Source organism: Miscanthus floridulus, chromosome 3 (genome assembly GCF_019320115.1).
Source record: "Miscanthus floridulus cultivar M001 chromosome 3, ASM1932011v1, whole genome shotgun sequence".
Taxonomy (NCBI): Eukaryota; Viridiplantae; Streptophyta; class Magnoliopsida; order Poales; family Poaceae; genus Miscanthus; species Miscanthus floridulus.
The window spans coordinates 135,216,824-135,288,314 of NC_089582.1; the positions used below are offsets into that span (position 1 = coordinate 135,216,824).

Sequence of the window (71,491 nt, forward strand, 5' to 3'; positions counted from 1 at the left end):
TGCGCTCTCTAATTTGGCATTGTGCTTTGTGCTTTTGCTTATAGCATGTGTAGAAGCTCCCTCATCGCTTGAAGTACTAGTGACATAGGTTTGTGTGACCTTGCTGCTAGAATTAGTTAGGTGAGCTCTAGCTAGCCCGACACATTTGTTGCTTAATTAGATTCTTTGTAAGGTGCTAGAGAACATAGATAGAGATACGTAGTCTTGGCTAGACCGACAATTTTAATTCCGTACTTATTTCGGTTTATCGACGCGATTAAATTTTAGAAACGACTATTCACCCCCTCTCTAGTCCGCCATCTCAACCCTACACCTTCTCTCTTTTAATAGAAATTGACACAACTAGTGCCTATTCGTTAAAAAAATCATAAGGCTAGAATTATATATATTTTTGGACAATCTATAACAAGTCATAGAATTACATTCTTTTCTAGAGGGAGGAAGAGAAATGACATGATTGACAGAGGAAGAAGTTGACCAACAGAAATGGAAGAAAAAGACTAAGGTACTACGGGCAATCGCACATATTGATATAAATAAATAACTACTTCTAATTTGCCACAACTAATTTAGGCAAGTGTGGCTAGAAAATGTAGAGCCACACTTCATACCATGCATATAGAACCTAAAAAATATTATCTAAATTTAGTTGCTCACTAAACACACTTGTCAACTTTGTCAAACTTGTCTAATGAAAAGTGTGGCAAAGTAGCAACCAAACACCCACATATAAAATAGAGATGCGCCAAACAAAATACATTCCTCTTGGTCTCTCTCTCTCTCTCTCAAAAGGATTTCAAAACGCAAAGTCTCCTACGCGACGGGCCGCGCTCGGAGCCGAGCGCGAGACGCCTGCGACCGCGCCCACCGGAGACGAAGAACAAGACGGCGGAAGCTAGGGTTCCAGTGAGGAAATCACCAGCGCCGGAGACGAGGAGTTCACCGGCGTCAGGTAAGGAGATCTATTCCCCGTCGACCTTAGAAGGGGGGTTTGGGGTGTGGCGGCCACAACATAGTGGTGGGGCGGTGGAAGAAGGCGGTTGGGCGGGGCTGGCGACAGGGCAGTCGTCAACGACCTATCCTGGTATTAGGGGAGGGTGGGGGAGGGGACGACGGAGTAGGAGTGTCCGGGAGGGAGAAAAAGACGAGTGGATAGGGCGTCATGGTAGAGAAAATGATTGCACGATGTCGGCCTTTATTTCTAAAGGATTTCTACAGCAGCTCAATTCTCACAGGATATCGGGAGTATAATCACACCTTCCAAATTGAAAGGGCCGAACTTATTGTCGACAGATCTTGAAAGATACGGCCAATGTCCAAATTGTATCAACATTGATTGCGTGGACTCTCACATGGAAAGTACTGAAACGTCGATGACCAAGAATAGAAGAGGATATGCATGTCCATCAAAACAAACCGATTTTTTCTTTCGGAAATAAAAGATTTTTGAGGGATCACGCCACGGGATCATCACTCCACTCATCGTCTGCCTCGTTTGGCTGCTACCACCAGAGTCCACCCTCCACCGCGCAGGCGGCAGGCAGCGCCGCAGCGGGCAGTAACGCGCCACGGCTCACGAGTTGGGCGCAGGCACCAGGTGGTGTGGCCCACAGGAGCCGCGAGAGGGTTCTCCGGCCCGGGTCAACAAAACCCGACGGCGCGGAGCAGCCCGGCACTTCACACACCTCGCGGCTCGCGCGCACAGTCACCGTCTCGCCTCGCAGTCGTACTCGCACAGTCGCACACACCCGTCCCCATCTCTCCCGGTCTCGCCCTCCCCTCCGCCGCCCGCCGCGTCCGGCCGCGGCAACCCGACCTGCATCAATCGCCATGGTGAGCCCGCCCTCCCTCGGTCCTCTGCCGTCGCGTATTCGGTCGTTTTTTTTCTGTCCCTTGAAGAATCACAGCGGGGATGAGAAACGCTTGTTCGGCTTGGCTAGAACAATCCGAGTTGTTTTCTCGCAGATCAGCGTGCGATTTGATCCTCGCTGCCCTCTAAACGTCGAGTTGTTCTACTCTGTCGCTGATCCGTCCTCGGCTGGACGGCACCTTTGGTGAATATTGTAATGCGTATGTAGTGAATATTGTAATGCGTATGTAGACTCTAGGTCCTGTGTGGTATATATAATTTTTTTGTGCGTGGGAAGAATAGAAGATTCGCTCAGAAGAATCTGATCTAGATTTTTAGAAGGATCCACCTGCAATTTTTTTTTTAATTTCTGGCAGACTCTACCTTTCTGTCCCTTGTTTCTGTTTATTATAGGCAAGATTCTGATTCTGTGAGTATAAGAGTATCAAAGGAATCCAGGTTACAATTCAAAGGTGAAGACACTTATTTTACGGGTCAAGAGCGGTTTCATCTTTGTGGGAACGTTGCATAAAGATCTGCGTAAAAGTTATGCACGAATGCCATGTGTATTCCTATGAATTCAGTTAGTCATCTACGTTCTTCATGATTTTCTTTAGCTCAAACGTTGCCTTTTATGTTTTGCTTTATGTGTTCTTCCCATTCAAGGTTCAGAAAATTGGCGGCAAGTGGTAATAGGTCATTAATTCCTGGCTCGCAAAATGCCAGGTTTGGTTGTTTGGGATACCGACTAGCCATGTGTTGTTTTTTCATATCGTGAATCACGTGTGCTGGTCAGCTGGTGTAGGATAAGTTTTGCATCATGTTTGCATGCAAACACATGATTCATAGCTATTATTGTTTTTTATTGACAAGTTGATTTGCTTGGGCTTTTTGTGGGCTAGCCATTCTAATAGTCGTATATGATAGTAGAACAATTTCATGATTTATGAATCGCAAAATGCCAGGTTTGGCCATTTGGGATACCGACTAGCCATGTGTTGGTTTTTCATATCGTGAATCACGTGTGCTGGTCAGCTGGTGTAGGATAAGTTTTGCATCATGTTTGCATGCAAACACATGATTCATAGCTATTATTGTTTTTTATTGACAACTTGATTTGCTTGGGCTTTTTGTGGGCTAGCCATTCTAATAGTCGTATATGATAGTAGAACAATTTCATGATTTATGAAGATTTTCATTTGTCTCTTTAGGACACTTTCCAGTTTCCAGAGGTGATGGAGAGTACTAATTTGCCATGCTTTAATTTGGACTCTATTATATTCTGAACTTGAAACTTGTTTCTGATAAGATGGAACGGTTACAGGTTCGTTTTTGGCAGCACCAATTAAAAACTGTGGGCTCAATGTTCTTATTTCTCATAAGAGTTTGCAGTATATTTCTTCTAAGATTTTAACAACGAATCTAAACTTGGTTAGGCTTTCAAATTCTAAGTTTCAGTGAAATACCAATTATTATCTTTTAGGGAAATGGAAATTATCTTTTAGTAGCATACCTCTGATTTTCAAAATGATAGGACAGATCTGAGCAAATCTGCCAATGGCGCTGTAGGGCTTTGCACATCAATTATCCTTTTTCTGAAGTAACTGAAATACAGGGTGTGTAACATATTTAAGTTACTGTTCCCTGTGCCATGTTAATTTGTATTTCACTTACTTGGCACTGCACTGACCAAACGCAGTGTTTCTTTGTATCATTTCTTTGGACCTGTTCTTGTCACATCATGTGGAATAATTTTTTTATATGATTCTGAACAGACTACCTCAAGGCGTCTTGCTGATAGGAAGATAGCACGATTTGAGAAGAATATTACAAAGAGGGGCTCTGTTCCTGAGACAGTCAAGAAGGCAAATGATTATCCTGTTGGGCCTATTCTTCTTGGGTTCTTTGTCTTCGTTGTCGTTGGATCATGTAAGTCCTTATGTTTCTGATGTTTTGTGGTTCATGGTCTTCCTGGATACTCTTTCGCCTTTAACAGCTGAGTGCATCTGCTATCTGCCATCCTACCAAATCAGCTCGGAGCCATCTGTTCCAATATTTCGATCATCACCAATCCTAACACAGTTTCTCGTCAGTTGTTATTTGTATTACAGTAACATGCTTATTATTTTGAAGGGTAATGCTTTATGTGCCTTGGCCAGCTAAATTCTGATATATGGCTGCGTCCAGTGTTTCTTTGCAAAGTAATTAGCACTTCTGTGCTTTGAATTCTGAATTTGGAAGTTTGCACTGATTGAAACTAAAATGGTCTCATGATTTACTCTAGATGTATTGGCTAACAACCATAGGCATTAGCTGTTCCATTACAGTAGAATAGAGAAGTAAAAAAAATTGCAGAGCAAAGGTTTTGTGTCACCATAGTTATATACTTGCTCAATCAAATATCATGACTTTCAGAGAATTGTCAGTTTCATGTAGCCTGATCAGTTTTCTTACCCTTTTGTTAGAAGCAAGTTTATGAGCTATTTGAATTTGCGTCTGAGTTATTAACTCTCTTCTTCATGCAGCTCTCTTTCAGATCATCAAGACAGCATCAAACGCTGGTCTATTCTGAGGAGAATTGGGCATTTACTTATAGTCCCTCGTTAAAGTCGAGGAACAAGGTTGACATATGCAGTTTGTCACTTAGAAACTATACAAGTGTATGGTGTAGCTGATACTCTATAATGTCGCCTTTTTAATGTTGTACCGTGGAGAGTTTTAAGTTATAATAGACTCTCCATATATATGTAATGGAAGTGCCAATTTAAGTCACTTGGCTGACAGGAAAGGTGTTGAAGTAATCCATAATACATATCGAGTAAAGTTATAGTTCGTGTTAAATATTTTTATGCTCAAATTGGTCGTAGCATTGGGGTATCGTACTCTTTAATTTATCGACTAATCTGGTAATCTTTCGCAAAATTTCATCTTTGGGTTTGCTCCCAGCTCATGAGAGGTTAGTATGGTTTGCATTCTGAATTTGTGTTTGTTATTATTTATATCCTAGGGTCAACCTCAAATAACGGTTTGCCCAGCAGCCGGCTTATCAGCTAGAATCTATAGTATTTTTCTCTCACAACAAAACAACTTTAGCCGGCTTTAATACCAGCAGAACATGTCCTTACATTGCGACTTTCATTGCGTAGGTACAGTTAATCTTGGCTTCGTAGGCAGCTTTTGACCTTGCACATGTTCGAATGAACATTGTCAGTATAAATACAGTACTCCATCTATTCTAAAATATGTTTCACTTTGGTTTTATTTTAAATCAAACTTCTCTAACTTGGATTAATATTTTTAAACAATATCTTAGCATTTCTAATGTAAATATTCGATGTCGTAGATGCTGGGTGCATTTTTCCTGTAATTTTAGTTGAAGTTGAGAAAATTGAGTTTTTGACTGAAGACAAATACAAAGTGCACTGTAATGTGGAACCAAAAGTGCATTTGTGCCCTGTAAAGGCCCACCGATAGTTGCATCCTCTGTGCGGCATGCTGGATGCACACTTTGTAGCTACAACTAAACTCAGCAAGAATCGACGTGCACATGATCACTATGAGAAACGATGTTGGGCAGAAGCGATGTTGAGCCACAACTCTCCAGCTCTCCTAGTAAAATGCAAATATTGCGTCCTGGCAACATGAAAGGGGCTTCAGATGCCCTCGTCACCAAAGTCCGTAAAATTTTGGCGCACCGAGGTTCCAGACTGACGATTCTCCTTCAAGATATCATCATGCAACTGCATACACTCGCCTCTTGTTCTTGATCCATCGCCTCACATGAACTCGCGGTATGCAGAATGCCTGGCAAAAGTAGCACCAGAGACGGGCGTTCGCCAGATGCGGTGAAGCCCATGAGGCGTCCTCTCAACAAGTACCCCTTCTTCACCGCCTTGCTTTCGTCGGCCACGCCTCTCTTCTTGGGCTACGGTGAGTATCAACTCATACAAGGTTATAACGAACTCAGATTGAAATTCTGAATTTTGATACGATGACATCTGACTGAAACAAATGGTCTCATAACCCCAAAGCAGCGAATTTAATTTGTTTGTGCTATCTCATTTCTTTTGAGGAAATTGTGCTATCTCATTTCATCTTGTCTTGGTGCAGACCTCGCCATCGTTTACAACACGATCGTCAGGGCGCAGGGCGACCTGAAGCTCCTGGCGTGCACCGTCGCGCTTTCCTCTAGCCTCGGCATAATCGCGGCCGTGGGAGCGCAACGCCTCATCGGAGACCGCCGGACCGTGCTCCTCTCCGCCGCCGTGCTCTGCGCCGGCGGGATCGCCCGGGGCCTCGCCGCCGGCTTGGCGCCCTTCACGGCCGGCGTCTTCGTCAACGGCGTCGGGATGGGCCTTGTGCTCACGGTCGTCCCAGCCTACGCCGAGGGGCTCAGCCCGTCCTCTCCGCGCCGCGTGCTCGCCGCGCACCCTGACGGATTAGTGTACCTCGGCTGCATCCTGGGGTCGGTCGTCTACTCCATGGGATTCTTGAGGATTCCTCCACACCACGAGTGGTGGCTGACAGTTGCCATCGGTCCGGCCGTTCCGGCGTTGTTCAGCTCCGTCGTCCTCTTCATGCCCGAGACGCCCCGTTTGGTCGTGTCAAGGACACTGGGAGAGGCCGAGCTCCGTCTGCTCGAGATAAAAGTCGAGTGCGGCAAACCGCACGATGGCTCCGACGGGCCGCTGGCGGTCAGCAAGCGAGGCCGGTGGTGGAGGGAGGAGCTTGGGATCTTGAGGGAGCTCCTGGTGCGCCCCACAGAGCCTCTTCGCCGCGCGGTCCTCACCGCGCTTGTCGCCAAGGTCTTCCAGCAGGCGTCCAGCATCGGGTCCATTCTCCAGTACGTGCAGCGCGCATTCCGCGACGTCGGCGTCTCGTCCACGGCAGCGCTGTCTGTGTTCGTGTTCGTGTTGGCGATGTCCTTCCCCATGTCGCTCGTGCTCGTGGAGCTCGGCTGGCTGCTGGTGAGAGCGCTCGCCCGCAGCTGCCGCCTGGGCAGCCGCGTGCCGACGGGCAGCGTGACCCCGCGGCAGGAGCAGCTGAAGTGGGTGAGGGGATTGTCCGCGACAATGCTGCTCTCGCTGATGGCGCTGGTGTGGATCGCGCTCGGCCCTGCGCCGTGGGCGGACGCGTCGTCACGCGGCTGCCTGCGGTGGCTGCGGGCAGCGGTGGCGGTTAAGCCTGGGCGTTCGGGTTACCCGATTTTTTCGGGTCGGGTAATTTGGGTAATTCAAAATTCGGGTAATAAAAATTGCTACCCAATATTACCCCCGAAAAAACACTACCCGCAAATTCGGGTACCCGATAATTCGGGTTCGGGTTCGGGTATTACCCGATATACCCAAATTTACAGAAAACAACAAACTACACTAAATTTTAGTAGCGATCTATGCATAATTTCAGCAGCAATTTGTATAGAATTTCAATAGCAATTTGTAGAGAATAATATATTACAGTCACTCATTCAAATAGAGAGAATTATATTCTAATAAAGTGATAAGTTAAATGGTTCAGCTAACAACACATGATGAATACAAAGACAAAACAAATCTTTGGGTAGTTCGGGTAGTTTGGGTACCGGGGGATATTACCCGAATTACCCAAACTAATTTTGGGTAATCAAAATCGCTATCCGAATTTGGGATCGGGTACCTCGGGTTTGGGTAATTCGGGTCCGGGTTCGGGTAATTCGGGTACGGGTAATGGGTATCGGGTATTTTGCCCAGGCTTAGTGGCGGTGGTGAAAGAGTCTGTCATCTCGGCGATCTAGTCAAGCTTCGCAGGGGTTTATCGTGTTTCCGAAGTGTACGGCCACTTGATCTTGTGTGCCATTTGATCATCGTCCTCGTGATTTTGTTCTCTTGTAGTCGTCTTCTTGGCGCGAAGGTGTGGGTGACTGGGTGAGTTCTAACGCAGGCAGCTTCATGGATCAAAATCCATCTACAGGCAGCGGCTGTACTGCTGTAGGCAGTGGCGGATGCACGATGCGGGATAAGGGGGGTTAAAACAATGGAGATGTTGATTCGCATGAAGATTTAATGGTGAAATCAAGCTTTTGCTTAAGTAATTAGGCTTGAAATCAAGAAATTAGGGGGGCTGGAGCCCCCCCAGCCCCCCCTGTGGATCCGCCGCTGGCTGTAGGGAGCAAGCACGCCCAGCCGCAGGGCACTGGCAAGGGCGATGGCACGCGGCGCGGTCATATGGCGGTGGTTCACGCGGCGCTAGCACGTCGTGCAGGCCGCGCGGCTGCCGGTCGACCTGGCTCATGGGCGGCGATGGCCGCTGGCACGGAGCTGCAGAAGGGTGGCACGAGCATGGAGCGCGGGAGGCAATGGCCGCGCGAGGCACGAGCACTGCACGCCAGATGCGACTGGATGCGTTCGGGGCCAAGCGGCGGCGGTGCACACGAGCGGCCAGGGTGCGGGCGCACGGCTGGGCATGACCAAGGATGAGACGAGAAACCACAGCACACGAGCCCAAAGCCCCAAACGCAAAACCGCTCGTTTCTTCGGGTTTTTTTTCGCGACCGTAGTTTCTTCGGTTCTTGGATGCAACTCCGAATTCATTTCGCACAGGAGAAATGTTTTCTTCCTCTTTTCTTCTCTCTTCATTAAACAGGATGCCATATCAACTCTTTTGGATCATAGTATTTATTGCCATGAAAACCATCTCTAGTTTTAGGTTGGGTTTGCCATGCTTGTGGCACTACTAGGACGAATAGCGTGCTTCGCCGGGGTTTTGAGCTTGTAAAATGTCTGTGTTAGTGCCGATATAAAATCGATAATGCTATCAACTGGACGTCTGCTCCTCCATTCATTCTTATCCACTTGTTTCTCTTCCTATCACACTTGACCGCTTGCCTGCCGCCTCCGAGCGCATGGCCACTGGCCCTGCCAGGCGCTGCACTAGGCCGCCTCTGAGGCGCAGCGCTCGGTCGTGAGGCTGCCCTCTCCAAGTCGCATGGCCGCGGCCTCCCTGCTACTCGTGCGGCCGATGTCTCCCTTCCGTGACGTACAGCCACTGCCGTTGGCCCGCCACCTACAAGCACCGGCCGCTGCCTCCGGTGAACACCACATATCGACGAGCCTCCATTCTGCCAAACAATAAGGAGATAAGTTTCTACACCTAGGGGTAACAAACCTTGGCATCGGTGAGTACCTCCCCGATGAAGTATATGGATCGTTGGACCTTAAGGTGGTGTCCCGGCTCCTCCCTTTCGACGACTAGGGCGGCACTCACCACGTGTTTGCTTGCCGCGACATAGAGGAGGAGGGGTTCTCCCTGTTTGGGGGCGACGAGGATTGGGGCCGATGTTAGTGACGCTTTGAGGCTCTTCAAAGCCTGCTGTGCTTCCTCAGTCCAGACGAAAGTGTCCGTCTTTTTTTAGAAGCTTGTAGAAAGGCATCCCGCGCTCGACTAGCCAGGAGATGAATCGACTCAGGGCGACCAAGCAGCCCGAGAGCCTTTGTACGTTCTTGATGTTGCGTATAGGGCCCATGTTGGAGATGGCCATGATTTTTTCGAGGTTGGCATCGATACCGTGTTCAGACACGATGTATCCAAGCAGCTTCCCCTTTAGAACCCTAAAAACACACTTTTCAGGATTCAAATTGATGTTGAACCTTCGGAGATTCATGAACGTTGCAGCCAAGTTTGTAATCAGGTCGCAAGCTTGAGCCATTTTGACCACTATGTTATCAACATAGACGGCGATTGTTGGTTTTGGCCGTTCGACTTGGCCAGGCTGGTCAAGCGGGTTGATTTGATCAGCGAAGCACTGCTGCATGCACTATTGATAGGTGGCACCAATGTTCTTTAGATCGAAAGGTATGGTTATGTAGTAGTACGAACCATACGGGGTGATGAATGAGGTTGCGAGTTGGTCGGACTCTTTCATTGCTATCTGGTGATAGCCTGAGTAGGCATCCAGAAAGGAGAGGATTTCGCATCCCGAGGTGGAGTCGACTATCTGGTCTATGTGTGGCAAAGTAAAATGGTCCTTCGGACATGCCTTGTTGAGGCCAGTATAATCAATGCACATTCTCCAATTCTCGGTCTTCTTTTTAATAAGGACAGGATTGACAAGCCAGCTAGAGTGGTATACCTCCTTGATGAATCTAGTTGCTAGGAGTTTGGTGACCTCCTCGCCTATGGCCCTTCGCCTCTCATCATCAAAGCGACGTAGGCGTTGCTTGGTGGGCTTCGAGCCTGGGACAAGGCGTAATGCGTGCTCGGCGACCTCCCGTGGTATGCCTAGCATGTTAGAAGGTTTCCATGCGAAGACATCACGATTGGCGTGTAGAAAGTCGGTGAGCTCGCATTCCTATTTGGCCGGGAGCTGGTTCCCGATCCGCACCATCTTGGTTGGGTCGGTGGGGTCAATCCCCACCGCCTTAGTTTCTTTGAGTAGGCGGAAGGCAGTCGAGGAGGTTGGCTTTTTACAGTCCAGGACTGCTAGGGTCAATGATTCTCTGAGCCGAGGGAGCTCGGCTGAGTTGATGATGGCAGTGGCGAGCTCGTAATGCTTGTGGTCTCATGTGTAGACATGCGAAAAGGTGCTTCCCACAATGATGATGCCGTTCGGTCCTGACTTCTTCAACTTGAGGTAGGTGTAGTTGGGGATCGCCATGAACTTGGCGTAGCATGGCTACCCCAAGATGGTGTTGTAGGACCCTAGGAAGTCCACCACCTCAAAGGTGAGGACCTCCGAGTGGAAGTTGGCTCGATCGCCAAATGTGACAGGCAGGTCGATCTGCCCGAGCAGGTATGCCTACTCCCCCGGGATCACACCGTGGAAGGGAGAGCTCATGGGGTGGAGTTTCGACTGGAGGAAGCGCATGGCATCGAGGTGTCGACGTAGAGGATGTTGAGGCTGTTGTCTCCGTCCATCAGCACCTTGGTGAGGCGCTTCTTGCGGACGATGGGGTCGATGATGAGCGGGTAGCAACCCAGTCTGGCAACGTGGGAAGGATGGTCCCTCTGATCAAAAGTGATCAGAGATTTCGATGAGCTGAGGAAGGAGGGGACAGCCGTTTCGGCGACGCATGCCTCTTTGTAGCACACTTTGTGCTGGCGCTTAGAGTAGATGGCATTGGATCCCTCGAAGATCATGAGGCATTCCACGGGATTGGGAAAGCCATCCCCATCCTTGCCCGCCATGCCTCCTTTCTTGGCCGCTGCCTCCTTGCCCTTTCCTTCTTTTGGTCCATCGACGTGTCGTAGAAAGCGCTTAAGGAGTTCATAGTCCTTGTAGAGGTGCTTGATGGGGTAGGCTTGGTTGGTGCATGGGCTCTCCATGAGCTTATTGAAGTGGTCAGGCTAGCCCTGCTGAGGCTGCTTGCCTACACGATCAGCCGCCGCAACCAACGCAGAGTTGGCCGATCGGCGCTGATCCTTCTTATTCTTTTTGCCCCTTTGCGTGGAAGGGCCCTTGTCTTGGTCCTCGCGCTTGGCCTTTCCCTTGTCCTGGCCTCCACTAAAGACTGCTCCGACCACCTCCTCACTGGAGGTGTGGTTCATGGTGATATCGAGTAGGTCACAGGTGGAACGGGGCTTCAGACATCCAAGCTTGTGGATCAAGGACTCATAGGTTGTCCTAGAGAGGAATGCGCTGATGACGTCCATGTCGACGACATCAGGAAGGGAGTTGCATCGTTTTGAGAACCTATGGATGTAATCCCGTAGGGACTCATTGGGCTCCTGCTAGCAGCTCTTGAGGTCCTAGGAATTCCTAGGACAGAGATACATCCCCTAGAAATTCTCGATGAAGATCCTCTTGAGATCCGCCCAGTCATGGATGCTGTCATACGGGAGTAATTCGAGCCATGCTCGAACACGTTCCCCCATGCAGATGGGGAGGTATTGAATGATGAAATGGTCATCATCCACTCCTCCGGCTCTGTAGGCGAGTTAGAAGTCTTCGAGCCATATACCAAGATTTGTCTCCCCGATATATTTGGCGGCGTTGGTAGGCGATCGGAAGCGCTGTGGGAACGACGCTCTCTAGATGCGATGGCCAAAGGCTTAGGGTCCTAGGCCATGTGGTCTAGGACTTTGGTCATCCGGTCGGCAACCATGCCTGAGGTGTGTTTCCCCACTTCCCTCGATGGTCTGGCTAGGGCCTATGCCGCCTACTCTCACCGCCTCATGATAGACATCATCATCACGCCGGGCTTGACGCTGATTGTTGATGATGCTATGAGTGTCTCGGTTCAGCTCAAGGCGTTCACGCATAGGTGGTCGGTGTGGAGCGGGCGCTGGGTCAAGCTATGGTGCAGCTACGGCCTCCTGTTCCACGCCTGGCGACTATAGTGGTGAGCGGATGGAGCGATTCGACTAATGCGCCCCATTCCCCTAGTAGGGAAAGAGGCCACGAGTCGGTGTCGTGACATGGAGCTCTCCGCCTATTGAATGGTGGTGGATTCCTCCAGCGCCCAGAGGTTCTGGTGGATCGCCTACTCCTGAGGGTCGACAGGCTCTGGAACGCCGCGTAGAAGCATCGCCACAGCGGTGATGTTCTGGCTAGCCCGAGCGAACTATGAGGGATTGTTCCCCCCATCCATGATGTTGCGTTGGACCTAGCAGGCGCAACCTCGGGCATCGCTCATTGGGTTACGTGCGCATGGCACAGCGTGCTGTGCCGAGCGTGCCGGCACAGTTGGCAGCTGGCTCTGCCGCCTTTGTCGTAGCTCCTCACCATGCTCCTACGCACACGCGAGGGCCTCCACACGAGGGTTTAGAGGGGTGTGAGTTTGTAGAGACTCTGCTACCACCGACGGCTGTCTTGGAGCATCTACCATAGTGCACTCCTAGGACAGAGGGTGGCTAGGCACCACAATGTCATGCTGGAGCCATCGCTTTCGACCTCATCATCCATGAGGTCATGAAAAGAGGCAGGAGCATAGCCCGCCATTCCCACAAATTCGGATGTGAGAGGGGGTGGCGTCAGCATCTTTTGGAGCCCCCATGTGTATGTGTCTATGGGGGATGCGAGGCCATAGGGGAACCAGTCGCATGGCGGTTGTAGTGAGGACAATGGGGTCCCTCTAGAGAGTTAGCGGAAGATATCAAATAGCGAGTAAAGAATAATATGTACTCACAGTGGGGTTTGAGCCCAGTGTGGGTTCAGAGCGAAGCGTAGGCGTCTTGTCGTTGAGGTCGTCGGGTGGCCTAGAGCCGACGGAGGGTGCTCCTCCTCTGATGGGCGCTAGGACAAGTGCCTCCTCACAAAGGCAAAGTATACCGAGCTAGTTAGCGATGAAGTCTAGGCTTTCAAAGAGGAAGGTCTGGGATGGCTTGAAGATGGGAGGAACCCACATCCCAATAGGTGGGAGCATGGAAAACTCTAGTGAGCCAAAGCGAGTCATATCGCTTGAGCCCACCATGGTGAAGATGGTAGAAAAGTGGGCCATCCGATGACCAAAAAGCATGAACGTACGGTGTCCTCCCCATGAACGGCGCCAACTGTCAGTGTGAAAAGTGACCAACAAGTAAATATTTATCGTTTTACCATATGTTGTGGTCGAAAGTGGCCTAACACTTAATGACATAGGGTTTATACTAGTTCAGGCAACGTGCCCTACGTTCAGTTTGTATCGATCAGTGACTTTATTCCTGAGCCTAGGTGCTCAAAGTTTGCTGTAGGGTTACAAACAAGTGGGAGTAAGATGGGGGGTGCTAGAAGTCTGGTCGGACTCTAGATCGAAGGGCCAAGAGTGACAGAAGCTCCTATGTTCACTGAGTATTGGAACATATGCTCTATGTAGCTTTAGAATGTCTAAAGCTAGCAGAGAGTGAGTCGGAGTGATCTGTCTATTTGTTCGTCATTTGTTTTTTAATCGTCCATGTTGGGAGAGGGCACATCCCCTTTTATAGATGAAGGGGATGACCTTACAAGTGCGAGAGAGAGAGAGAGTGTGTGTGTGTGGTACCTAGTCTTGTTGCCTATGCCATCGGGTACAAGACAGTTTATCGATGCCCACAATACTGTTGATGCCTAGATGCATGTGGTAGGCTCCATTGTGTTCTTCTAGTATGGCAAATGTTGGTGCCTACCATACTGTAGGACAAATGTCGGTGCCCACAACACTTTTCATGTTCTGACATGTCTAGAAGGTTGTAGAGCACCCTTCTGACATGGCCTGATAGTACTATCCTACAGGTATGCAGGGTATGGTCCTCAGTATTGCAGTTGACTTGAGTGCCCTGCCCTATCTGCTCCGCCTGATTCTTGGGTCTTTACCGAGCGGGCGTCCCCGTTCGATCATTCCTAGTCGTCTCGGACCGTGCTAGTCGGAGAAGAGCTATAAGCAGAGGTTTTGTGTATTCTCAGTCAGAGAGGTGGGTCAGAGTCAGAAGTGAACGTCGTTCCCTCCTTGGCTAGGCCTTCCAGTTGGAGAGGTGGGTCGGAGTCAGAAGCGAGCATCATTCCCTCCTTGGCTAGGCCTTCCGGTCGGAGAGGCGAGTCATAGTTGGAAGCGAGCATCAATCCCTCCTTGGCTAGGCCTTCTGGTTAGAGAGGTAGGTCGAAGTCAGATTCGAGCATCATCCCCTCCTTGGGTAGGCCTTCTAGTCGGAGACTGGATCGCTCTTCCGGCCTGTCGTTAGTTATTTAGGCCGGTCTAGGAGTTGTGTGCCGTTCGCAATGTTGTCTGCTAGGCCAAGCTTTTGTTGGGAAGCAGGTCCATTAGGGACCTCGAGTTTATGAACCCGACACCAAGCAAGCCTCGGTTTCATTAATTTTTATTGGCATGGCCCTAGCAATCCCACAACATTCAAAAAATAGTCCAAAGGAATTTTGAAGAGCTTGTTAGTCGAGACTAGCGGGTTGTTGCCTAAAAGGGTTTCCGCAAGGAATTCAGACATGATATTAGTCTCGACCATGGGGTTGTGTAGGGCTTCTACAACCGCTCCCCTTAATGAGCAAGGTATGGTTGTGGAAGGTGAAAGAATCCAAATTGCTTTGGAAGAACGTTTTACTTCCATTAGCCATTTCTTTGGTGGTTATTTGGGGGAAACTTCCTTGGGAAGATGTGTAAGCTTTTTGTGCCTTAAGAGTTTTGAGGTATTGCCATAATCCTCGAGTTTGATAAGGAACTCCGAAGGATGAATTACTCATTCCTTCGGTGTTCATGGTTTGAGTGGGGGCTCATGAGTCGAACCTAGGGATGGTATGTGCTTGGTTTTGACTGATGAATACTCCTCCACACTCAACATGACTTTTGCCTAGAGGGGTTTGGTTTTTATGATGGAAGAAGTGTGTATGGCTATGAAATGCTCAAGGAATTCTACTTGTTTCGTCATAGTTTTGTGTGTGAAATGACCTCCGGCAGTCATGTCTAGGCATAGGTCAGCATCTATGTCAAGACCCAAACAAAAGAGACGCAAAATCACGCCATCGGGTAATGACAAGTCTTGGCCGGGATGCATTAGCATTGAAAACCAAGCCCAGACTGCACCTATAGACTCCTTCTCACGCTGCTCAAAATCGAGGATTATTTCTTATGTCATGCCTGAGATGCTCAGGCACGAACACATCTCCTCAAAATTTAGCAGGTGATTTCAAGGGTTTTCATTATCACACTCCGAGAAGGGTAGTGCCTGAACCATAGCTTTTAAACTAGGATGGAGTTCACTGCCAGATGAACGGTTTTGTTTTGAAATAGGTGATGGCTCAAGGATCTCCCCCTTTGAAGCAGAAGTGTTTGCAATGGATGTTAGCTTCATGATAGAAAAGATAAAAGAAGACTATTTTGTTTTTATAAAAAGAAAAGATAAAAGATACAGATACGAGGACGAATTAGGTTTGAAGAAAATACGACAACTATTCCCCGGCAACAGCGCCAGAAAGCTTGATGGTATTTCTTAACGCAAACAGAAAGGTTCTACAAGCGCATGGAATTACCGTTGTAGCTTTCACCTGGAAGTATTCAAGGTATCGTATTTTCCATAGGGAACAGAGGTACTTCTTCTAGCTAGTTTGTCCAAGGACAACATAAGGGGTAAAACTGCTAACTCTTACACTGAGAGTTATGCAAGAACATGTTTTCCACCCACCAAATAATTACTCCATTCATTTATCATGAGTCTCTCTCTCTAAAGTTTTTCATATGCCAAAAGGAAGTATGGGCTATGCTAAAAAATATAAATTTATATATCCATGCCAAAAGGCATGAGAGGAAAAAAATGCATGCCAAAAGAGCATGAAGAAAAGGGAAGAAAAAGAAAGAAATAAGATAGCCCATACTTTCAAATAAAAGGCATCCCTCCAAAAAGAAAGAGAGTCATGCTCAACGGAGTACAAAAAATATTGTAGCATTAGGAAGATTATAAAAATTCCACACACTTGCACGTCTTGATCAAAGTGTATGACTTGCATCTCTTTGAGGTCCAGTTTTTGACTTAGCAATATTATGTGATGCAAGTATGTCTTCTTTTATACCTACCCAAAGATCCACATAAGCCATTTAGTTGGTAGGATAAAAAGAAAGGCAAACATAAAAAGCCTTTGGTGAGGATCATACACGTCTGAGCAGCCGAGTGAATCACTTGGGAACTTAAATTCTTTGCAAAACTTTTAAAACCTTAGGAAAGAAAGTCAATCAAGGAACGAATGATAAGCATTTTTGTGAACCGTTCTATCTTGCAACCATCTAAGACTTGGAGAAGGCTAGAAGCCCTGTAGGTAACAAGATAATAAAGGGTGGATAGAATGCTAATTCATTCAAATCAAGGAAGAAAACTTTGTTATAGGCATGGCACTATTGAAATGTAACCAGCATTAAAGCAACTCCTGATCAACAACCAATTTCTTAGCTCTTGCTCGGGACGAGCAAGGGGTAAGCTTCAGGGATCTTGTTGGCGGTCTTTATCGACAAAATTCGATAGCCAAATAAGACACAAAAAAGAGGAGAACTAGCATAACTTACACACATATGTTATTTATATTGACATATTTCCACATTATTGTACATTTACTGTTTTACAGACACAAACGCAAATATGGTGGAATTATAGTCAAAAGGCACAACTCTGAAAGCGTAAACACGGCATCCGCACCAAGGAAAACAAAGAAGGCCCATCCAACCTACACATCTAGGCCAAACACCACACAAGAGCCTCTCTACCTCCACTTGTACTCATTTACTATTTTTAGTAGTAGTGTTTAGAGCAAGGCATGCTTCATTGGAGAGCTTGAACCCCTAGGGGCAAACTTGGTATGAATAATATGAAGAGCTCCCTTATGTTCTTGTTCTCAATTTATCAATATAGTAATGTTATGAAACTAGAGCTAAGTTCTTATGTTATTCATTTAGCATATAGAACTTTATGCTTAATCTTTCATACATACATGTTTAGACCAAGACCTAAATTGAGGTAGTAGGTTCTACTTTAATATTAGTTTTGGTCATTATATTCTTGCAGGTTCATCGTCCGTCCCTGAGGCGGATGCTCTAGTAAGAGGACACCTGATAAAGACAGAAGTTCCTAGCCACCTCTAGAGTAGTAACTGATAGCATAGACGTGGTGTCTATGTTAGAAGTTACCTTCGTTTGCCTCGTATCCCACGGTTGAGGGGTAGGCAGCAGGTGGTGATAGCCCTATCTGTCCTTCGTAATCCCCCATGTTTGGATACGGCATAGAGCTATAGGCCAGCCTCGGCTGGTAGACTAGGTGTGATCCGATGCCCGAAGTAAGTTTATAGTGACCAAAGCTATCTTAACTTAGAATCTCTAACCTTAGAAACTAATGTATTTGTATGACTATCTGCTTAGCATAGATATATAAGATATGTCTACTCTAGTCTAGGTTTATTCTTTATTCTTTCTTTTATCTTTATCCTTGAGATTGGCTTGAGTGTGTGTCACACTATCCAACAATTATCATGGTTTACCCCTGCTATGAACTTTGGTCTATTATACAGTGTTTATGGTAGTTAACATTCATAAAAAAACCGTCAATATACCTTGCATTAATGACTAAAATAGATCACCAACATAGACTTAGGGGTTTAAACTAATAAATTCCATGAGTTTTGGTGAATTTGTATTTCCAGCAGGATTTAATCAGAAAAACCATCAAGGGGGACCTATTCGTCAAAGGAAATCATGGAATTCTACCACGGGATCAACGTGGGAAGGTTCTAGAAGACTCTAGGAGGCTCTCCACCAAAGTGGGGCTCGACCCACTGACATGTGGGGCCAGGCGGCCCTAGTGGGGCCAGGTGGCCCCACCTAGAGGCCGCCCAGACCCTGTGGGCCCCACCTATCATCCTCTTTGTTATGTCAGTTCTTCACCACCTCCTAGGATGCATCTCAGCCGTTATTTCAAGTCGGTTTGATCCAAGAGCTGAAGATTGACACTCTGGCCTATATATGCCTACATGTACCCCCTTGAGGGCATGCCTCATTTGATCCTGAGAGCTAAGAAGCTAGAAACCCTAATTCATATGTCCACTAGGATTAGGGCTAGCAATCAAGAGAAAATTAGTCCTCGATAGGATCTAGTCTTATATTAGAAATAGTGAGATAGAGTGAGAGGGAAGAGTTTTGAAGGAGTCCTGGCCTATCGGTGCTTTCTCTATGGCTTGTACCCTGGTAGAATCAAGCTCTTCTTGAGCTTGCTTCTGAGATTCCTCTGGTAATCGACTTCTAATTCAAGTAAGCATCTTGTTCATATTATTCTTCAGGTTTGCGACTCTCTTTTGAGTACTTTAATCCTTGTAGCTTCTAGGTTAAAGTAGTATTCGTAGTGTCGGTGCTTTGGAACCAAGGGTCCCTCAACCAATGAGTGAATCTGTGCTGCGTGCCCCTAATCCCGGATGGTAGTGCAAAGAGACACAAGGTTTATACTAGTTCAGGCAATCGAGGCCCTACGTCCAGTCCGAGAGATCGATCTTGTATTCCTCGCACCGGAGTGCTCGTAGTAGGGGGTTACAAGCTAGGTGAGAGAGGGGACTAGTCCCAGGTCTCGGCGTGGGTGGTGCGGACTGCTTGAGGCGTTGTTCCCAAGCAGCGTAGGAGTGCGTGGTTCTATCGGTGTGTCCGTCTTTCTCGTCCCCTAGAAATGGCCCCGGTCCCTCCCTTTTATACTCTAAGGGAGGACCGGGAACGTACATAGGTTGCTACATAGTGCTTCTGCAAATGGGGTGTCGTGTCTGAGCCCTATAGCCGGCCACTGTTGTTGTGGTATGGTCGATGGAGTGGCTCCGTCCTTGTCGTGCAGAAGGGACACGCCGGTCATACTTGATCTTGTGCGTCGTGGGGCTCCAGTACAGCTTGATGCAGGACATGGCGGGCGACGTGCTGGTCACCGTGTAATGACGTCGTAGTGGGCAGCGGCTCTGCAGATGCCGAGGCCGAGCCATCGTGGGGGGCTCGGCGGTCATGGACCCTCAGGCTGCCGAGCCCGTGAAGCAAACTGCCGAGGCCTCGGGGGAGTTGTTGGCCCTGGGTACTGATTCCGAGGCCACAGTAGCCCAGGCGCGGCTCCCCATGCTGCGTTGTCCTCGGAGCCGGAGTTGGCAGCATAGTGAGGCATGGGTGTCACCCATGTGCATGGTGGTTAGCACAGTGATGGGTAACCCCTGCCCAGTCCGGGGGACGTGCAGGTCATCGCGTGATGACGTCATAGGGGGCTGTGGCTCTGTAGGTGCCGAGGCCAAGCCATCGCAGGGGGCTTTGGTGGACATGGGTCCCCAGGCTATCGAGCCCCTGAGGCAAACTACCGAGGCCTTGGAGGGAATTATTGGTCCTGGGTACTGATTTCGAGGCCACAGTAGCCCAGACGTGGCTCCCCACGCTGCGTTGTCCTCGGAGCAGGAGTTGGCAGCACAGTGAGGCATGGGTGTCAACCATGTGCATGGTGGTTAGTACAGTGACGGGTAACCCCTGCCCAGTCCTGCCTCCTGTCCCATCGGCCATTCTGCTGTACTGTGTCGAGCATGCGGTTGTCATCAGGGGCAGCAGTTGGCTGAGTTGATGCGACACGACGTTTTGTCAGAGGGACGGGAGGAGGAAGAGGCAGCGGAGTGCTGCCGAGCCCGCCTTGCGCGAGACGGAGGGTCGGTGGCCCGGCCGAGGCCTTTGGCGGGGAATCGCTCGAGGTCGGTAGTGAGGGAGCCTCGGGCGAGTCGGAGAATCAGCCGAGGCCCGCGGTGATGGGCCTCGGGCGAGTCAGAGAATCGGCCGAGGCCAGCAGTGTTTAGCTGGTTTCGATCTCTACGAAGTCTAAGCAGTCGTTTTTTGGGTCTTGCTTAGGGTACCCCTTCTCACGGTACCCGACAGTAGCCCCCGAGCCTTGGGGGGAGTGGAGGCACTCCCCCTGAGGTTCTGACGAGAATTGGCTCTTGATAGTTCCTGTCGGGATGGTGTTTTGCATTCGAGGTTTCGGTGGGTGCGCGCGAGCGCACCCGCCGGGTGTAGCCCCCGAGGCCCTGGAGGAGTGATTTCACTTCTTCAGGGGCTTTTTTCTCTTTCGAGTGGAGCGTTTTCATCGTGTTTGCTAGGCCCGCGGGTGCGAGTTCGGATCGCGGGGCCTCGACGATGTTGCGGAAAGAGCCCCTTAGCCTCCGCCTGGAGCGAGAGGGCCATCAGGGGTTCTCCCGGCTTTTTGTATGACCCTCGTGCTTCCTTTTCGCTCGGAAGGAGGGGTGGAAGATGCCATGCTACCCTCGGTGGGCGCGAGCGATGGCATTTCCGGTGAGCTGTTATCGGGTAAGTCCGAGTGGAGGCCCGTACCCCGTTCGCTGGGGGTCGGCTAGCGGTCCGGAGACGCGCTCCAAGAATACCGGCGGGTTTCTCTAGTGGGTGCCGAGGCCGTTCGCTGGGCCTCGGTGGCTCGGTGCCTCCCTACGGTGGGATCCCATTCGGAGACCTCCCTGCCGGTCTCGGACACAACCCGGGGCGCGCCTGTACGGGCTCGCCCGTGGTCGTCCCTGACTCCTTTATCCTGGGGCGGCTGTCGAAACCCCTGGGGGCCCAGTCTTCGAACCCCTGGACCGTAACGGGCTTGGGTCGCTTTGTCTTTATCTAGGGTGTAGGAAGAGCCCCCGAGCCTCTGCACGGAGCGAGAGGGCGGTCAGGGGTCCTCCCGACTTTTTTGTTCGTCCCCCGCACGTCCTTTTCGTTCGGACGGGGGGGCTGTTTGCCGAGCCCACTCGTGTGCGAGCTTGAGCTGCTGGGTCTCGGCAAAGTTGCAGGAGGAACCCCCGAGTCTCTCGCACGGAGCGAGAGAGCGGTCAGAGGTCCCCCTGGCTTTTGGTTCGCCCCTCGCGCGTGAGGGTCTGTCTGCCGAGCCCCCCTCGGGTGCGAGGCTAGGTCGCGGGGTCTCGGCGTCTTTTGCAGAAGGAGCTCCCTAGCCTCTGCACGGGGCGAGAGGACCGTCAGGAGTTCTTCTGGCTCTTTGAACGACCCTCGCGCTTCCTTTTCGCTCAGAAGGAGGGTTTGTTTTGCCGAGCCCCCTCGTGTGCGAGTCTAAGCCGCTGGGCCTCGGCAATGTTTTGCAGGAAGGGTCCCTTAGCCTCTGCGCGGAGCAAGAGGGCCGTCAGGGATTCTCCTGACTTTTTGAATGACCCTCGCGCTTCCTTTTCGCTCGGAAGGAGGGTTTGTTTTGCCGAGCCCCATCGTGTGCGAGTCTAAGTCGCTGGGCCTCGGCAATGTTTTGCAGGAAGGGTCCCTTAGCCTCTGCGCGGGGTAGGAGGGCCGTCAGGGATTCTCCTGACTTTTTATTCGACCCTCGCGCTTCCTTTTCGCTCGGAAGGAGGGGTGGAAGATGCCATGCTACCCTCGGTGGGCGCGAGCGACGGCATTTCCGGTGAGCTGTTATCGGGTAAGTCCGAGTGGAGGCCCGTACCCCGTTCGCTGGGGGTCGGCTGGCGGTCCGGAGACGCGCTCCAAGAGTACTAGAGGGTTTCTCTAGTGGGTGCCGAGGCCGTTCGCTGGGCCTCGGTGGCTCGGTGCCTCCCTACGGTGGGATCCCATTCGGAGACCTCCCTACCGGTCTCGGACACGACACAGGGCGTCCCAAGCGTTTCGCTTGCTTGGGCCTCGGCCTCGTATAGGCTCGCCCGTAGTCGCCCCTGACTCTGTTGCCCTGGGGCGGCTGTCGAAACCCCTAAGGGCCCAGCCTTTGAACCCCTGGACCATAGCAGGCTCGGTGCCCAGTTCCTTTGCCTGAAAGGAATCGGGGGGGTATTTCTCTCCCTACGGCTAACAACGGCAGGCGCGTCTTTTGAGGCGACTTTTTCGGGGAGGCGGAACGGCGCCTGCTGCTGCTGTGGTTGGACGTGACGTGGGGTCAGCCGACGGGACGTATCGTCGTAGCAGCGTCCTCCGTCGCGCAAATGGCTGGTGGTCCCGTCATCCTTGCGGCGGATCCCTGGGAGCGGTCTGACGTCACCGAGGAGAAGCTGCAGTCGCTCGTGGAGGCCGGTCTTCTTCGCCCGTTCACTGACCCCGATGAGCCGGAGTGGATTGCTCCGGGGAACGAGTCGGAGCCGAGGCCGCGCGACGGCTACGTGGTGAGCTTCGTTGTCTTCCATGAGCGAGGCTTTGGGTCGCCGGCGGATAACTTCATGCGGGCGCTCCTGCACTACTATGGCGTGGAGCTGCACAATTTCAGCCCCAACTCCATCGCGCAGGCGGCCATCTTCGTCGCCGTCTGTGAGGGGTACTTGGGGATCGCTCCCCACTGGGAGTTGTGGCTCCACTTGTTCCGAGCGACGTTCACCACCAAGCCGGGGGGAACGAGGGGGGCTCGGAAGGTGCAGAGGGCCGGCGGCTGCACCCTTCACGTGCGCCAGGACCGGCAGTCCCTCTACATCCCGGCCCAGCTGTCATCGTCCAACCGTCATTGGTATGACGGCTGGTTCTACCTCCGCAACGACGGCGGAGGACTTCCCCCTTATACCGGGCGGGTTGTAGAGAGTCAACCAGAGAAATAGGGGTACGGCGTCGTCCAGGCCGACCAGCCTAGGCTGGAATCGCTTTTGAGGGCCTTGCGGAAGCTGCGTGACCATGGCCTTTCGGCGGCCGTGGTCATGGCGGCTTTTCACCGCCAGAGGGTGTTGCCGCTGATGGCTCGGCGGCGGCGGCTGTTCAAGATGACGCCGAGCGATCCGATTGCCGGTACCAAGATGTCCACCTTCGCCCTTACCGACGAAGAGACCCTGCGTCGGGTGAGGGAAACGGTAGACGTGAAGCCGAAGATTGAGGATTTGATGCCGTTTCCGATGCGCCCGTCGCGGGGGTATGTCTCGCTGGTAAGTTGGAAGTTGCTGAGGCTTTCGCGGCCTTCTTGCTTTTTGCCTTTTCGTCTGTTGTCTTACTTCGTCGTTCCCTCAGGGGATAAGAGATGTGCGAGGCTCTCCGCCGCCCGTACCCGAGGACGCCCGGCGGTGATCCGTGAACAAGGCGCGTGCCGAGGAGGAGAAGAGGAAGAAAGATGCCAAGGAGGCGAAGCGCACGAAGAAGATCCTTGCGCGCGAAAAGCTGGACGCCCGTCGCCGGCGTCAGAAGCTCGACGGTCTCCCGTTGGAGCCGTCTCCTTCGTCGTCGGTGTCGGATTCTTCGAGCGACGGCGGCGGGCGCGAGGTGGGGACGGCCTGTTTGGAACACCTCCCCGACATCAGGGAGATGGTACCCGGGGCGCCGGCAAGGAGCCTGATGCCCCTAGGAGGAGGAGGAGGAGTCCCGAGGCCAGTGGCGGCCCGTCCCGGGGCCGAGGCCGACACACCCGAGGCGTAGGTGTCGGAGGAGCGTGCCGTCAGCCCGACGGGTTCGACGGTGGAGATGGAGCGGGTGATGGTGGGGGCGACCCTATTGTCTCCGCGAAGGGTCAAGGAGGTGCCGGGGTCCGACGGAGGCTAGCTGGCATTGGTGGACACCGAGGCCGCGCTGCCGCTACCACCGCCACCGTTGCAGAGGAGGCAGGCGGTGTCGAAGCGGCTGCATCCCCGTTCACGGTAAGCGTCTTCTCTGGTGGAGTCCGTAGTACTTCTTGTTTGCCCCTTGATCGCATGCTGACCTCGGGAGTGTCTTTGTTTCCAGCCAGACGCATCTGGTGGAAGATCCTCCCTTGGCGCCCCGTAAGGCGCTCAAGGTGAACGTTAGCTCCTCCGCCCATCAGGCAGCGGAGGCGCAGGCTGACGCGCAGCGTGGCGCGGCGTCGGGCGAGGCCGTTTCGGAGGAGGTGGCCGCCCAGGAAAAGGGTGCCGAGGCGGCCGCGGAGCGGGTGGAGGAGGAGGAGCCCACGCCTCGCGATGTTGTGGGTCTTGGGGCGACGGAGGCTGGGGCGTCTAGCACTGCCGAGGCCATTGAGAGTGAGGCCGGGGCCCCCAAGACCTCCGAGGTCAGGGCGGTGGGCTCCAGGGCCATCGAGGTAGAGATGGCGGAGGCCAGAGCCCCCGGGTCCGTCGAGACCGAGGCGATGGAGGTGGAGGCGGAGCAAACTTTGGCGCCGCCCCTGGTTCAGACAATCTCGTCTGATGATTCTTCCCGAGGGAAGGAGGCGGCAGACGTCGAGGCGGCCAGTGCCGCGGAGCAGCAAGTCCCAGATCCTGCCGAGGGGAGTTCAGCCCTTGCCCCGCTACGGCCCGAGCCCCGTGGGTGGAACTTCCCGCGTGTTTTCTGGCGGGACCAGGCTGATCCCGAGGGGGAGCCTGTGTTCGCCCTTGAAGATATCGCAGAGGGGGGGCGTTGGGATACCCTCGAGGAGTACCGCCAACTGGCAGTGCGGTCGCTGCAGACAGCGATGACTGTTATGGAAGGGGACTTGCCCGGTGTCACACGGGTAAGTACTTTTGTGTCTCGTGCCGAGCTATCCTCGCAGTGTTTGACGTGCGTTTTTTACCTCTTTAGGAGCTCGAGACCCGGTCTCTTGGGAAATCGGTGTTCCTACGAAGGGAGAGGGATGTCTAGGACCAGCTCCGGCGGCAGAGGGGCCTGCTTGCCGATGCCCAGGGGCTTCTGTCGGCGCGGAGTGCGGAAGTGGAGGACCTCCGCCTTCGTTGTGCTGACCTTCAGGCCGAGCTGGTCACGGCTAAGGGGCAGGCTGCCCCTCTGGTAGCGAAGATTAAGGAACTGGAGGAGGAGCGAGACTCCTTTAGGTCTCGGGCCCAAGAAGCAATGACCTCTGCGAAGGCCACAGCCGGGCAGCTGGGTGCGGAGTAGAGTGAGCATCAGGCGACAAAAGTCGCCCTGGCAGAGGCTACCAAGGCGGCCGAGGCCTCTCGGGTCGAGGTCTTATCCTGGAAGAACAAGGCCGAGGGTAAGTTCCGCTGGACCGTGTTCCTCGTTCATTTGTTCCGGTTCGCGTTTGACTCCTGCCCCTTCGTTGCGACGTAGATCTGGAGAAAGAGGCTTCCCAGGCGGTTGAGGCCTCCGTCGCAGCGCAAGCGGCGCTGGATGTTGAGGTCCGGGAGCACGAGGCGCTGTGCAGCGCTGTTCGTACCGCCTGCGAGGCCCTGGACATCGAGGAGGTCCAATCAGCCAGCTCCCTTGGGAGTCGCCTGATTGCATTGAGCGGCCGCGTCGGTGAGAGGCTCCGGGGGGCGTTGCACACGGGTGTCAAGCGTGCCCTGGCCGTCGTCTCCTCGCACTACGCCATCAACCTCGAGGCTGTCAGCGACGGCTACGTGTTGCCAGAGGATGACGACGAGGCGGATGCGGAGGTCGTGAAGCTGTTGGAGGCGGCCGAGGCACCTGGCACAGCGCTGGCCCGTCTATTTGAAGAAGAGGTGGTCCCTCCCGCGCCGGCCGCCGGTCCTTGAGCTTTGATCTGGGCCAAAAGGGGTCGTGTAACCGGATTGGATTAGTTGTCATATCGTGACGTCTTTGTGGCCGTCGAGGCCTGTAAAGTATTTGCGTACGTGCGTCTTTTAATCGTTTTCTGTTCTACTTCCGAGCCTGTGCCCTCTGTCTCAATCTTGGGAACCCGCAAAGAAATCCCTCGGGACCTAAGCCGTCCTTCGGCGAAGGGTGGTGAGGGAGCTGCCGTAGCCCAGAGGCGTAGGCTGTTCTCATGTCTCGACCGGCCCTTTGGCCTCCAGACAAACTTTTGGTCTTTGGGTTTCTTGTGAGGGTCCCGTCGGAGTGCGAGAGAGTTTGGCGTAGAAATTTTTTGAAAGACCATTAACAAACGGTATTCGAGACTTAGGGGGGTTTTTAGGGGGTTCCCCCTTTTTAGCCCCCGAGGGGGGCTCGGCTTTGCAGAGGCAGAGCCGAGTCTCCCTTATAGCGCTATTGTGACGTCGAGCCCCCATTGATAGACAAGCTCTCTACATAGAACTTCCTCGGAGCCTACGCTGTCCTTTGGGTGAAAAGGTGGTGAGGGAGCTGCCGTAGCCCGGAGGCGTGGGTCGTTCTCACGGCTCGGCCAGTCTTTTCGCTTTTGAGACGATCGTGTGGTCCTTAGGTTCTATACAATCGACTTGTCTATAAGGGGGGTTCCTCGAAAGATTATAACAACAAGAACGCTTCTTTATTGTATTTCGAGAAACAATGTAAACAACGTTTGGAAATTTAAGGGTAGAAATGACGTAGCTGTTCTATGTTCCAAGCGTTTGTGAAGATTTCGCCCTTCTCGTTGGCCAACTTGTAGGTCCCGGGCTTCAGCACTTGAGCGATGATGTACGGCCCTTCCCAGGGTGGGGTCAGCTTGTGGCGGCCCTTGTTGCTCTGCCTCCGTCTCAGCACCAGGTCGCCCACCTTCAGATCTCGTCTCTGGACGCGCCGGGCTTGGTAGCGTCGTAGGGCTTGCTGGTACCTAGCTGAGTGTAGCAGCGCGACGTCTCGGGCTTCCTCCAGTTGGTCGAGGGCGTCTTCGCGGGCAGTGCGGTTGCTTTGCTCGTTGTACGCCTGTAGCCTCGGGGAACCGTATTCTAAGTCAGTGGGGAGGATGGCCTCGGCTCCATAGACCAGGAAGAACGGTGTGAATCCCGTGGCTCGGCTCGGGGTATTCCTTAGGCTCCAGATGACTGACGGGAGTTCGGCAAGCCATTTCTTGCCAAACTTCTTCAACCGATTGAATATCCTTGGCTTAAGGCCTTGTAGGATCATGCCGTTGGCACGCTCTACTTGGCCATTCGTCCTTGGGTGCCCTACGGCCGACCAGGCCACCCGAGTGTGGTGGTCGTCGCAGAAAGTCGGGAATTTGCGACCGGTGAATTGTGTCCCATTGTCGGTGATGATGGTGTTAGGAACCCCGAACCTGTGGATGATATCCGTAAAGAACAGCACCGCTTGCTCGGATTTGATCTGAGCGATCGGACGAGTCTCGATCCATTTGGAGAATTTGTCGATGGCTACCAATAGATGGGTATAGCCCCCGGGTGCCTTCTGCAGAGGCCCAACCATGTCCAGCCCCCATACAGCGAATGGCCATGTGATGGGGATGGTTTGGAGGGCTTGGGCCGGGAGGTGCGTCTGTCGAGCGTAGTACTGGCATCCCTCGCAGGAGCGTACTAGCCTCGTGGCGTCTGCCACCGCCGTTGGCCAATAGAAACCTTGGCGGAAGGCATTACCCACGAGCGCCCGAGGCGCCGTGTGGTGCCTGCAGACTCCCGCGTGCAAGTCCCAAAGTAAGGATTGGCCAGCCTTGGTGGTGATGCATCGTTGGAGAATACCGGATGGGCTGCGCCTATACAACTCGCTATTGTAGAGGACGTAAGTCTTGGCGCGTCGCGCAAGCCGCCGGGCTTCGGTTCTGTCAGCAGGAAGTTCTCCTCGAACGAGGCGATCAAGGAAAGGGACTCGCCAGTCCGTTCCTGGATCGGCCTCGGGAGGCTCTGCGTCAATTGCCATGGCCTCGGGCCCAGCGGGCGAGGTCTCGGTGGCAGAGGGGGCCTCGGGCCCTGCGGTGGGCTCGGCTGATGGGCCCTCTTCCGTCGAGGCGTAGTCGACAGATGGCTTGTGGAGGTCTCTGGCGAAGACGTTCGGGGGAACCGGGGTCCGTGCCGACGCCATCTTTGCTAGCTCGTCCGCGGCCTCGTTGAACTTTCGTGCAACGTGGTTGAGTTCGAGACCGTCGAACTTGTTCTCCAGGCGACGTACTATCGCGCAGTACGCCTTCATTTTGGGGTCATGGCAGCTTGACTCTTTCATCACCTGATCGACGACGAGCTGCGAATCACCCCGTACGTCGAGACGTCGCACTCCAAGTTCGATGGCGATTTGCAGGCCATTGACGAGGGCCTCGTATTCGGCGACATTGTTGGAGGTGGCGAAGTGAAGCCGGATCATGTAGCGCATGTGTACTCCGAGGGGCGAGATCAGGAGTAGGCCCGCGCCGGCCCCAGTTTTCATCAGAGACCCATCGAAGTACATGGTCCAGCATTCTGATTGGATCTGAACGGGTGGCAGCTGTGTGTCGGTCCATTCGGCTACAAAGTCAGACATGACCTGTGATTTGATTGCCTTCCGAGGCGCGAAAGACAAGGTTTCCCCCATGAGTTCGACAGCCCACTTGGCTATTCTACCCGAGGCCTCCCGGTTTTGGATTATCTCTCCCAGAGGAAAAGACGACACCACAGTCACCGGGTGGGATTCGAAGTAGTGACGCAGCTTGCGTCTAGCCAAGACTACGGTGTAAACCAGCTTCTGGATGTGGGGGTAACATGTCTTAGTCTCGGAGAGCACTTCGCTGATGAAGTAAACAGGTCGTTGGACGGGTAGAGCGTGTCCCTTCTCCTGCCTCTCGACTACTATGGCCGCGCTGACCACTTGGGTCGTCGCAGTGATGTAGAGTAAGAGGCGCTCGCCCTCGGTGGGTGGAACTAGGACGGGGGGGGGGGTGAGCAGTGCTTTGAGCCTGGCGAGGGCTTCCTCGGCCTCGGTGGTCCAAGAAAAGCGCTCGGACTTTCTCAAGAGGTGGTACAGGGGCAGGCCTTTTTCGCCGAGGCGCGAGATGAAGCGGCTTAGGGCCGCAAGGCATCCCATGACCCTCTGCACCCCTTTGAGGTCCCGGATCGGGCCCATGTTGGTCACGGCCGAGACCTTCTCCGGGTTGGCCTCGATCCCTCGTTCCGAGACTATGAATCCCAAGAGCATGCCTCGGGGAACCCCGAAGACACACTTCTCGGGGTTGAGCTTGATGCCCTTCTCTCTGAGACATGTGAAGGCAATCTCCAAATCGCCGACGAGATCCCCGGCCTTCCTGGACTTGACTACGATGTCATCTACGTAGGCCTCGACGGTTCGCCCGATGTGTTCACCAAAGACTTGATGGTAAGGGCAGGGCTTTTTCAGCATGTCGTCAAATAGCCCGGGGCCGCGGGGGCCGCGGGGATTCCTGCGATCCGTCGTGGCGACATGGACGGGCTCGAGAACTTCCTGCTTCCCTGGGCGACCCTTCTTCTTTTTCTTAGGGAGGTGGGGGCTGAGGCCTCGGGGGCCTCTTCCCTCCGCTTCCCCTTGGGGTCGACGTCGGGGAAGATGGCTCCGACAGCCTCTTCCCCTGAGGCGAAGCTGGTGGCGATGTCAAGGAGCGCGGCAGCAGAGCATGGGACGTTGCGTCCTAACTCTCGGACCAAGTCCCGACAAGTGGTGCCGGAGAGGAAAGCCTGGACGATCTCCGAGTCGCCGACGCTGGGTAGCTCGGTGCACTGCTTGGAGAAGCGCCGGATGAAATCTCGGAGAGACTCGTCTGGCTTCTGGCGGCAGCTTTTAAGATCCCAGGAATTCCCAGGGCGCACGTATGTGCCCTGGAAGTTCCCGACGAAGATCCTAACCAAGTCGCGCCAGTCGTGGATTTGCGAGGGAGGGAGATGCTCGAGCCAGGCCCGTGCTGAGTCCGACAAGAGCAGAGGGAGATTGCGGATGATGAGCAGGTCATCGTCCGCGCCACCTAGCTGGCAGGCCAGACGGTAATCGGTGAGCCAGAGTTCCGGGTTGGTCTCGCCGCTGTATTTCGCGAGGTTGGCCGGCTGTCGGAACCGGGCGGGGAAAGGAGCAACACGGATAGCCCTGCTGAAGACCCAAGGTCCTAGCGGCTCAGGGGAAGGACTGCGGTCCTCACCGCTGTCGTAGCGACCACCTCGGTGTGGGTGGTAGCCCCGTGCGGCTCCGTCGTCGTGGCGCCGTTGCCTGCCAACTACTTCGTGGTCGCCCTGTGCCTCGCGTTGGTCCCTAAGTCGGTCGCGCACCGAGGGGCCCTGTTGACCGTCGGCGCGCGAGCGTCCTCGGGACGGACCGAGGCATCCTGGCCCCGGCGAGGTTGCGCTGTGGGTTGCTCCGAGGTGCCTCCGCGTCGGCGGGAGGCGGAACTTTCGGCCTGCTGCACCGCTGCGGTCTCAAGAAGATCGTGGAGCTCTCCGCGGACCCGTCGCCCCTCGGTGGTGGAGGGCTCGGGCATCGCTCGGACCAGCATCGCAGCTGCTGCGACATTCTGGCTAGCGCGATTAAAGATTGGGGGTGGCTCTCCCCCCTCGTTGTCGTTGATGCGGTGATGGACGTCGCGGGCCCTCCCTCAGGCCCCTCCGCCCTCACCGCGCCCTTGCTGCTCCTGCTCGAGAGTGTCTCGAAGCTGTTGCAGAAGGAGTCGGTCTTGTTCGACCTTGTTTCGAAGCTCGCGGAGCTGCTCCAGGTCTGGGCGTTGATGTCCCCCACGAACGGGATTCTCGTTCCGTGCCACCGGGGCCTCGAGACGCGGAGGTGTGGCGTCGCCCGCCCCTGCCCGGGGCGGGGAATGGTTGCCTGTCCTTTCGTCCTCTTCACCCGCCCTTGGCATCCCGAGCCCGACGTGGAAGCACTCACGAGATGGATCGTAAGTCCCTTCGTCGTCAGAGTCGGAGTAGCCGAGGCAGTAGTCGCTTGCGGCCAAGAATTGGCGCAAAGCCCCAGGGTTGTGGAGTTCGGAGAAATCCACCCTGGGCCATGCCTCGTCCTCGTCCGAGGGGTCGGAGCGGGTGCTCAGGTCGAGAGCGAAGCGCTGGCGGCGTTCCAAAGGGTGCTCGTGAGTGGCAGCGTATGCGTAGGCGTAAGAGGCGACGGCATTTCTCAACCCAAAGGGGTATGGGGACGGTGCCGTCTCCATATTCTGCCCCGCCCGGGTCGGCTCTTCAGGGAGTGGTGGAGCGGAGCTAGACGACTGGGCGTCGCCGCGAGCCCCCGGCGATTTTCCTTCGTCCATGCTCAGGCCAGACAGGTCCCCAGCCAGGGACCCCGTACCAACAGCTGGTCGTAGGGCATCGGCGGGGAGGGGCGTGCCACCCTGGGCTCGTGTAGCTTCGGGGTGGCCTTGCCCGCGTCGCGCCTGGCGAGCGTGGCGAGAGCGGCCGCCCTAGCGTCGCCTGCGCCTGGGCTGCCGGGGCGCGACTTCATCGTCGGATGGTGGGGCTCGAGGAGTGAGGAGCACCATGTCGTACTCATGCCCTAGAGACATGAACTCTAGGCTCCCGAACCAAACTATGGTGCCGAGACGCAATGGTCGTACGGGGTCTGCCATCCGGAACTTGCTAGGATGACGAAGCTGACACACAGCGTCCCCTACCTGGCGCGCCAACTGTCGGTGCTTTGGAACCAGGGGTCCCTCAACCAACGAGTGAATCTGTGCTGCGTGCCCCTAATCCCGGATGGTAGTGCAAAGAGACACAAGGTTTATACTGGTTCAGGCAATCGAGGCCCTACGTCCAGTCCGAGAGATCGATCTTGTATTCCTCGCACCGGAGTGCTCGTAGTAGGGGGTTACAAGCTAGGTGAGAGAGGGGACTAGCCCTAGGTCTCGGCGTGGGTGGTGCGGACTGCTTGAGGCGTTGTTCCCAAGCAGCGTAGGAGTGCGTGGTTCTATCGGTGTGTCCGTCTTTCTCGTCCCCTAGAAATGGCCCCGGTCCCTCCCTTTTATACTCTAAGGGAGGACCAGGAACGTACATAGGTTGCTACATAGCGCTTCTGCAAATGGGGTGTCGTGTCTGAGCCCTGTAGCCGGCCACTGTTGTTGTGGTATGGTCGATGGAGTGGCTCCGTCCTTGTCGTGCAGAAGGGACACGCCGGTCATACTTGATCTTGTGCGTCGTGGGGCTCCAGTACAGCTTGATGCAGGACATGGCGGGCGACGTGCTGGTCACCATGTAATGACGTCGTAGTGGGCAGCGGCTCTGCAGATGCCGAGGCTGAGCCGTCGTGGGGGGCTCGGCGGTCATGGACCCTCAGGCTGCCGAGCCCATGAAGCAAACTGCCGAGGCCTCGGGGGAGTTGTTGGCCCTGGGTACTGATTCCGAGGCCACAGTAGCCCAGGCGCGGCTCCCCATGCTGCGTTGTCCTCGGAGCCGGAGTTGGCAGCACAGTGAGGCATGGGTGTCACCCATGTGCATGGTGGTTAGCACAGTGACGGGTAACCCCTGCCCAGTCCGGGGGACGTGCAGGTCATCGCGTGATGACGTCGTAGGGGGCTGTGGCTCTGTAGGTGCCGAGGCCAAGCCATCGCGGGGGCTTTGGTGGACATGGGTCCCCAGGCTATCGAGCCCCTGAGGCAAACTACCGAGGCCTTGGAGGGAATTATTGGTCCTGGGTACTGATTCCGAGGCCATAGTAGCCCAGACGTGGCTCCCCACGCTGCGTTGTCCTTGGAGCAGGAGTTGGCAGCACAGTGAGGCATGGGTGTCAACCATGTGCATGGTGGTTAGTACAATGACGGGTAACCCCTGCCCAGTCCTGCCTCCTGTCCCATCGGCCATTCTGCTATACTGTGCCGAGCATGCGGTTGTCGTCAGGGGCAGCAGTTGGCTGAGTTGATGCGACACGACGTTTTGTCAGAGGGACGGGAGGAGGAAGAGGCAGCGGAGTGCTGCCGAGCCCGCCTTGCGCGAGACGGAGGGTCGGTGGCCCGGCCGAGGCCTTTGGTGGGGAATCGCTCGAGGTCGGTAGTGAGGGAGCCTCGGGCGAGTCGGAGAATCGGCCGAGGCCCGCGGTGATGGGCCTCGGGCGAGTCAGAGAATCGGCCGAGGCCCCCCAGGGCCTCGGGCGAGTCGGAGAATCGGCCGAGGCCAGCAGTGTTTAGCTGGTTTCGATCTCTACGAAGTCTAAGCAGTCGTTTTTTGGGTCTTGCTTAGGGTACCCCTTCTCACGGTACCCGACACGTAGTGTAAGTGTGGTGCTTAGACTCGGTTACAAGTGAATGTACCCTATTTTTCGGATCGATGGTAGCTCAAGAGGGTGACTCTTATAGCCTCGTTCAATCCTTTATAGTCCACCTTCCGTTAGTAGGCCTAGCAGGACTTTGTAACTATAGGAAACATACTCTGCTTGTGTTTTCTCTAGTAATATCCCTAGAATTGAACAATGGAAGATAAAGCTTACCGAAGTTAGAACTAGAAGACCTTAGCAGTCTCATCTACGCTCCTATTATCTAGCCTTGATTATGAAGTTGGGTTAAGTTAGAATTGGTTATTCTCACCCCTGTTCCTTTGGGTTTGATATAAAACTAGGTTACTCTCAGGGAAGTGCTACAATGGTACAATATCTGTGCACTTGCAAATTATTCTATGTGCATTAATTTATACCAACAAGCATTTATGGCACTGTTGCCGGGAAACGGTTGCTGAGTTAACTTCGAGTCTAGCTTAACCTTGTACTATACTTTTATCCTCTTTTCTTTCTTTTTTACCATGGATCTAGAATCCACCCCTATCTACCAATATGGTGCACCCACGGGCACAAGCCTATAGCCACAAGAATCTTCAAAGCCTATCCTAACACCTGGCTATGAGCTGTGCCCGTGGTTAATCAACATGGTTCAAGATCAACCCTTTTCAGGCAAAGATGATGAAAACCCCCTATTCTCACTTAAATGAGTTTGAGCAGACCTGTGCATGCCTACACATTGCGGGCATGTCAGATGAAACCTTATGATGGAAGCTCTTTCCCTTTTCTTTGATGGAAAAAGCTAAATGTTGGTACAATCTCACCATTGAGAGTAGACAAGGAGATTGGAAAGCTATGTGCTCTAGCTTTTGCTTGTAATTCTTTCCCATCTCCTGGGTAGTCAGACTTTGTTTAGAGATTCTATCTTTTAGATAAAAGAAAAAGGAATCTCTAGGCATGGCATGGGAACGTTTTAATACTTTCATTAATACTAGCCCTAACCTTGCCATTCAAGACCCTATTCTTCTTCAACACTTTTATATGTGTCTTAATAGAAAACCTCGAAGCATCTTAATACGGCCTTAGGAGGCTCATTCTTGCATGTCTCTACCAATATAGGGAGAAGCATTCTTACTAAAATCTTAGAGGATGCCCCTAAAGAAGTAGAAGAGAAGCCATTAGAGGAAGAATCCTAGATAGCTGAATCTAAATCCATAGGAAACCCATCACCAACTTCAGCTATCTTAGATCCTGAACCACCGGAAAAGGAGGAAACTCTAATTTTAGATTTTATGCTTAATTCAAGGATGAACTTTTTGATGAATATAGAAATACCTCAAATTACCATATCACAAGGAGACCCCAGAAGTCTAGGAAATCATCATCTCATGAAGAACCTTTAGACCCTTCTGAGGAAGCTTTCCTTAAAAATACTACGAAAGAGCTAGTGTCCATTATAAGCAATGAATGGCTAGAAGAATCAGAGCTTTCATCTGATTTGATTTGCTTAGTTTAAGCTTCTATTTCCATTCATTGCCAAATTAATAAAGCTTCTTTCGATGCTCTTTACAATCCAGTTGTGGGTGTTAACATCATATCTGTATCTTTTGCTCATGATTTATTGAAACGCATGCCATTAACCCCAACAACAAAGTTATTGAAAGGTCTTTCAAGATATATTCTCCCAAGTTTGGGAATTCTTTATGTTCTCCCTATCTAGGTAAAAGGAACTAAGGTTCACTTGAGCTTCTATATCTTTGATATTATGGAGTTCGACCTGTTGATAGGACAACCAATTGAAAGATGTATCCAAGAAGGACAAATGGGAAAGTTGAATATAAGACTTGGAAAAAAACTTAAACCTTTCTATACCCATTACTCATTCTCTAAATGTTGAGAGTGAGCTAATTCTTGAGGAAGACCCAATGGAAGAGGTTAAGGCAGCATCTCTTGATGACTTGATTGAACCCAACCTGAAAGATGATGCCTAGTTCTCCACTGCCTCTAAGGATGCATCTCAGCCATTATTTCAAGTCAGTTTGATCCAAGGGCTGAAGATTGACGCTCTGGCCTATATATACCTACCTGTACCCCCCTTGAGGGCATGCCTCATTTGATCCTAAGAGCTGAGAAGCTAAAAGCCCTAATTTATATGTCCACCAGGATCAAGGCTAGCAATCAAGAGAAGATTAGTCCTCCATAGGATCTAGTCTTGTATTAGAAATAGTGAGATAGAGTGAGAGGGAAGAGTTTTGGAGGAGTCTTGGCCTATCGGTGCTTTCTCTATGGCTTGTATCCTGGCGGAATCAAGTTCTTCTTGAGCTTGCTTCTGAGATTTCTCTGGTAATCAACTTCTAATTCAAGTAAGAATCTTGTTCATTTTATTCTTTAGGTTTGTGACTCTCTTTTGAGTACTTTAATCCTTATAGCTCCTAGGTTAAAGTAGTATTCATAGTGTAAACGTGGTGCTTAGACTCGGTTACTAGTGGATGTATCCTATTTTTCGGATTGATGGTAGCTCACGAGGGTGACTCTTATAGCCTCATTGAATCCTCTATAGTCCACCTCCTATTAGTAGGCCTAGTAGGACTTTGTTACTATAGGAAACATACTCTACTTGTGTTTTCTCTAGTAATATCTCTAGAATTAAATAATAGAAGGCAAAGCTTACCGAAGTTAGAACTAAAAGACCTTAGCAGTCTCCTCTACGCTACTATTATCTAGCCTAGATTATGAAGTTGGGATAAGTTAGAATTGGTATTCTCACCCCCGTTCCTTTGGGTTCGATATAAAACTGGGTTACTCTCGGTGAAGTGCTACATCGGTATAATATCTATGCGCTTACGGATTATTCTGTGTGCATTAATTTATACCAACATACAGTCTTGTTATCTTGACCATGTCCCTACTAGAGACTTTTATACCATGCCTTCATTTAGGAAAATATAAATGAACAATACTCGAATACTTCTTGGTGAAATGCTACAACGATATATCCATGCGCTTGTAGAATATTTCTGCATGTGTTCAGAAATATCGTCACGACATTTTTGGTGCCATTGCTAGGAACACCAATCCTAGTGGTGACGCTAAGAAACGCCAACAAGCATTTCTAGCGCCGTTACCGGGGATGGACTTAAAACCTTCATACTTGGTAATTGCATTAAGAAATAACAACACAACATCAACAACAGGAGAACCAGAATTAGCACTACCTATTCCGGGATCTCAACATCGACCCATCATTTTGATCGATCAATCACAGCAACACCCATCTTGGGGGGGAGCCCCCATTTACCGCAGGTAAGTTTTCTTTTCTTTTCTAGTATTTTACTTCTTTATTTTCATGCTTGTTATATATCTTTAATAAAAAAATGCATAACTCAAAAGCAAAATAAAAATTTGTCTTTATCTTTTATGTATAGTAGTAAGGTGTGATTTAAAAATGAAAACCAAATAAAAAGAGTGTGTATAAAGTTTGCTTTAAATTTATGTTTTTAAGAGCCAATAAATAAAAAGAACTTGGAGATCATGATTCACAATGATAATGATGAATAGTTGCTCTGATATAATTCCTTTCAAGTACCTAGTTTTTAGCCTTGAATTCTCCTGAGTTTTGGATATGATTGTTTTGACATTAGAATTTGCTCTGAACTTGAAACTCGTGGGTAGCAATGCTTGATCTAAAGTCTAGGTAATTGATGGATATGATATGAGATGGTATAAGCTGCTATTTATCTTGTTCCAAGTGATACTAAAGTTCTAGATATTTCTTTTAAGAAACATAAAAAGGCAACATGATGAGTTCCTGTATGACAAAGCTTGAATTTCTATCAGAGCCAAACATGTTGATATTTAGGCTAGGAAAACTTCCTCTCACATATGCTGCTTGTTTTGCATTGAGTTTTGTCAAGCTTTGTTGATCCTTATGAGAGGGTTGTCATGCTCTTAAAATCAAGGTCACGTACACACCACCCACATATGCACTACTCCTACACTAGGGATAGGCGCAAAAACATGCATTCCATCTAGATCCACTCGAAAATGTTTTACTCCTACACTACGAGAAAACACCAAAAATATTCTTGATAGGTTCCATCCACAAAATAAATGCTCCAAGGTTAATATCTCTCAAAAGTTTTATTGCAGAGAAGAGGCATGGGCTATACAAAAGTTATTCATAAAAAGGAAAAAAGAAAAAAGAGAAGAAAGAAAAAGTTGAGAAAAAATGGACAAGTGTCCGAGATATTGAAAACAATGGGCACTTAGATGCCCGCCTAAAAAAGGGGGAAAAGATGAATAAGATAGCCCATGTTTTCTTGCGAATTGTTTCCAAATACCAAAAGAGAGATAAGTTTTTAAGGAGCATAGTAGAATTAGGTTAGCCACCACATATATATCCACCATATATTCCACACACATGCATATCTTGATTTGATTGTATGACTCAACTTTCTTTGGATCCGTTGTTTGACTTTACAATACATGCATTACAAGTATGCTTTTTCATATTATCACCATTCCTATGAGCTCCACATAAGCCTTAGTTGTAGGAAGAAAGGCATAACATCATTTTTTACCTTGGTGAGGATCCACAAATATCACATATTTTGAGAGACTTGAGAGTGTCATACAATGGAATCTTTGAGTTTTATTTTGAAAATTTGCAAAAACTCTAGAATAATGGTTGAACAGAGAACTTGAGATATAGTGCTTGATTTGATCATTCTGTCTTTCAATTGCTTAAGACCCAAGTGAAAGCTACAAGCCCCATGGTTGAAAGTAATATGGGTAAGTCTGAAAGTCAGATCGGTGGATTTCAATCTGGATGAGAATTCTTGTTTGAACGCAAGTGTACTTTTGAGGAGTGAAAACATCGTAGCAACTCCTGATCCATTGATAAGTTTGGCATTGCTTAGGGACGAGCAAAAGTTAAGCTTGGGGGAGTTTGTTGACGGTAGTTATCATCCATCATAAACCGTCAATATAACTTGAAATCATGCATGAAAATGATCATCAACATAAACTTAGGGGTTTAAACTAACAATTTCCACAAGTTTGGGTGAATCTGTGTTTTCAGCAGGGTTTATTTAGAAAACCATCAAGGGGGATCAAAACATCAAATAAAATCATGCGTATTTGCATCGAAAACTACTCCAGACGATTCTAGAGGACACCAGAAGCCATGTCACCAAAGTAGACCCTGAGGGGATGACAGGTGGGGCCGATCGTCCCCACCTATAGGCCAGTCGTCCCCACCTATAGGTCGGTCGACCCCATGGTCCGACATGGCTGCCCCTCCTTCATACGTCGGTTCTCCACTGCCTTAAGGATTGCATCTACACCGTTTATTCAAGTCGGTTTGATCTGAGGGCTCAAAATTGATGCTCCGGCCTATATATACCAGCCCCTGCCCCCTTCCTTAGCATCTGCAATCTACCATAAGTCAAGATCAGACCAGAAATTAGGGTTTCTAGAGAGAAGAGAATAGAGCTCCAATTCTTCAAAATTCTAGTATAGGCTAGCTAGCAAGGTTCAAGTAGAGTTTGGGCTATTGCTCAGGATTCTGGATTCACCGTCTGGAGGCCGGTATATCCATTGTATCGCTCTTTATTTTATGACTTTGTGCTACTTCAATATTATGTTACTATTTATTATGTTCCTAGTTTGCTCTAGTTATATGCTTGATATAGTCATGATTGATTATGAATATATGCATATGTTCGCAAAGCGCTTAGCTCAATACTCGAGTGAGTTAAGTGGTCAACATTATGTAAGCGTGGTACTTAAATATTGTTTACCTGCGGATGCATTCTACACTCTAGGTCATGTGGTAGATAGTGGATGTGACACTCCCATTGAGTCCTTTGTAGTCCACTCCCTATTTGTAGAGCAAGTAGAACCCGGTTGCGAAGGGAGTCAAGCTCTGTTCTTGATCTTCCTTAGTAATGTTCCTTATGCATAGATACAGAGTTAATTATACTATAGATGAGAGTGTATATACTTGGGTGTACAAAAGACTTAGTAATTAAGGAATGACTTAGGAATCTTTTGCTCTTAACTAATCTCCTGCCTAGCTATACTACATCTATGAGTATCTATTTCTATCTCTAGAATACCATCATTACCTTACACTTATCATTCATTTATCATTTGACTTACCCTAGTTATAGCATGATAGTGATAACATCATAAGTATACATATTTGTCAATATCTCTGTGCCAACCCCATAGCTCCTCCCTGTGGATAAAATATAAATAACGATACCTAGTATACTCCTGAGTGAAATGCTACAATGGTATATTATTTATGCGCTTGCGGATACTTAACATATATATTTACAAGTGTTCTTAATAATTACCAATAATACATTTCTGGCATCATGCTAGGGATGACAACTTAGTAAAGAGTGATGCTAAGAAATGCCAACAACGGTGATTTTGAACAGTGTAGTCGTTCATCTTCTCTCCCCATCGCCCTCCTCCTCGGGGCGACCTCATCGGCCGCCGGATTCAACTTCAAGGGTTTGTCGGGTTCATCGCAAGGCATTGCTGAGATCTCTTCTCTCTCGTCTCCTCGTGATTGCATCAACGGGCTATTTGATTCGAGGTTGTATCGATTAGTTTTCTAGGTTTTCTCCCTCCCAACTCTTTCTCTGCCTTGCGTGGCCGCTGCGTGTTCACCAGTGACCCCTGCTTTCGGGCCGACGGCCTCATGCTTTTGACCTGTACCGCCCTCCCCTCGCTGTTTCTCCTCTCTTTCCATCTTCCTCCGCTACCCTACGCGGCCACCGCGGTTTCAGTTGCCCTAGCCCCAAGCTCGGCTTCTGCGCCACGTGCTACTGACCACTATTGCTCTCCGTTGGTTCCTCCTCTCTTTTCTAGCTCCGTCCCCTGCCCTACGCGGCCAACGTCGGGTTCAGCGTATCGTGCCCCGGCCCCGGCACCGGTCCCGACCCCAACCCAGCCGGATGGGATAGCGACATCGCAGCTGGAGTCGCCGCTGCAGGACTTTGCCCGCATTGCACGACCCACATATTCACTAGTGTGGGTGGTGCCATAACTGGACCTGCAGGGCGGTGCCACGGCATAAACCTGTTTCAGCCACGCATCGTGCTCGCATACATTAATTCATTATTAGGTTTGGTTCATTTTTTCTGGTATTTTGCCCACTGAATCATTAGTATTTTTGCATTTGGTGTTTTCATATTGTGCGATCTAAATTTTGTGGAGATTGAAACTGAAATAAGAAATGTAGAAGGAATAAATGTTTGTCCTTTATTCAATATCTTTTTGCATTGCTTGAATCTGATCAGTAGGGAATAGATGAATTCATCACCAGCAATAGGCTAAGTTGTACTTTATATTAAGGGGCTCTTGCATTTTTATCCTTGCTTTGTATCGAAATTATAATTTTACCCCTATTTTTTTACTTTGTGAATTTACCCCTTTGTTTTTGAAACGAAGCACCATTTTGCCCCTATTCCGTCATCCTTCCCTAATGGTGTTACATTTTATACAAAAGAATAGAAATGCCCATGTGATTTTGCCCCTGTTTGTTATGCCTATTTGTGATTTTGCCCCTGATTTGGGAATTAGATATTTATATTTGATCAAATATATTTGGCCCAACTTGCAACTATTTCAATTCAGATTTAATATCCAAAAAAATATTCAAAATTTTGGCAGCGCCTTAACAGTATTTTGATAGCATTATGACTAGACCTAGGCGTTCGGTTCTAAATGAAATTTTGGGTCAGTTTTTTCGAGTCGGTTGTAACCCAGCCTCATAGGCAGCATATCGACACAATTTGTATTCTCATCGAACAAAATAGAGGGGAGATCGAGTCTTGTATATACATTATTGAGCACACAAGTGAGGAGATCGAGTATTCGAATCTCATACTACATAGATGCGAGATTCCAGGCTACGACGACTCTGTTTGTACTGAAGCCAGGCTACTGCTTCTAGATTTCTGGTCATGCTTCTTTGCTTCTTCCTTTAGGACCCGGTGGACGTAGGAATCCATGGAGCTTACCGAATCTCCATTGCTCATCCCTACCTCGGCACGCAGCGCTGCAACGGTGTTGCTTGGAGGCTGGCACGGCGGCACCGGCGGATCTGTGGCAAGCCGACAGCCCCCATGCTTGCTCTGCTGGTGCGCTCGCTACTCACGCTCGGTGTGGCCTGTGGCGGGCGATGCTAGGACGTGTGGTCGGACGCCACTGGAGCCCCACGACAGGGCACCGTCGCCGCTCGACGTGCGCACGCCGAGACCCACGGGCGGCCGTGACCTCCCCGTGGCCGCCTAGAGGAAGCCCATGCCCTACTGATGCAGCCGCCGCGGCTAGGAGGCAGCCCCGCCCCGCTGGTTCTTCCACCGCTGTCGTCGCCAGAAGCCCGCGACCGTATGCAGCCGCATACGAGACTTGGGATGAGGCGACCCATGCTTCTGTTTGGGATGAGGCGATAAGGATAGAGGGCAGTGTGGTCATTTTGCCTTTGCTTTTTAGATTTATAATTTTTTTAATTCATTTAATCCATGTCCATCTGACAGACGTCTAAAGCAGGGGCAAACGGACCATTCATTTTAAAATAGCAGGGGTAAAAATACAAAGTTGAAAAAGCAGGGGTAAAATCACAATTGGACTACTGAACAAGGGCAAAAACATAATTTTCCCTTATATTAAATATGGTTCAACTGCAAGCTCTATTCCTTCTAGATTAAGCAATTGCATACAAAATGAGAGGAAATCGCTAGTTATTTTTTCACTTTTATGTGTTTCATTCATCACTAGTATATCCATCTAGTAGAGGTGAGAGTAGAATTCATCAGTACAAAGTGATTCTAATTTTTTTATGAAATACACTTGATTACATATGGCTGATGAGGGAGATTCTTCTTCTGAAGGAGAAAAGTCCAAATCAAGTGATGAGTTGGGGTTGCAGTCTTCTAATAATGATGTAAGAAGTGGTGGCCTATTTCGCTAGACTTTACTAGGATGTTCTATAAATTCTTTAAATATTGTGTCTGTTCTGAGAATGACAGTAGCATGAAATTGCAGGTTAAGCAAGCCTTCGTCTCAGTGGTGCAAATATATTTTTCAACTCGGTTTCTGTGAGTTCCTTGTTCATTCTTATTTGATATTTAGTTCTTTTTCAGATAATTTATTCATAAGCATCTCTTGTTTTTTTTACAATTGGGATTAATTAATTTGTTATACCTATTTTGCACATAACTTGTTGTAAGTTTTTTGTCAAACTTTTTATATCAAACTTTGTGCACATAACCTGTAGATATTAAGTTAATGTCAAACTTTTTTATATCTAACTTTTTTTACATGTATAACTTTCTGAACATAACTTTTTATGTATAACTTCCTACATATAAGTTTATGTCTAAATTTTGTGGACATAATTTGTACCTATTAACTTTTATGTCTAACTTTTTGCCCATAAGTTGTTTGGTTTATTATATTTTACACATAACTTGTGGTAATTAACTTGTGTGTTGGACTTAATTAATTAAATTATATGCTTAAGTTTTGCTTTGCTACTTGTATGTCTAACTTTTTGTTCTCAAATGAGTACTTAATTACCCATTGTGATAGTGCTTTTCAATATGTTTTTATTAAATCTTATATGTATATTTGTCAGCTTGAACTTCAAAATGCCGAACTTGTTCCAAGTGATATTTCTTATCACTTCTCAGAGAGATACGTTGGATACAGTCTAGACAATGCTGACCTTGTAAGTTTTGTTAATTAAATTCATTCCATACTATCTGTATGTGTGTATGGTTTTGTGATATATGTGTCCTTTTCTGTTTAAAAATGAGGAGAAATGTTATGTTTTATGAATGGATTTGTCACATTCATTTCATATTGAAATTCATAAAATCTTTTTGTTTTTTGTCTAAAGATTTTTGTTCCAGCTTGCAAGAATAGATATTGGTATGTTGTTATTGTCAACAAGAGGGAGCAAAGATTTGAAGTCATCTGTCCAATTAAGGATTTCAGTATTATCAAATAAGATGCTCTCGTAATTATGAGGAACTTTCGTAAAGTCTTCAAGTTTTCATATCCATTATCAAGAAGAGTTGATGTTTACAGGATGGGCATTACTTTTGGTAGTGTGTCCAATTCAACTAGCTAGTATGCTTCTTTTGACTTATTCACCGTTTTTAGAAAATTCTTACCATTTGTTAAACCTTTTAAACTATTAACATTTAAAAAAATATTATTTGCAGAAATGATAGTGGAGTTTTTGTTCTTGAATTACTTAAATCTTATGATGGCCTGACTCACCTTTATTTCAAAGAGGTATTACTTTGTTCTTGAATTATGGCTTTGTCAAGTTCTATTTTTAAAACTGTGATCATTTGATTAGGGCATATTGCCTACATCTTTAGATTAGTTGACAAGATGTTTTCCAAATTTTTATGTCATGCAGGAGCATGCAAAGCCTATTCGTGAGGCATTGACATACTATTTGTGCACCTATGAGAAGAATCAATTCTTGTTACCTGCAATACGTGACATAGCTGAGCGACATGTAAGATTTTATATTTATACCTATTATTTTATCTTTAATGGAATCCTTATCTTTGCTCCTTCTTAAACTTGTCAGGGTATACAGTTTTCAAATTATACATGAACAAGGTATAACGGATATGATTTTCTACTTAACTTATTACATTCATTGCTATTAAAATAGTTTCTTTTTATAGATTTGTTCTATATAGTCCATTTGTGGTGCTATGTTAAATAACAGAGTTATTTATGTGTCTTTTTGTTTTTTTATGTCTATGCTACCTAAGTTAGTTCATTAGCTTTTTGTACTGAGTTATGTATCTAACTCCTCTTTTTTTATGTGTATGCTAACTAACTTACTTGATTAACTTGGTGTACAGAGTTATACATCTAACTTGTGTTTTCATGTGCATGCATGTTAGCTAACTTATTTGACTAACTTACTGCTAAGAGTAATGCATCTAACTTGTGTTTTGTATTTGTTATTTTAAATATTAAAATTAAAATATTTTGCAGATCTTTCAATTGAAGAAACAAATGCTCAATGTCATAGTTAAAGAGATGCTGAGATTATCGTTGCAGAAGTTATAAATGTTATTATTTATCTGGTTTTGAAAGTTTGCATCATATTATGGAGTTTACTGTATAGTATACGTTGTAAAAGTTACTTTTATTTCATCCCTACCCTTTTATAAACCCTTTTTCCATGTCCCCGAATGATTAGTTTCTGAAAAGAGAAAAAAAGGCTCATTAAACCTAAAAGAGAATGTTATTCTCGCAAGTATTTTCATAATATAAATTTTGCGCTAAAAGAAAAGATAGTATTGTATTCTTTAAAGTTATGCTGTCTAATTTAGTTATCTAAGTTATGTGCGCATGGTTCTAAAAAAAATATGAGAGCACGTAAGATTCGGCACGTCCGCGCCCAGCACGTGTACGAAAAGAGAATGGAATGTCTGCGCGCCCACCACGCCTGCCTGAAAAGAAAAAAAGAATAGTATACTTTCCTAAAATGATGTCAGGTGGGAATAAATGCTTTCCAATTAAGACAAGTAATCTGGTCGGAGAATCATTCGCCTGGTTCATTCTGAATGAACGTTCGCCAAATAGTGGCATCGGGTGTACACGCCCGTGATTGGGCCGAGGCCGACAGAGAAGAAGGCGACGTAGGCCAAGGTGGACGCGATGCACAGGGCGACGGCCCAGGGGATCTTCGACTCAGGGTGGTGGCCCACGACGGTGAGGCCCGTTCCGAGGCCGATGAGCGAGGCCATCATCCAGCCTACGCTGCACAGCAGCAGAGGCCGCCGGCCGATGCGGTCCAGCAGGAACGTGGCCACGAGGATGAAGAGCGTCTTGCTGGCGCCCACGGCGCAGGTGGTGCCCAGGAGCTGGTCGTCGCCGGTGATTCCCGCGCTCTTGAACACGCGCGGGCTGTAAAGGACGACGCAGTCGCTGCCCGATGCTTGCTGGAAGAAGTGGATGCCGAGCGCCGAGAGCAGTACGCGTCGGATGGCGGGGGTCGGGGATACGACGAGTTCCTTCCAGACACGCGTCTCCTTGCTGTTTCGATCCGTCGTAGGCACGGTCACCACGTCTCCGTCAAGGTCCCTCGGGATGCCCGCCGCCGCCTTGATGTCAGCTAGGCGCTCCGCGGCCTGCTCTGGCGTGGCAGAGGTCTTCTCCAGCACAGCCCTGGCGTCCGCGAGGCGGCCGTTCTTGACGAGCCACCGAGGCGACTCGGGCATGACGAACACCATCAGCGCGAGCAGAAGCGACGGCGCCGCCCCGATGCCGAGCATGACGCGCCAGCTGAGGTAGAGCGGGAGGCGCGCCAACGCGTAGTTGGAAAGGTAGCCGAGGAGGATGCCCAGGTTGATGAAGAAATCCGGGAAGGACGTGAGGAGGCCGCGGGACGCCGCGGGAGAGATCTCGGCGGTGTAGACAGGCGCGATCATGATCGCGTAGCCCACCCCGACGCCGTCCACGAAGCGGCCGGCTATGAGCATGGCGTAGCTGACCGCGAAGCCCATGAGCAGCACGCCCACGAAGAAGATGGCGGCGGCGAAGACGACGGTGAAACGGCGGCCGATCCAGTCGGACGTTCGCCCGGCCGCGAAGGATCCTATGAGCGAGTAGAGGTTCATGATGCCCATCAGGATCTCTAGCTGCACGTCCGTGATCTTCAGGTCCTTTTTATATACAAGGACGCTCCGCTCATCACCCCAATGTCTGCAGAGCCAATCGTCGTCACTGACTCACTGTGTGTGCAAAAACTCTTGCGAAGCAAATGAACGACAAGGACAGCATATCTAACAAGTTATGACGAATCGAGAAAAGAACTATAGGTACCGTAGCCGAGGATGATGGATGCCATGGAGGCGAGGATGGCGCAGGTGAAAGCGTACTTAACATTGCTCTTGCTCTTGCACTGGACGGCCTCAGGGAGAGCCGCAGAAGTCATCGTTTACTGACACTTGAGTTGATGGTGGTTTAGTGCAGCGTTGTTGTGCAGGAGGTACATATATAGAGTTATGGACAGGGTACATGTCATGTACAATGCGTGACTGTACTCCCCTAATTGGATTGTCAATTTGAGTTCAGGGGGGCATGCTCTGTCCCGTTGCCACCTCATTTCAAATCATGTTGCATATAGCAAACAGAAGAAAAGATTGCACAGATTTTTGCTCCTGTTTGTTCACATTTTTCTGTCAGTTCCCTATATCAGGTATATGGTTACATTTTTCAAAAACAGAATTACGAATATGCAATCTCGTATATGGAACTGACACAAGAATGTGTTTCGGGTATCAGAGTATAATCAGATTGCCACCATGCTAACCAGAACGGTGTGAAATCCTTGGGGGAGTTGCCAGTTGCCCTTTGCCACAGCCTGAATCCTCCAGCCCTCCTACCCTTAACCCCTAGATTGTTCTCGCCAGAGCTAAGGAAGAAGCCCCTTAGCACTATCCACGGATTTGATCCGGCATTTAAAACTGTTGAGGTGAGCTAAAACACTCGAGGACTTGTTGGATATTCCCTTATTAAAAGTTGAAGTATACCGCATAGATACAAGCAAGTTGATATTATTCCTAAATCCTAATGAGTGCATAGCAGCCATGTTCATCCGAGAAAAGACTGGTGGTGGATCTTCTTGTTGGATGATCCGCCGAGGTAGTCAAAGCAGACGTCAGATAAGGTCTAACAAAACCATATACAGTACGTACCTATCTGAAGACTTTGTCGTACTTGATTGAATCATCGTGCAGATGCTTGTGATTATTTATCCACATCGTCACATTATTGAATCGAAGAGTGCAAAGCCTTACTAAATCGGAGCTAATCCCCTCGGTCAGCAATCAGGAAAAAATCATGGAGATTTGGAGAACATCCTGGAAAAAACATGAACGAGGAGAAGATCAGAAGAAAAGGCCCGTCTCTGACGAGGAATTGACGGTCCTGGGCGCTGGGCGCCGGCCGCCGAGCGGATGAGCACACCGGCGGCCGCTGATGGAAGAAAACGACGTGAGCCCTACTCAGAAATCAAGGTCCTAAGATCTGAGGCCAGAGGCCCTAGAAAAGTTAAGGTCGGTTTAGAACGTGAGAAAAATTTCATGTTTCCATTTTTCTTTAAAATTGAATTGATTCTTCTGAAAAGTTAAGGTCGCACACCCAGCAGCGAAGACGTCCAGCTTCGTTGGTTGCTGTGATGTTCTTAGCTTGGTTGTTTACCATTTATGTAATATCGAAGTTTGAAATAGTCTATGGGAAGGTCCAGCCATAGCTGTAAGACCTCCTAGGACGCTCATCAGAAGCGTGTTGTTTGTATGGTTAAACTCTCCTTCTTACTTATAATGATACGTAAATCTTTTGTGTATTTGAGAATTTTTTTTATATGATTCCTATGTACTAAATAGATCCTCAAGTTCCGCAAGAAACATGGATCACCTAGAATTTAGTTTGGAGCGTTGGTTCCGGCGCATGTAGGTTTAGCCTAAATCTAATCCCGTGATCGTTCGCTGGAACGATCCAACAAACCATCACTGGTCCCGCAACTTTCCTTATTTGAAAAAAAAAATCAGTAATTTTTTATTTTTAGAAAGTAACTAAGTTATATATAACTTATGCCATATGACTTATAACTTGGACAATATAACACTTTGTAAAACTTGTTACCGTATAACTTATACCATATAACTTATAATTTATGCCAAACTAGGAAAGACAAAAGTTATCAAACACATTTTTTTTATTTTTTCTCTTTTTACTTTTTATTGTAGTCTCAATTTTTCTTTTGTGCATGCTACCAACATAACTGCTAATATGTTATGATATTGATTTGTATATCTAAGTTGTATAGAATAACTTATGTACACAAGTTGCGTTTGATAACTTTTTAGGTAGATAAGTTGAATTTTATAACTTTTTGTGTTTCTAAGTTTTGGTTATAAGTTATATGTGATAAGTTATATGTTATAAGTTAGTTTACTACTAGAAAAAATTCTTTGAAACATATGCAAGTGAGTCTAGTTTTGTTCGTTTCGTCGCGTAGAACACACTGGTGCAGCTAGAATTAAAAATGGATACACCGTTCAGAAGTTATAGCAATTGAAAATAAATATTTTACTTTTTCCCGCCTGCGTCAGCGCTGACATCATAGCCAGCCTGCAGCCGTGCGCGCATGGAAGTTGTGGCGCGCTGCTGAGTACTACCAAATAGGGTAATAGGTGCAATATTTTTCTAGAAAAGAAAATAATATATGTCAGAAAATTATTCGCTTGTATGGCATCGGGTGAGCGTTCGCTGTTTAGCCCGGCTGCCATGTTTTATTTCATTCACATTTTTCTTGTTTACTTATTTTTCATTCCTTTTCTCATTTGTTCCTTCTATCTATTTATTTATCTACCTATTTATCTATTATATTAATACAATAGAATCAAAAGAAGTCACCACGTCATCGGAGAGTCTAGAAATTATGAGATTAATTAGGAAAGAAGAATATTCACATTTGGATTTTATGATGATGCATCAGTTTATAATTAACAATAGAGTCCATGCCAAAAAAAAATTACGAGATCAATCAAGAAAAAGAGAAGAATATCCACCGTTAGATTTTATGATAATCAAACCGTCCAAATTTAACCACAAAATATATGCCAAATACGACTAAAGAGTCACTATAAATTCATAACTATCATCTTCAGGAATCGTAGGAGTTTCAAGTGAAAAGTCACATTCCAAAAAGGAACATCAATCCGTACCTAAAACAACCAAGAGAAGTGCACGTCCCATTAGTTATAGAGGCCACGTAAGAAGTCTCAGATGAAATAATTGAAACATTCAACTTAATGGGCCTTGAGCATGGTGCATCCACATCTCCCATTAGTTATAGAGGCCACGTAAGAAGTCTCTTCAAGGTTCATAGCATCTTCAAATTATTCTCTAAACACATTTTTTAGGAAAGTTCTCTAAACACATTGATGGTGCCGACCATAGGTAGCAACAAATTCTTACTTATGTTGTTGTGCAAACATATATAGAAACAAGCTCACCTTGTTTTTAACTTTCATGGCATATCCATAGGTGTTACCTGATCGGGAGCTTGGCCTTTGCCAAGGGCTCCAACGAGGACTAGGGAGAAGCGTGAGCTTCTCGATACCTCGGCAAAAATATTGGAGTCGTCGACGGAAGATTACTTTCTTGCTTAGGTTTTAATAAGTGCATATTAGAGGTCATAGTTTAAAGTAGAAGTTTCAGAAAGCCTAATTTAAACCCCCCTCCTCCTCTTAGGCGACATGGTCCCTTCACAGCCAATCCAAAACCTAGCCTAGCGGCGTCCGCGATTGGACGAGGCTGTTCTGACGCTCGTGGCGGTGGTTGGTGGCCCGCTTGCCAATGTAACTAGGTGAGGGCAGATCGGACGATGTCAGGCAGCAAATTATGGAGGATTCCCCTTGTGCATATTAATTATGTTCATAGCTTCTCCCATCAACTTCAACTAACACTTGTAGTTGTTCCTAAGGAGACTATTGATTTTCAGTGTTTTTTGGGCTACTTGCAGATTTGTTGAATACTCTTGGGATGTCTTGTAAGAAGATATGCATGCTTCATGTAGGTCAACCTAATTATATGATTGAAGCATTTAAATTGGGTGAAATTAAAACAGGCCAAGGTTTGAATCAAGAGATGAGCTTAGCAAGGCCAAGTGATACACGTTGAGGATCTCGCTACTTGACTATAATGCATGTTATAGCTTTGCATCCTTCAATCAAGAAAGTTCTCTAGAAGGTTGCGAATGAAAGTAAAGGTGCCGAGGCTTTAGGAGCTCAAACCATGTTGACTGTATTTTAGTCATTTGAGTATGTATTTCTGTTATGTAATGATTTGCAAAGGAGGGAGCAAGATGTTGTAGTAATGGATTTTCTTGAGTTCACAGAGGTAGAATTGGATATTTTGAGAGAAGATCATGGATGGAAATAGTTTCTTCAGAAGGTCAGTTCTTTTTGTGAAAAGCATAAAGTTAAAGTTGTTGACATGAATGAGAAGTATAAGCCTATTCAAATATTAAAGCAATTCTTCATAGGTGCCATTAATTATCATTGGCCAGGTTTCATGTCGATATGTTTTTGGGTGTCATTGATAGGCAGGTTCAAGAGCTTAATAACATTTTTTGATGAGGTAAATGCTGAGCTACTTAGATGCATGGTATCACTCAGTACAACTAGTTCATTTTCTGCTTTCAATATTGAGGACTTGGTGAAGCTTGCTGAGTTCTATCCTCATGATTTTGAATTTGAAGAAATGAGCCAGCTCCTTTTTCGGTTGAACCTCTATATTGATGATGTGAGGAAAGATGAAAACTTGACAAATTTGAGAGGCCTAGTTGAATTTGTCTATGATGCTTGTTAAAACAGGATAGGTTTCTCAGTATGACATTGTCTACAAACTTCTCGAATTGGTGTTAGTTCTCCCTGTTGCAATAGTTGGTGTTGAGAGGATCTTTTCTACAATGAACTATATCAGCAACAAGCAAGGAAACAAGATGGGTCAAAAATACTTGAATGATTGGTTGGTTACATTCATTGAAAGGGATTTTTCTTGCAAACTAAGGATGAGAACATCATCAATCATTTTTCAATGCGCGAAGGGTCGGAAAGTTGTATTGTAATTTGTAGGTTTTCTTACCATTTTGTTGTTTCAAAGCCTCCATATATTTCGGATGTTGCTACTTTGATATGTTAAAAACTATTGGCACTTCTTTATGCTCAAATTCTATGAATTTATGAAATTATGTCCAATTATGTGTTATGTATTTGCTATATATTGTTTAGTTAAATATGTGGTGTTATACATGCCAAATGAACTTAGGAGTTTAGATTGTCAAAAAATAGTTCTACCTATTCATATTTTAAATACGCAAGGTAAAAATCCCTAGGTCCGCCACTACCCATTCATATTTTAAATACCCAAAGATAAAAAAAAATTCTAGGCCTGCTCCTGCTACGTGTATTCAGATGTTGATCTAACAGGTGAGATGGTAACTTTGAGTAATTTTATTTTGACACAACTCGTAAGTCAGTCACTTAATACATCCTACAGAGGGGGGGGGGGGGGGGGGGGGTGATAACACATTGGAAAGAAAAAATATGTGACCCGACAGGAAGGTGAGAGAATTTCAATCACTTAGGGCCTGTTACGTTAATACGGAATGAACCCCTGGATTGATTCCAACCTGGACTGTTGTGCTAATTTGATCTCCTGGAACGAGTCCTGGTAGAATCGAGCTAAACGAACGAGCCCTTAATTATCACCACGAGATCACGGAACTAGACCATGTCAATCTTTTTCCCTGAGTCCTGACACAACAATAAAATTCAGAAGTTTCGAGGTAAAATTGGGAATCTCAAAAGGAATCTCGAGTATGATATTTGCATATTTGGATTTTATTTTTTTTTGGAATAAACAATACGGAAGCACGTGCCCGTTGCAACATTTTCGGTTCACCTCTGGCATGACAAAGCACACGCGACGGTGACACCAATAATTCACGGCCGTCTCTGTCCTCCAGCACCACAACACCTCAGAGGCCAATCTTGCCACGCTGCTTCATCTTTTTTTTTGGGGGGGGGGGGGGGGGGGGGGGGGCGGGGGTGTTCTGCCGAGTAGTTGTGTTCTCCTTCCCTCTACTTGGTGGCCATTTCCACCACCTTTTCCTTGGCAGCGGCGTTGTCTGCTTCAGCCACCCGACCGCGGTGATGCCGGAGTAGAGGAAGAAGCTGCCACCAATGGTGATGCTCTTCGAGAGGGACAGGAAGGTCATGGAGATAACGGCGCTGGTAACACGGTTGCACCCCCCAAAAAAAAAGTTATGTGTTGTAACTTGAAAAAAATTTAACATGAATTATTACAAAAACACCATTGGAGCCATTTTTACCAAATGTTTTACAAAACGGCTTTAACTCCAGCAGAGAGAGAGTTGCTCCATATGAGAAGCCAGAGAGCCCTTTTAGAGCTGGAACCCTACTTTGTAACATTTGTGATTTGTCCCACAAAAAAATATTCCCCAAATTGTGTGCATACAAGTTTATTAACTTTTCAAAATTGGAAAGTTGCATAAACGACTATAGGTCCAACGTTGGGGTCTCATTCCAGCAATCGTCCGTTGACTAGCAGGCCCGCATCACACGCATGGCTCGAAAATTAACACGGCCCATCCACATGCCACACCATATAGTAATTAGGATTAAGGATTACATATATTATATATGTTATTATTAGTTATACTAAACTACGAAAGATCATCCCGTCGGTATGGTGATCCAGCAGGTTCCTTGACCAACTTACATTTGGACTCTCGCTCGTCTCTCGACATTGGAGCACTGACAAGGTACATGAAGTTTATTAAGCTCTGTCTATGTGAACCACACCCCAGATTCCAATCCCGTGAGTAGTTGATTAAGCCTAATTTGCTGCGTTAGGCAACGGTTGCCATTTGATAGGGATAAATAATCTCCGCGTGATCGCAGAACGACAAATTCGTAGATAGATATAGATGATAGATATCGTTTCCTTATATTACACATCCTCCATGGCTTGCTTGACCTCGAACCACTACCAATTTTCTAGCCTCCATGACTCGTGCAGCGAGGCAACAGCACCACCCTCTACACAGATTATATAGTAATTATTACAGGACCAAGTAACGTGACTGACACCTCTAATACACACCCGGCGCGGCGGCACTGGCAACCTGGCATTGGCGGCCATATCGACTTCAAGAACTTGCTAGCTAGCTCACCCATCTTACGGACAAAACAAAGCACGAAACACAGGGCATGTACTTAGAAATGATTTAAGAAGCTCTAAGAGCCACGAGCTGGCCGGCCTGAGCTTGCTGGCCGTCGCTCTCCAGCTGCACCGGACCAGCGAGCGAATCTTCCCACGTTACTTCAGCGTAGCCTAGCTCATATGGCAACAATGGCAGCTGGCTAGCTGCCTACTGCACAAGTTCTTCGCATAGAACCCCCCAACAAGACCCTCTATTTTGAAGTTACTTGGTGGCGGCCATTTCGAGCTTCTTGTCTTTCGTGGCCCCGTCCTGGGGTTTCAGCTCGTCGTCGGTGGCGCCGAACAGCTTGCTCATCGCCTCCAGCGTCCGGCCGCGGGTCTCCGGGAGGAAGGTGAAGAAGAACACCCACGCGAGCACCGCGACGCCGGCATAGAGGAAGAAGGCGCCGCCGATGGTGATGGCCTTGGTCAGCGAGATGAAGGTCATGGAGATCACGCCGCTGGTCACGCGGTTGGACGCCACGCCCAGCGCGCAGCCGAGCGCGCGCACGTGCAGCGGGAACACCTCGGAGCTGTACACCCACGTGATGGGGCCAAGGCCGATGGAGAAGAAGGCCACGTAGGCCATGGTGGACGCGATGGCCACGCCGATGGCCCATGGGATCTCGCCGTCCGGGTGGTGCTCGATGACGGTGAGCCCGGCGGCGAGGCCGACCAGCGAGACGATCATGCCGCCCACGCTGCTCAGGAGGAGCGGCCGCCGGCCGACTCTGTCGAGTAGGAACGTGGCCACCAGGATGAAGAGCGTCTTGGTGACGCCCACGGCGCAGGTGGTGCCCAGGAGCTGGTCGTCGTCGGTGATGCCCGCGGCCTTGAACACGCGTGGGCTGTAGAGCACCACGGCGTCGATGCCGGACGCCTGCTGGAAGAAGTGGATGCCGAGGCCCGAGAGGAGGATGCGGCGCATGGCCGGGGTCGGGGACAGGATGAGCTCCTTCCACACCCGCGCCTCGTCGTTGTTCTGTTTCTTGGGCACGGCGACCACGTCGCCATCGAGCTCCGGGGGGATGCCGGCGGCGGCCTTGATGTCGGCGAGCTTCTCCGCGGCCTCCTCTGGCGTGTCGGAGGTCTTCCCCAGCACCACCTTGGCATCCGCCAGGCGGCCCTTCATGACGAGCCACCGGGGCGACTCGGGCATGCCCAGCACCATGAGGGCGAGCACGACGGACGGCGCCGCGCCGATGCCGAGCATGACGCGCCAGCCGAGGCGGAGCGGGAGGTGAGAAAAGGCGTAGTTGGACACGTAGCCCAGAAGGATGCCGAAGTTGATGAACACCTCCGGGAAGGAAGTCAGGAAGCCACGGGCCGACGCGGGGGACACCTCGGCCGTGTACACAGGCGCGATCATGAGCGCGTAGCCCACGCCGACCCCGGCGACGAAGCGGCCGAACATGAGCATCCCGTAGTTGACGGCGAAGCCCATGAGGAAGGCGCCCGCGAAGAAGATCACCGCCGCGAACACGATGGTGTAGCGGCGGCCGATCCAGTCGGACGTCCGCCCCGCCGCGAAGGAGCCGATGAGCGAGTAGACGTTGAGGATGCCCATCAGGACCTCCAGCTGCACGTCGGTGATTCCCAGGTCCTTCTTGATGTACAGAGACGCACCGCTCATCACTCCGATATCTGCGAAGTCCGGCCGTACCTGATAAGCCTCATGCCCACGCAAAAAGCAAAAGCGAACCGAAACAAAAAAGGACGCCGCGCCGTACTAGGCTAGGCAATACCCTGTCAAGGGCGAAGTGAAGTGAGTGTGTTCGTACCATAGCCGAGAAGGATGGAGGTCATGGAGGCGAGGATGGCGCAGGCGAAGGCGAACTTGACGTTGCCCTTCTTCCCGGGCTCGACGGCCGCCGGCAGCGCAGCGGAAGCCATCGTTGACGGCTTCTTGCTCTGCCCTGTGCTGCACTGCAGAGAATGCGAATAGTTTAGTGGTGTTCAAGCTCAAGAGAGCTCGTTTCAATGTGGCGCAGTGAAGTGTTGTATCTCAAGGACGCAATATATAGACCGACTGACAGAGTAGGCAGGATCACCGGTCAAACGAAAAACTGGAAAGAAACACGGGCCCACAATCGGTCACTGTGGATGTGGGCCACGATATGGACTGCCCCTCACGTTGCAGACACCGGCGATCTCCATCTCCTTCCGTCGTCCTACATAGCTGCATGAGAATGACCACTGGGTCCGGGCTCCTGACGCCATTGGTGCCATTGGTAGTTGGCTGGCCCCGCGTTTCTCTTGAGCTCTCGTTCCCGGTGTGGATATATGGGACAACGGCTCCTTTGATAAGCTGAATTAGGTAATGCAAGTGCCTATAAATAAACAATGGTAAAAGCGCATCAGTGATTGATTTGCTTTCTTTGTAAGTACTTGTACATGATATCTTTGGGATTATAAGATCCAAGAAGAGGGGAAAAGTTCACCCTAAAGTGCAGCCTACAGAGAGACTTTTTAGTGTGCGTGCAAAAATCCTCCAAAGTCATACAGGTAGCATATTATATTAAGGTTAAATTTTAGCTTTTTGTCAGAAAAAGATAAAGCAATAACCAGGCTTGTTATATAGTACTCCCTCCGTCCTGTAATACACACATCGCAGAAACAATTAAGACAAACTTAAAGTAATACTTAAATGACACATGTACACATGGGTTAAATCTAAACAAGAAGTTTCACCTCAAATTATATTTTCCTTTTTTAAAAATTTTGTTAAATTTGAATAAGTACAATTTTTAGAACTCATAATATAGTATTTCGGGACGGAGGGAGTAACTATCGAGCTTGTCTGCCCAGATAATATATGAGTAGTAGCTTTCTTCGCTATAACATCTTTGATTTTTTTTTAGTTCAAAATATTCTAATATACTTTTATTTGTTTAATTATAGCCTTCTCTCCGTGCATTTATACTATATCCATCCACACACACTACAATAGCTATGATCAACCATTTTATTGTCTTAAAGTTATTGTTGTCAACCTATTCTCTTATTTCATTTTCGCGCTCCTATTTGATGACTGTGCATTTTATGCCGAGGTAAAATTAAGGTTGCCTTTAGTTTCTCTTGGTGAGTTCAATGTCTCGGTAAAATAACTATCCAAGTCTATCACATACTGTTTAATTCTTTGTCCCTCTTATAAATTTAAAATTTGTATGTTCTCATAACTTACAGACCATCTTTTCGGCCCTAAAACATCGCCAGATCTATCACAATGCTACACATGCGTGCTATAGCTATATTGCTCCCTCAAACAACCACTGGTTAGAGATCTAGCCTTCCTAAAAAAACTACCACCTTCGCCGAGCGAATCTATTATCTTCATATACAAGGACTTATTTATGTATCTTTTCCAACTTGTAGAAATTAAACTACTATTTTCAAATTTTCAATGTAGAATTTAGATATTTTATAGTTATACTCACTTCATTCCAAATTATAAGTCGCTTTGACTTTTTTGTTCATCCATTTTGCTATGTACGTAGACATAATATTATATCTAGATGCATATTAAAATGAATGCACCAAAAAAATCAAAGCGGTTTATAATTTGGAACGGAGGGAGTAAATTATATGGCCCTTCTATTTAGTTAGTTTTTCCTTTTCAATTCATCTGTAGATCAAACTATTGATTTCCATAGGTTCTTTAGTTTTATCTTCACTACTTGTGTTTTACATGGGCTCTTTATCATTCTTTCCAGCTCGCTTGGGAATCAAAATGATTTTTAATTAATTCATTATTTTTTATTCAAATTTAATTCATTATTTTGAATTATCTGATTATTGATACTATGGGGTATGGACTCTTTGCTTAATCTAAATAGTTGGGTCATCATATGATGTGGGACCCATGATTGGCCAAAAACTAGGGCCATTACATTAGGCATCAATGCTAACTGTGCTTGGCTATAGAAAAAATAATAATTTGTCCACTATAATTAAGGGCTAAGACTAGGGCCATAGCCCCAGTGGCCCTAGTGTCAGGCACGCCACTGGCCTTAATGAGAATAAAAACCTTTGTAAGACTCAACATGGGAGCTGAGGTGCTACATGATGGAGTTGACGAAGCAAAACTAATTTTGGCGAGTAAAGTAGTCTCAAACACCCCTATATACAATTCATTTAATACTGGTTGTGATCCAAATGTTGCTCCAACAGGTTTTTTCGAATCTCCACCATCGACGATCCTGAAGGCGATTCTATCCCTCCTCCGGTCTAGGCCGCCTCACCGGTGTTCTGGGCCTACGCCGCCGCTAGTCACTCCGACTACGACGTACATGCCCCGCCACCGACCCTTAGTCGGTGTTGGCCACCGCATATCGCCAGTTAGCCGTCGTAGCGTCGTCGACCACATATTTCCCCTCTAGGGTCTAAGCGCCGCTTAGGGTTCGTAGAGTTGGGATCGTGTTTTGTGACTGCATCCTTCGTGAGTGTAGTCACCGTGTTGTTTCCTCCGAACTTGATCACCGCCATGGCATCATCCGGGAGTGGAAAGAAGGGGGATCATGATGGCTCTGGAGGTAGCGATGGCGGCGCCAAGGAGAATGTCATGGATCTCCTCCTGAAGCTCAACCTCACCAAGGCAGAGGAAGTTGTCCTTGAGTTTAGTGATGACGAAGGGGAGGCCGAGCCGCCGGTGGTGGAATGGGCGGTGGTGGGAAAGGTTCTCTCGCCATCAATCGCACATGTGGCTACTGACCGGTCAGCTTTGAAACCGGCTTGGGGGAATCCCTACGGCCTGAAGTTTCGAGCGATCGGTGTGAAGACTGACAACATGTTCATTGTGGAACTGGGTAGCAAGACGGAGATGGAGAGGATCTTGGCAGGTGCACCGTGGATGGTGGGAAGACATGTCGTAATCCTACAGCCATATGATGAACGCCGTAGCACGTCGGAAATTGTCTTCGATCGCATAGCGATTTGGGTCTGGCTCCTGAACCTACCTCTGGGATGGATGAATCAACAGCGGGGGATCCGAGCCATGAGCCTTATTGGGAACGTCCTAAAAATGGATGTTGATAGGGATGGGAAAGCCAGCGGGGCCTTTTTACAAGCCTAGGTGGAAATTGAGATCGATAAGCCTCTACGCCGTGGGGTTCTACTTCGAACAAGCAGGTTGGAGGAACCAAAATGGTTCAAAGCGCAGTATGAAAGGTTGCCCTTTTACTACTTTGCCTGTGGAATCATAGGTCATTCTGAGCTAGAGTGCCCCCATCAGGTGCACAAGAATGAGTTGGGAAAGCTACCATATGATATCCAACTGAGAGCTCTAGAGGAACGACGAAAGCGAGTGCAGTCCTTCTCTGAGGTCACGGCGGAATCCTTTCGAAGCGGCTCTTCTACAGGTTCGCGCCGACCCCGAGCTCCACATGGGGGGTGCATGGGTCAAGGGGTGAAGGTTTAGTCACCTCTTCTTCAAATCCGATGGATGATGAAGAGGATCTAGAGGTTTAGTCACCTCTGAAGGTGCCCCTAGGAAGCTCCTGAACATGTGCAAAATATTGAACGTGACCGGGCTGGTAGGAAGCTGGACATGGAAGGCGCTGATGGATCCATTGCAACTAACCAAGAGGTGTTGGAATCAAGTTCCTTGGAATTCTATTTAAAATTATTCACTAGGCAGGAAGCACTCGATCTGGGACCAGTTCTAGCTTGTGTCCAAGAAAAGGTTACTCCGGAGATGAATGATGACCTTTAGAAACCATATACGGCGGAGGAGGTTTAGAGAGCGCTGTTTATGATGGGAGCTAATAAGGCCCTGGTCCGAATGGGCTAACAACGGGTTTCTATCAGTTCCACTGGAATGTTTTGGGACTGGGTGTAACAGCGGTAGTGCTGGATTTTTTGAATGGGGGTGAAATACCGAACTCAATTAATAGCACAACTCTAGTGCTAATCCCAAAGGTTAAAAGTCCACGGGAGATGAAGCAATTTCGGCCAATCTCCCTTTGCAACGTAATATATAAAATATGCTCAAAGGTGGTGGCCAATCGCCTTCGGGTGCATCTCGATGATGTTATATCAGAGGAGCAAAGTGCCTTTGTTCCTGGAAGACTGATTACCGACAACGTGCTTGTGGCCTATGAGTGCACACATATCTGCAGAGGAAGAAAGGAAAGGTCGGGGCCTGTGCAGTTAAGCTCGACATGGAAAAGGCATATGATCGCGTTGAGTGGGACTATCTCATGGGAATTATGCTCAAACTAGGGTTCCATGAGAATTTTGTCTCACTTGTGATGAGGTGCGTGACATCGGTTTCATTTTCAATTAAAGTTAATGGTGTTCTCTCATATGCTTTCAGCCCCACTAGAGGATTATGGCAAGGAGACCCCATCTCGTCGTATTTGTTCCTGTTGTGTGCAGAGGGCTTGTCTTCTTTGTTGAAATCTGTTGGTCCAGTGCATTTATCCAGAGGTGTCCACATGGGCATCCACGGTCCATGGGTATTGCGCCTTCTTTTTGCGGACGATTGTATAGTCTTTTCTGAAGCGTCGCAAAGAGGGGCCGCCAGACTTCAAGAGATCCTAGATACTTATAGCTAGGGATCGGGACAGCAAGTTAACAGAGATAAATCGACTATCTTTTTTTAGTAAAAATTGCCTAGATGAAGTGAAGGAGTTGGTTTGGCATGAGCTGCATACAGATATAGAAGCACTCTCGGACAAATACTTGGGCCTACCTAATGGGGACGGGGATCTCGATCTTCCATCAGGTAGAGGTAACTATCATTGTGGCGGAGAATGACACACCGATCCGGCTTCAGATCGAAAGATCGAACCCTACAATCTTAGCACCACAGCTCCTCTGGTCATGAACCAAGTCACGGACCAGGTTGACCTCGCCAAGAAGGCTAATCCCTACCTGCGCAACGAAGAATATAAGCAAGAACAAGAAAGAACAGAACCAAATTACAGATGAATGATTAATCTCACGAAGTTGGGGTCTCACAAACCGATGAACGGCGAAACTGTTCTTAACAGATTAATCTAAGCAAAACTCAAAACCTAATAGTGGCAGTGGCATATGATTATAAAGGTATTAGGGTCATCGCCTACCCTAGACGCGCCCCCTAATGGGCCCAAACACGATACACAGTCCAACGGACCAAAAGACGGTGTCGCAGCACCATGACAGATTCTGGATGCAGACTTGTTTTGACGATTCCTATCGATTCTGAAGAGATTTTGACATGAGACCACTTGGATTAGCTTCCTTATCAAATTAGCTTTCCAACCATATGTGGATCGTCGAAAACAGAGTCCGGATGCGTCCTGGGTGACCAGTTTAAGGTAGACTGGTCCTAGAGGCCGAGGCAGACTCGAACTTAAGTTGCTTTGGGCCTCCACCTCGGGGACTCGAACCGAATCAGCCTCGGGCCTCCTTCTTGACTTGGACACTCTTGCTGGCCTCCTACCCCTCCATACCATGTGCCAAACAAGGTCATATGCATGGGTGTCATGTCCTCATCATCCTCCCCTTCTTGACGAAAAGCCATCCTCGGCGTCGATTGTGCTTGAAACTGATCCTGCACAACATAAAGGAGAAGGGGTTTGTGAAGACAAAGGAAACTGAAATAAGTGTGAGAAGGAACGTGACCATGTTTCTAAGAAATTTTAGTAAGCATGTAAACTCTATGATCCAAATGCACACGATGTATGTCAACACTATCCTGCAAAATATTAGAACTAACCAAAGACAATGCAGAAATAGATAGTCTAGCAGACATAGGTAGCCACCAACAATGCTCCCCTTCTTGGAAGTGAACTTGTTTCTTTGAGGAACATGATAAAATATTTGTATTATTATGGCTGCCCTCTAAATGATCATAACCTTGTATAACAAAAGGGAAATTCATATTACTACGAATGTATACTCGATGTATCATATATTGTCCCTTGTTGTTATATTTTCCATTAACATGATATGTGTGTTTAGAAAACCAAAGCAAATTAGTATATTTAAAAAGGCTCTCCTCCAAACAATCTAGGTTACACAAAACATCAAATTCAATGTAACCCAAGTATGTAAAGAAGACAACAGTTTGAACTCATCAGTTTTATTAGCAATATGAATAACATGTTTATTTTCAGCACAAGTGACTGGTTCCAAAACATGTAAAACTGAAGCATCATCAACCAATTTATCTTTATTACAAAGAACTTCAAGCAGATTATCATGAGACAGAGATAAATCAAGATAGGGTTCCACTAACAATTGCTCTATGATAGCATGGTTTGTGGAAAAAATTAGTACATTAAAACATTTCTCACCTTTCGTGAGTGTAGCACTATGAACATTACCTGTGTTCTTAGCAGGAGTAATAGGTGCATTGTGAAGTGATGGTTCCGAATTTGCATATGAGGTTGTGAGCTCCTCATTTTCTTCCATGTCATCCTCTTGCTTATGGACATTATCCTGCAGAAGGTTAGTCATAGCAAGAGGAATAACAACAGACTCTTCCTCTAAATGGTGCACCTTAGCATATAAAGTCAAAACAGGAGGTGGATTAACAAAGATTTCTTGCATAAGGAGTTTCATATCATTCCAAGTTTGAGGTTTATTAGAAGGATCTAAAGACTCCCACCAAGATAAAGCAGAATATCGTAAAACACTAGCTGCATTTTTTACCTTTCTCCTTAGACACATAAAGCGGGTAGCAAATATGTTATCTATGGCAATTTTTCCACTCCATATACTCATCAGCACCTATACCGTCATAAGTCGGTGGATACGAACAACATATCATTGTTAGAAGACAGCAAAAGACAACATAAAGTATTATCCCTATCAAATGACTACATGGTTGCAGTGGTGTCACTTTTTACAGCAAGTAGAAGCATCTTACCAAGCTCTTACAAAGTTCTTACCAACACAAACAATGGGTGGTACAACCGACAGCTGGTTCGTGATACCTGTGAGGCAGTGGCGCCGAGATTGCAAGGCCCTTTTTTCTGTACTGATCTGAAGAGTTTGTGGAGCTTAGAAGGCACACAAAGAATAATATGTATATCTGGCATACAAGTCAGTAACAGAAAGTAATGCTGAATTATAGTTCAAAGTACTTGTTCTCGTTGCTGGTATAAAATGTTCCAAGTACCAGGTGTGTGACAAACAAGTATGGTGAATAGTAAGGTGACAGGTGTGTGAAAAATAAGTATGGTGGATGGAAACAGCAACATAAATAAGGAATCAGACAGCACACGCTAACACAACTCACTTTGGTCTTCTCTATCTGCTCATCTAAATATTGTTTCTCTTTTGCCCCTCTCTTTTTTCTATTTTTTGGGCTATCGTTGTTTCTTTGGGAAATTTTGACTTTTTTATTTTATTTTATTTTATATTTTTTCTTCACTTAGGAGCACAAAAGAAGTAACCACAGAAAATATGAGCTTAAACAAGTGAAAGGAGTGGTCTTTGGAAATTTCAGAAGACGTGCTCAAAATCGATAAAAAGCTTAAGACCACAAAAAGAGGATCTTATGACCAGTTTTTGACCAATTTAAAATTTTCCAACCCTGATAACGTGGGGGATGGACGGATCCAAAAAAAATTTATGATCGATTTTGATATGTGGAACGTCGAAATCGGAGTTCGTATACGAAAACTAGACCAGTTTTAAGAATTTGCTCCGAATTAGAGAACAAAACAGAAACAATGTGCGTAAAATTAGTCACAGCAGCAAAGATTTGATGGAAACGATGGGGCAAAACACACGAACTAGACTCTAACACGACCTAACCAGCAACAAGACCTTGACCCGGACACAAACTCAACACGACAGACTCTGAAACTGAAATATGCAACGGTTATGGCGCGGAAGGTTCTAGGACAGGAAATAAAAGTATGGCACTGGACTATGGGACGAATGCGAAACACTCAAAACTAGAGAATAAATGTGAACCTAACGGTATACCTTAGCTCTAATTATCACTTAATGGGGACGGGGATCTCGATCTTCCGTCAGGTAGAGGTAACTATCATTGTGGCGGAGAATGACACACCGATCCGGCTTCAGATCGAAAGATCGAACCCTACAATCTTAGCACCACAGCTCCTCTGGTCATGAACCAAGTCACGGACCAGGTTGACCTCGCCAAGAAGGCTAATCCCTATCTGCACAACGAAGAACACAAGCAAGAACAAGAAAGAACAGAACCAAATTACAGATGAATGATTAATCTCACAAAGTTGGGGTCTCACAAACCGATGAACAGCAAAACTGTTCTTGACAGATTAATCTAAGCAAAACCCAAAACCTAATAGCGGCGGTGGCATATGATTATAAAGGTATTAGGGTCGTCGCCTACCCTAGACGCGCCCCCTAATGGGCTCAAACACGATACACAGTCCAACGGACCAAAAGACGGTGTCGCAGCACCATGGCAGATTCTGGACGCTGACTTGTTTCGACGATTCCTATCGATTCTGAAGAGATTTTGACATGAGACCACTTGGATTAGCTTCCTTATCAAATTAGCTTTCCAACCATATGTGGATCGTCGAAAACAGAGTTCGGATGCGTCCTGGGTGACCAGTTTAAGGTAGACTGGTCCTAGAGGCCGAGGCAGACTCGAACTTAAGTTGCTTTGGGCCTCCACCTCGGGGACTCGAACCGAATCAGCCTCGGGCCTCCTTCTTGACTTAGACACTCTTGCTGGCCTCCTACCCCTCCATACCATGTGCCAAACAAGGTCATATGCATGGGTGTCATGTCCTCATCATCCTCCCCTTCTTGACGAAAAGCCATCCTCGGCGTCGATTGTGCTTGAAACTGATCCTGCACAACATAAAGGAGAAGGGGTTTGTGAAGACAAAGGAAACTGAAATAAGTGTGAGAAGGAACGTGACCATGTTTCTAAGAAATTTTAGTAAGCATGTAAACTCTATGATCCAAATGCACACGATGTATGTCAACACTATCCTGCAAAATATTAGAACTAACCAAAGACAATGCAGAAATAGATAGTCTAGCAGACATAGGTAGCCACCAACAATGCTCCCCTTCTTGGAAGTGAACTTGTTTCTTTGAGGAACATGATAAAATGTTTGTATTATTATGGCTGCCCTCTAAATGATCATAACCTTGTATAACAAAAGGGAAATTCATATTACTACGAATGTATACTCGATGTATCATATATTGTCCCTTGTTGTTATATTTTCCATTAACATGATATGTGTGTTTAGAAAACCAAAGCAAATTAGTATATTTAAAAAGGCTCTCCTCCAAACAATCTAGGTTACACAAAACATCAAATTCAATGTAACCCAGGTATGTAAAGAAGACAACAGTTTGAACTCATCAGTTTTATTAGCAATATGAATAACATGTTTATTTTCAGCACAAGTGACTGGTTCCAAAACATGTAAAACTGAAGCATCATCAACCAATTTATCTTTATTACAAAGAACTTCAAGCAGATTATCATGAGACAGAGATAAATCAAGATAGGGTTCCACTAACAATTGCTCTATGATAGCATGGTTTGTGGAAAAAATTAGTACATTAAAACATTTCTCACCTTTCGTGAGTGTAGCACCATGAACATTACCTGTGTTCTTAGCAGGAGTAATAGGTGCATTGTGAAGTGATGGTTCCGAATTTGCATATGAGGTTGTGAGCTCCTCATTTTCTTCCATGTCATCCTCTTGCTTATGGATATTATCCTGCAGAAGGTTAGTCATAGCAAGAGGAATAACAACAGACTCTTCCTCTAAATGGTGCACCTTAGCATATAAAGTCAAAACAGGAGGTGGATTAACAAAGATTTCTTGCATAAGGAGTTTCATATCATTCCAAGTTTGAGGTTTATTAGAAGAATCTAAAGACTCCCACCAAGATAAAGCAGAATATCGTAAAACACTAGCTGCATTTTTTACCTTTCTCCTTAGACACATAAAGCGGGTAGCAAATATGTTATCTATGGCAATTTTTCCACTCCATATACTCATCAGCACCTATACCGTCATAAGTCGGTGGATACGAACAACATATCATTGTTAGAAGACAGCAAAAGACAACATAAAGTATTATCCCTATCAAATGACTACATGGTTGCAGTGGTGTCACTTTTTACAGCAAGTAGAAGCATCTTACCAAGCTCTTACAAAGTTCTTACCAACACAAACAATGGGTGGTACAACCGACAGCTGGTTCGTGATACCTGTGAGGCAGTGGCGCCGAGATTGCAAGGCCCTTTTTTCTGTACTGATCTGAAGAGTTTGTGGAGCTTAGAAGGCACACAAAGAATAATATGTATATCTGGCATACAAGTCAGTAATAGAAAGTAATGCTGAATTATAGTTCAAAGTACTTGTTCTCGTTGCTGGTATAAAATGTTCCAAGTACCAGGTGTGTGACAAACAAGTATGGTGAATAGTAAGGTGACAGGTATGTGAAAAATAAGTATGGTGGATGGAAACAGCAACACAAATAAGGAATCAGACAGCACACGCTAACACAACTCACTTTGGTCTTCTCTATCTGCTCATCTAAATATTGTTTCTCTTTTGCCCCTCTCTTTTTTCTATTTTTTGGGCTATCGTTGTTTCTTTGGGAAATTTTGACTTTTTTATTTTATTTTATTTTATATTTTTTCTTCACTTAGGAGCACAAAAGAAGTAACCACAGAAAATATGAGCTTAAACAAGTGAAAGGAGTGGTCTTTGGAAATTTCAGAAGACGTGCTCAAAATCGATAAAAAGCTTAAGACCACAAAAAGAGGATCTTGTGACCAGTTTTTGACCAATTTAAAATTTTCCAACCCTGATAACGTGGGGGATGGACGGATCCAAAAAAAATTTATGATCGATTTTGATATGTGGAACGTCGAAATCGGAGTTCGTATACGAAAACTAGACCAGTTTTAAGAATTTGCTCCGAATTAGAGAACAAAACAGAAACAATGTGCGTAAAATTAGTCACAGCAGCAAAGATTTGATGGAAACGATGGGGCAAAACACACGAACTAGACTCTAACACGACCTAACCAGCAACAAGACCTTGACCCGGACACAAACTCAACACGACAGACTCTGAAACTGAAATATGCAACGGTTATGGCGCGGAAGGTTCTAGGACAGGAAATAAAAGTATAGCACTGGACTATGGGACGAATGCGAAACACTCAAAACTAGAGAATAAATGTGAACCTAACGGTATACCTTAGCTCTAATTATCACTTAATGGGGACGGGGATCCCGATCTTCCGTCAAGTAGAGATAACTATCATTGTGGCGGAGAATGACACACCGATTCGGCTTCAGATCGAAAGATCAAACCCTGCAATCTTAGCACCATAGCTTCTCTGGTTATGAACCAAGTCACAGACCAGGTTGACCTCACCAAGAAGGCTAATCCCTGCCTGCGTAACGAAGAACACAAGCAAGAACAAGAAAGAATAGAACCAAATTACAAATGAATGATCAATCTCACAAAGTTGGGGTCTCACAAACCGATGAACAGCAAAACTGTTCTTGACAGATTAATCTAAGCAAAACCCAAAACCTAATAGCGGCGGTGGCATATGATTATAAAGGTATTAGGGTCGTCGCCTACCCTAGACGCGCCCCCTAATGGGCTCAAACACGATACACAGTCCAACGGACCAAAAGACGGTGTCGCAGCACCATGGCAGATTCTAGACGCTGACTTGTTTCGACGATTCCTATTGATTCTGAAGGGATTTTAACATGAGACTACTTGGATTAGCTTCCTTATCAAATTAGATATCCAACCATATGTGGATCGTCAAAAACGGAGTCCGAATGCGTCCTGGGTGACCAGTTTAAGGCAGACTGATCCTAGAGGCTGAGGCAGACTCGAACTTGAGTTGCTTTGGGCCTCCACCTCGGGGACTCGAACCGAATCAGCCTAGAGCCTCCTTCTTGACTTGGACACCCTTGCTGGCCTCCTACCCCTCCATATCATCTGCCAAACATGGTCATATGCATGGGTGTCATGTCCTCATCACTACCTACTGCACTAGGCCGATTTACTTTAGAAGCTTTTAGTTCTTGCTGACAAGAGTTAAGCAGGTAGTGGGTTCTTGGAGTGGCAGACATGCGAGCTGTGCAGGAAGAGAAATCCTTCTAAAATCAGTGGCACAAGCAGTCCCAACATATTCGATGAGCTGCTTCCTCCTCTCAAAAACTACTTGTAAGAAGATGAGATCCACAATTGCTAATTATTGGTGGGGCAGTTCTGCGGATAACCGTCGGATACACTGGCTACGATGGGAGGGCCTGACCCAGCACAAATCAATAGGGGGCATGGGTTTTAGGGACATGCACCTCTTTAACAAAGCTATGCTGGGGAAACAAGGGTGGCGCTTGATTACTCGGCCTGACAGTCTTTGTGCTAGAGTCCTCAAAGGCCGATACTTTCATGACGGGAATTTTCTTGATAGTACATGAAAGAAGCATGCAAGCCATACTTGGAGAGCCATCCTAGCTGGAAGAGAAGTTCTAGAGAAGGGTTTGATCAGAAAAATTGGTGATGGAACATCTACAAATATTTGGCAGCATAGATGGTTCCCCCTACATTTTCGGGCTAAACCATTGACGCCCAGTGATGGATAGGAGGTTACTTGGGTCTCTGATCTCCTGAATGACACAGGGCAATGGAACAAGGAGCTGATCAGGGCAGTCTTCTTCCCGGTTGATGCTAATGCCATACTATGGATCCCCTTGCGTCCACAAGAAGAAGACTGGTGGGCATAGGAACCGCAGAAACATGGTGAATTCTCGGTGAAATCAGCATACTGGAAATTAGCTGAACCGGACATGCAAGAAATTGGAGGGTCAGGTGATAATTCTTGGAATATACTGTGGAAACTGAAGGTCCCTCCAAAGATCAAGGTTTTTTGGTGGCGGGTATTAAATGAATTCATCCCAGCCAAGGATATTCTGAATCGTCGTCATATTGAACCAGTTGGTTTCTGTGAGTGGTGTGGAAGCGAAAGGGAGACAATCAAGCACATCTTCATGGATTGCACTACTGCCAGGGGTTTCTAGCGCGAGGCAAAAGCTCTGATAGGTGTGAAGCTCCCTCTGCTACATCCCTTGACTTGGGCAAGTGATATTTTATGAGATGAGGTTTGTTCAGAACGTGATCGTTGTGTCATCATTATTGGAATGTATGCTCTCTGGACACAGCGCAACAGGAAAGACCATGGGGAGCAACAGCTGCCACTGCGGAAGGCTGTACAATGGTCGGTGGATATGGCCCATGATTTTTGGTAGACCACCAAACAAGCTATGCAAAGGATGACCAGGTTTTCTAAACCAACATGGAGGACACCACCGTCAGGTTGCATGAAATGCAATATGGATGGGGCGTTTGATCCAAGGACTGGCCAGGGGGCAACCGGTGTTGTTCTTCGGAATCACAGTGATAGCTTTTGTGAGTGGAAGAGTGAGATGGTACCCGTATGACCTGGACTCACTAGCGTTGGAAGCATTAGCCTGCAAGGATGGGGTACTGCTGGCTGTGGAGAGGGGTGTCCAGCGTCTGCAAGTTGAAGGTGATAGCCAGGAATTGGTGAAGCTCTAGGAGGCGGTAGACACTCAACGATCTAGTATATATCCGATTCTTAAAGAGATAAAATACCGCAGTGCAGTTTTCTTTGAATTTTTTTTATGTATGCTAATCGCTCTTGTAATCAAGTTGCTCATGTACTAGCTAGATAGGTCTCAGATGACATTAGGATGGGTGAGTGGCATTCGGCCCCATCCTGTGTTCTTCATCTGCTGACTGAAGATTGTATTCCTGTTGATTCCTGATAAGAGAAAGATCATCAAGTCGCAAAAAAAATACAATTCATTTACGTTGAGATATTTTCTCAGGTCGCCATGTGCGCCTTGCAATAGACTACTACTAGTGATTATTGAATAAACTGCAACTTGCATTGCAACTTCACATGCCACATGTGCACCGGCTAAATGTTACTACCTGAGAAAACCATAGCTTACCTACTCGAATCTAATTTACTGTTTTAAAATGAAGAACTCGTCCTACCGGCTGAAAATGTTATTCCTGGGGCAACGCAAGTCAGAGATCAGAAGAATAATGCGATCATCATTTTTCAATTGAATATGCCAACGTACATGATGGTGTTGAAAAATGCTTGCCTTCATCGCCAAATAAAAATGCCGGCCTCAGTTTGTGATCCATAAAATTAATTAAAAAGCGTTAGGCGGCTTCTGGGGTTAAATTAATTGTCCTGTGACAGCTTCCAGTCAACTGAGCTTCGTTTCAAAATTAAATAGTATGATTGATTATTAATATAAACAGTACTATTTGCGGTTAATTTATGACTTGAACCAAATTTCAAGGAAAATAATTCAGCATTTGAGTGTTTTGACAGACCTTGTTTGATTGAGATTACTGTTTGAGCAAGAACACGAGTTTGTCTCATTGTTAATTATAAAGCCTACTTGTGTAGTTATCGATCTGGCGTCTCCACAAGTACTTCTCGTCGACGGCAGAATTGACACGGTGCAAAGTAGCTCGTCGTTGGCGGCGTGGCCACCCACTCAAGAAGTCCCCGCATCCATTCTTTTACCGTGGACACGTTCCCGTCCATGTCCTTTGTCGTATTCTTTTTTCTTCCGAAGGGCCAGTGCCGAGTCGTCCGCACGGATGGCGCGTGCGGACGCAGCTCCTGCGCCTCCTCTGTCATGCGCGCGGACGCAGCTCCCGCGCCACGTCCGTCACGCGCGCCCGCGAGAAACGCCCCACTGCCAACAATTCGCTCGCCCACGCCCACGCCTACGCGGAGGCCACCTGAGCTCGCTCCGTTTCACGCGCCTGCATGCACACGGGGACCAATCCCAATCGCCTGCCCCCCTACGGCGTCGTGGAGGTGTCTGCCGGCTTCAGGCACCGGCGTGGCGACCCACGGCTGTGGAGTCCTCTGTCCACGAGCCACCGGCGCCATTACAATATGTACTCCCTAGATCTACTTTTAAAATATCTATATGAAACAATTGCAACATACGTGTGAAAGAGATGAAACCAATAAAACACATACACTTGAAACATGTATGTAGCCATAGCAACATATGTAACATCATGATCTAATTTTGCAACATCCAAATATACTTCTACAATATCCTGATGAAATATTTGAAACATACGTACAAAACAACTGAAATACTTAAAACATATGCTTACAACATAAAACATATGCTTGCAACATGCATATATAGCCATTGCAATATACGCAACATCCAGATGAAACACTTGAAAATATACACATGAAACACGACATCGCCGGGGCCGGTCGATTTTGGCCGTCGGGGTGGGAGTCGGCGGCGTACGAGCACCACCAGCACCGGGCACGCTCGTGCGTGGATGACCTGAGGCGTCCGGGCACGTGCGCCTAGTGGCCATCATTGGCAGGGGCAGCGACAGCGGTGGCCCACGGTGGCGAGGCATCCTGGTGGCGCTGGGGTTGGGGAAGAGGCTGGGGAGACAGCATGGTCGGCTTGGGTGGAGGAGAAAGGCGACAGTGGCGGCATGGGACTTTGCTGCAACTAGCAGACACGAAATAGAGACCGAGAGATGGGAAGGGCAAGATGGAGAGAGAGTTTCTGCGGCATGGGCGGGGGCAAGCCGTCTCAAAGGGCGCACGCCCTCAACCAAGCATTATCATTTTCTCTTCTTTTTGTCCATTTCTGCTTACCCGCATTCAGTTCCGTGACTTTTTTTCCTCCTTTTTGGTCTCCTATTTTTCCTTCTTTTTTTGTCTCCTATAATCTACATCTACATCTATATGTATTGAGATTCCGTTACAACGCACAGACGTATTTGCTAGTCTCAATAATACTTCAACAATCTTGTATATTCCCATGCTAGCTAACCCTTGTTGTCCACAAATCTAACTTCTACTTCCTCCATTTTTTCAGGAAAGGTTGAGCTTTAGAGGGTGTTTGGTTCCCCGCCAACGCTCGCCACACCTAACTCGCGGCTGCCTGGGCACCTTGGCTGGTGTTTGGATCGGATTGCATGCATGCTGAGGCAGCCACAGACACTTTCCAGTTCATTTATGCGCTGATTTTCGTCACAGTTGTGGCCATATTTTTCTCTGCCACACTTCTGTGGCGGCACCACAGCCTGCATGGCTGGCAGCGGCCAGGAACCAAATGGCCCCTATATTAGCGATGAACATGGTTACAATCATTAGCCATTAAATGGCCAACAAGATCCGGTGCTCTTTTGAGCCACGTCGTCAAAGATAGATGTTTACAAGCATGTTGGCCTGATTTATGAGCAATCCTGTTACAGACTCCATTCCAAAAGGTCACTTTGTTTAAGTTTTATCTAATGAGTCATTTAAAAAAAATGATCAAGTTTATGTTAAAAAACGTTGATCATTATGTTAAAAATGATCAAGTAGCATCTATAATGGTCAAAGTTTGAAGGTTTGACTTATGACAAAACTAAAGTAACATATATTTTGTAACAGATGGAGTAACATTTTTTATCCAAACCGGCAAAGTAGCAAACCTTGAAATAGGCTATATAGAGTCTTGAAGTATAAGTGAATTGCTCACATTTTTCTATCACCTTAAGTTATTAAGTTGAATGGATAGTAGCATGCAACTCATTTTTGTACTAAGGCCAAAGGTCTCGAGTTTAAATCTTTACTATTAAAATTAAGTAAAATATATAAAATAAATGTTGGTATCTC

General features: G+C 47.7%; 2 protein-coding genes and 1 pseudogene across 2 annotated transcripts; 1 reads left to right on the forward strand and 2 right to left on the reverse strand.

Moving 5' to 3' along the window:
* The first annotated feature begins 5,649 nt into the window (after positions 1-5,649).
* LOC136544491 (polyol transporter 5-like) lies at positions 5,650-44,049 on the forward strand. Its single transcript, XM_066536641.1, has 7 exons — positions 5,650-5,779; positions 5,960-7,026; positions 42,584-42,676; positions 42,861-42,967; positions 43,176-43,248; positions 43,379-43,480; positions 43,975-44,049. Exons 1-7 carry the CDS (start codon positions 5,650-5,652, stop codon positions 44,047-44,049), a joined length of 1,647 nt encoding a protein of 548 aa, XP_066392738.1.
* Positions 44,050-44,540: 491 nt separating this feature from the next.
* Positions 44,541-45,922, reverse strand: LOC136544492 (polyol transporter 5-like; annotated as a pseudogene).
* A 6,583-nt stretch (positions 45,923-52,505) lies between these two features.
* LOC136542523 (polyol transporter 5-like) lies at positions 52,506-54,778 on the reverse strand. Its single transcript, XM_066535008.1, has 2 exons — positions 54,567-54,778; positions 52,506-54,429 (listed from the first exon to the last, which is right to left on the reverse strand). Exons 1-2 carry the CDS (start codon positions 54,676-54,678, stop codon positions 53,009-53,011), a joined length of 1,533 nt encoding a protein of 510 aa, XP_066391105.1. The 5' UTR covers positions 54,679-54,778; the 3' UTR covers positions 52,506-53,008.
* Between the last annotated feature and the right edge of the window lie 16,713 nt (positions 54,779-71,491).

What these genes read in the sequence shown, in the direction of transcription:
- LOC136544491 (XM_066536641.1), top strand. Translation starts at nt 5,650, where the DNA reads ATGCCTGGCAAAAGTAGCACCAGAGACGGGCGTTCGCCAGATGCGGTG. An exon ending in GCCTCTCTTCTTGGGCTACG is followed by an intron (nt 5,780 to 5,959) that starts GTGAGTATCAAC and finishes GTCTTGGTGCAG; the next exon opens with ACCTCGCCATCGTTTACAAC. An exon ending in GTCTAGACAATGCTGACCTT is followed by an intron (nt 42,677 to 42,860) that starts GTAAGTTTTGTT and finishes TTTTTGTTCCAG; the next exon opens with CTTGCAAGAATAGATATTGG.
- LOC136542523 (XM_066535008.1), bottom strand. Translation starts at nt 54,678, where the DNA reads ATGGCTTCCGCTGCGCTGCCGGCGGCCGTCGAGCCCGGGAAGAAGGGC. An exon ending in CTCCATCCTTCTCGGCTATG is followed by an intron (nt 54,430 to 54,566) that starts GTACGAACACAC and finishes CGGACTTCGCAG; the next exon opens with ATATCGGAGTGATGAGCGGT.